The sequence below is a fragment of the Bison bison genome, unplaced genomic scaffold (genome assembly GCF_000754665.1).
Source record: "Bison bison bison isolate TAMUID 2011002044 unplaced genomic scaffold, Bison_UMD1.0 scf7180017864215, whole genome shotgun sequence".
Taxonomy (NCBI): Eukaryota; Metazoa; Chordata; class Mammalia; order Artiodactyla; family Bovidae; genus Bison; species Bison bison.
In genome coordinates this window covers 4,408,002-4,480,090 of record NW_011494787.1, presented here as the reverse complement: position 1 = coordinate 4,480,090, position 72,089 = coordinate 4,408,002, and the positions used below count along the sequence as shown (strand labels likewise).

At 40.4% G+C, this 72,089-nt stretch overlaps 2 protein-coding genes across 2 annotated transcripts in view; one reads left to right on the top strand and one right to left on the bottom strand.

The window, feature by feature from the left end:
- Positions 1–19,550: 19,550 nt before the first annotated feature.
- KIAA2018 (KIAA2018 ortholog) lies at positions 19,551–44,278 on the top strand. Its single transcript, XM_010845339.1, is given in 7 exon segments — positions 19,551–20,217; positions 23,163–23,227; positions 24,552–24,580; positions 26,940–27,022; positions 34,174–34,270; positions 36,955–42,227; positions 42,229–44,278. Coding segments are annotated over 6 exon segments (6,687 nt in total). The 5' UTR covers positions 19,551–20,217; positions 23,163–23,180; the 3' UTR covers positions 43,387–44,278.
- Positions 44,279–58,707: 14,429 nt separating this feature from the next.
- Positions 58,708–72,089, bottom strand: part of SIDT1 (SID1 transmembrane family, member 1) — a gene marked incomplete at its 5' end in the record, with an annotated part of 109,248 nt that continues 95,866 nt past the window's right edge. Inside the window, 5 exons of the mRNA XM_010845416.1 lie at positions 58,708–62,512; positions 63,872–63,985; positions 65,184–65,294; positions 65,385–65,490; positions 70,692–70,738. Of these exons, the coding sequence (XP_010843718.1) occupies positions 62,450–62,512; positions 63,872–63,985; positions 65,184–65,294; positions 65,385–65,490; positions 70,692–70,738 (441 nt within the window). The remainder of the gene's footprint in view (positions 62,513–63,871; positions 63,986–65,183; positions 65,295–65,384; positions 65,491–70,691; positions 70,739–72,089) is intronic.

Sequence of the window (72,089 nt, the reverse complement as noted above, 5' to 3'; positions counted from 1 at the left end):
CTACAGCAGTTTGCTTTGAGTCAGATTGATTTGCTTTGAAACCTCCCCAATGCAGCTTGCAGCCGTAGTTTCCGGTTTGATTCCATTCTGAATGTTTCTGTGTTGGTACCTTCCTCACACCTTAATTCACATCAGAATTCATGTATGTCAGTTTCTTCCATGTCTTTTCCTGACTTCTTCAGTAAGTTGATTTTTTCTCTTCTGTGGTCCCAATAACAGCTTGTACTTATTTCTCTGTTAACACCAATCACATTGCCCCTGAGTATGTGTTTATCCACCTTCTCTATGAGCCTGCTACCCCTGGAGCACCCACATTGAGGGCTCCAGAGGGTATAATTCACACTGTATTCTTGCATACCATTGCAACATGGTAGAGATAGAACCCCACCAACATAGCAACTGTGTTCTCTCATCTTTGTACTTTTGGGACCTAAAGTAGCACTAATTATTAGTAGGCATTCAAAAAATGTTTGTTAAATGAGTAAATGACTGTTGTGTTATATATTATGTGAAGATAGCCATATGCATCTTTAGCATAGGTTGATTTGGCATTAATTGATTTCACCATTAAATATTCTTTATGTCCTATACTACTATTATGGATTTGTTAAGGATTAATGGAATTTAAGTAATTGTGGTTATAATGAATCCCTTAAACATATAATCTTCCTTCCAATATGCGTGGAGATATATACTTTGAGTCTTTGAACTCTGGAAGTTGACTCTTGTTATCCATAAAATATTTGTGTAATGCTAAAAGAAAAGCTGTTAACTGTCCAATTAGATAATTTTTCTTTTTCTCATTAAGTTTTCCATATGGGTACAATTGCACTACTTTAGAAGGCCAGATCTTTTAATTAGATCAGTAGGGGATGATAAGTTGTTCCTATTAATGTGCTAATACTGGGTTTTTAATTCAGTTCATGAAGTATTTATTGAGTGTTTACCATGTGCCCAATACTCTTAGGTATTAAAGAGAATATAAAAGTAGTAAATGGTCTGGACTCAGCTCTTAAGACGTTTTTAGACTTATTGGGAGGATTGGGGAACATCATATCAAATAAGGGACTGAACACAGTATTCATTAGCTAATTTAAAATATGTACTCAAAATTGATGTTGCAGTGATGAATACCATGGAAAATTAAGAGAAAGATCAGATATTCTTTCAATCGACATTTATCACCCCCATACTGAGTACTAATTGTTAAGGATACAAATGTGGAAGCTTTGGTTTCTACCATTTAGAAGTTTATAATCTACTGGGAATACCCAATAAAAATATAGAGTGTATTTCCTCTTAACACTTTGTGGAGTGACAGGTACAAAGGCATGGAAATGAGAGAGGGCTTTTCTTGATTAAGGAGCTGCAAGTAGATTGTTGTGGTGGAAAAGTGGTATGTTAAAGGGCATGGACTTTGAGTCAGACACGTGTGGTTTGCAAACTCTTCTTCCTGAGAGATCTGAGCCTTCACAGACCTTGTCTGTGTGATGTGGCAGTAGCGTGGTGACTTCGCTGCCAGTGTTAGTGAAAAGCGGTACCTCCAGGGTCAGTCAGTTCCCACCTGTGCTCCTTGTGACTTCCCTTTTGTCTATTAGCTGGCTGCACGAGGAGCCTCAGACAGTCTTCCCTCCAAATTAATGAAGCCATTATTGGGTCCCTTGGCAAAAACATTCTCCCTTTAGCTTCTATAATTTCTTGAGCAGCAGATATCCATAGTGAAGGGGACAGGGAGAAGAAATTTGTAGTGTAACCATGAGAAAGTGAAAGTGAAGTCGCTCAGTCATGTCCGACTCTTTGCGACCCCATGGACTGTAGCCCACCAGGCTCCTCCGTCCGTGGGATTCTCCAGGCAAGAATACTGGAGTGGGTTGCCATTTCATTCTCCAGGGGATCTTCCCAACCCAGGGATCGAACCCATCTCCTGCATTGCAGGCAGACGCTTTTAACCTATGAGCCACCAGGGAAGCCTGTAACCATGAGAGGTACCACTTCTACCTCTACTTCAGTTGCAGTATAAATTTCTGTTTGGTTGTGAGCAACAGAAATTGCTTTTGGCTAACTTAAGTGCAAAAGGGGGATTTATGGATAGATACTGGGTAAGCACACAGAAGTGGAAGGAAAGTCAAATAATGAAGCCTTGGGAAGACCAGAGGAAGCAGCTTCTAGGATCACATGGGCCTATGGGGCTAACTCAGCCTCAGCCAGTTGCCCTCCTTGCACTCCTGTTGGTCAGCCCCATGCCCATCCCAGGGGTGAACCCACTTTTAATAGTCATATCAGATCTCAGTAGCGAGACAGAGAAGCTCTCCAAAGGACAAGCGAGGTAGTATTGCCAGAAGGCCCCAAAGAAGACATTTCCTACAGAGTTCATAGGATTTGGCCATGTGGAGGTCTTGATGTGTGAGCTTGATGTAAACAGTTTTTGGAATAAAAGCCAGATAACAGGGAGTTGAAGAGCAAATAGCAAGTGAGGAAGAAGGGACCCTGAGTATAAACTGCTTGTTCAAGGAGCCTGATGGTGAGGAGGGAGAAAAGAATAGGAATACCTAGAATCTGTGGCAAGGTCAGAAAGATAAAAAAGAATTTTAAAAACCTTTAAATGGGAAAGAATGAATGTATTTAATGTTAAAGCACTAGTAAAGAAGAAGAGATTAATAATATATGAAAGATAAGATATATTTTTGTAACAAGATTGCTAAGAAGTGGGAGTGATAGAGTCCAGAATAAAGGTAGAAGGTGAAATGTTAGCTGGAAATATTAGGGAAGGTTTTATAGAAGAAGACAGATTTCACTGGGCTTTAAAGAGTTAATCCGGTTTGGATAAGCAGAGTAAAACGGAGAGGTTATGCCAGTGGGAAAATAGTATAAACTTAGCAAAAAGTAAACTAACTGGTAAGGAGCACAGGGAAGAACCTATGTGAAGTGGGGAGGAGGGAAGAGTTGATGACGTGATCAAATGTATAACCCTGCTCCTCTGTGTGTTATACTAGGAGATGTGGATGAGCAAGCCTGGCCAGAAAAGACGGCAGTGTGAAGTAGGGTCAGGAAAGGCAGGACCCAAGAGTTTGGATTTGATGCAGTAGATATGGGGAAATGGTACTGTCGACTCTGGAGCAGGAGAGGCAGGCACATGATGGGTTGCAGTGCAACAGAGACATTGGAGTATAAAACCACTGAAGGATAGGGAAAGACTGGGAGCAAAAGACCGTTAAGTCCCAGACCTGTGTAAAACGGAGACTACTCTACGGCGGTAACAAACATTAGGAGATGAACATTGTAAACAAATTGATAGGATTCAGTGAGAAGATCTGAAGGTCATTTTGGGCTTTAAAGCAGGTTAAAATTTTGGTGGTGTTGATAAAATGGAGATTGGAAGTAGTTCTCTTAAGAGGCAAGGCCATTTTGACATGTTGCAAACAGACTCTGGTTTATTGCTTCGAAATAAATTGTTCTGAAGAGTGTTTTGCCTAACCAAAGATTTGGAATAAGAAGATCAGAATTGAAATGTTAGCTGTACTATAAAAACATAGCAGCTTTTATACAGAAAGAAATTGAAACTTTGTAGGGAAAAAGCAAATAGGAAAAAACATTCATCCTTGGAAGTCAAAATGAGAGAAAGACAGGATTCATGTTAGAGAAAGATGATGCATAATTGGAGAGAGGAAAACAGTGTGGGAGAGAGAATTTCAAGCAAAAGGAGAGGTCAACAACCTCATATCCTGCAGAGAGGAGAAGGCCTCTGGCTTGTTGAAAAATAGTCCCTGACCTCTAAGAAAGTAGTTTTGATGGGCAGGAGCAGTCAGAAGGCATACCACCATGGAGTTTAGAAGAGATTGGCCAGTGAAAGAAAGCTGAGTAGTTTCATAGAAATAGGAGGAGAGAAACAGAATGATAAATAGAAAAAGCAGTAAATGCTTGTTTAATATGAAGAAGCAAGAGAGAAATGGTTAAGGAGGGAATATAGTACTAAAGTTGAGCTATTTCAAATCCTGGAAGATGATGCTGTGAAAGTGCTGCACTCAATATGCCAGCAAATTTGGAAAACTCAGCAATGGCCACAGGACTGGAAAAAAGGTCAGTTTTCATTCCAATCCCAAAGAAAGGCAATGCCAAAGAATGCTCAAGCTACCACACAGTTGCACTTATCTCACACGCTAGTAAAGTAATGCTCAAAATTCTCCAAGCCAGGCTTCAACAATACATGAACTGTGAACTTCAGATGTTCAAGCTGGTTTTAGAAAAGGCAGAGGAACCAGAGATCAAATTGGCAACATCCGCTGGATCATGGAAAAAGCAAGAGAGTTCCAGAAAAACATCTATTTCTGCTTTATTGACTATGCCAAAGCCTTTGACTGTGTGGATCACAATAGACTGTGGAAAATTCTTCAAGAGATGGGAATACCAGACCACCTGACCTGTCTCTTGAGAAACCTGTAGGCAGGTCAGGAAGCAACAGTTAGAACTGGACATGGAACAACAGATTGGTTCCAAATAGGAAAAGGAGTTCGTCAAGGCTGTATATTGTCACCCTGTTTATTTAACTTCTGTGCAGAGTACATCATGAGAAACACTGGACTGGAAGAAGCACAAGCTGGAATCAAGATTGCCAGGAGAAATATCAGTAACCTCAGATATGCAGATGACACCACCCTTATGGCAGAAAGTGAAGAGGAACTAAAAAGCCTCTTGATGGAAGAGGAGAGTGAAAAAGTTGGCTTAAAGCTCAACATTCAGAAAACGAAGATCATGGCATCTGGTCCCATCACTTCATGGCAAATAGTTAGGGAAACAGTGGAAACAGTGTCAGACTTGATTTTTTGGGGCTCCAAAATCACTGCAGATGGTGACTGCAGCCATGAAATTAAAAGACACTTACTCCTTGGAAGGAAAGTTATGACCAACCTAGATAGCATATTCAAAAGCAGAGACATTACTTTGCCAATAAAGGTCCGTGTAGTCAAGGCTATAGTTTTTCCAGTGGTCATATATGGATGTGAGAGTTGGACTGTGAAGAAAGCTAAGCACTGAAGAATTGATGCTTTTGAACTGTGGTGTTGGAGAAGACTCTTGAGAGTCCCTTGGACTGCAAGGAGATCCAACCAGTACATTCTAAAGGAGATCAGTCCTGGGTGTTCTTTGGAAGTACTGATGCTAAAGCTGAAACTCCAGTACTTTGGCCACCTCATGCTAAGAGTTGACTCATTAGAAAAGACTCTGATGCTGGGAGGGACTGGGGGCAGGAGGAGAAGGGGATGACAGAGGATGAGATGGCTGGATGGCATCACTGACTTGATGGATATGAGTTTGAGTGAACTCCAGGAGTTGGTGATGGACAGGGAGGCCTGGCATGCTGCAATTCATGGGGTCGCAAAGAGTCGGACACAACTGAGCGACTGAACTGAACTGAACTGAACTGAAGTGATACTACTAAAGAGGAAAGAAGTATGGAATTTCTCTCCACAGATGATGGAGTTAGCTTTAGGATGCTCTGGTAAGCTGAACGGACAGATGTGTAGATTGAGGTCTGTTACGATAAATGTAGGATCTAGTTAAGGAACTTGAACCAGATGACCTTTATCTTCCCAGTGAATTAGGGGGAAAATGGAAGAAGGGCAATTAAGGTGTCTTGATCTCTTGCTCTGTACCAGATTACTTTGCTTGATCCATTCCATGTGTTATCATGTAAACTCTTAACAGTTCTTTGAGGGATTTGTGATAATCTGCCAGTTTTAAATTGAGGGTGCTAAGACTTCAATGAATACTAATTTTTACATATTTAAATTTTTATTTCTTTGGCTTCGCTGGATCATAGTTGTGGCATGTGGTATCTTTAGTTGCAGCATACCAACTCTTAGTTGTGGCTTGTGGGATCCAGTTCCCTGACCAGGGATCGAACCGTGGCCCCCTGCATTGGGATCATGGAGTCTTACCCACTGGGCCACCAGGGAAGTCTTAAATTTTTCTCTCTCTTTTTTTTTTTTGGCTGCACTACAAAGCACATGGGATCTTTGTTACCCTACCAGGGATCCAACCTGTGCCCCCTGCAGTGGAAGGACGAAGTCTTAACCACCGGACCAAGGAAGTCCCTTGAATACTTATTTTAAAAACCAAATAGCTAGTGAATGTCAACTTTGAGATATGATCCTTGGTCTGATATCAAAGGGTAGTCTCATTACCCTCTACCATTCATTCATTAACATGAGGTGAAAAGTATCGGGGCCTTGAGAGCATCTGTGTTACTGACTACAGTGGCTGTGTCTCAGAAGCATTTGAGGGGCTTTAAAAAGTTCCTGTACTTTATCCCTGTCACTCATTCCTTTATCAGCTTACTCCTTGATTATCCACTATATTAATCAGGGCTCTCCAGAAAAATAATAGGATGTATGTCACAAGATGAGTCTGGAGCATCATACAGTGCCAAAAAATAGGGAAGTACTACAAAGCAGGAAAGGAGGAAGGGGAAGGGCATGGAAAAAGAACACTGGAGTGCCCAATGGCCAAAGTTTGAACAGTTTGACCAACAAAATAGCTATAGCATTAAATTTTGACCCAAAGAATAAAATAAATATCCTGAGTTCATAATGATACAAGTAAATGATTGAATAAACAATTGAGAGAGAGGAGAGAAATCTCCTTCATAGAAGAATTCTGAAAAACGTGTATTTAGATATGTCTTCTCCAAGAGATGGAGATTTATTCCCCTCTCTTTGAGTTTGGACTCGTCTTAGTAGTATTCACTTTCATAGAGACTATGAAAGGAAATATAGTAGCATTACTGTAACTACTTGAGTAGTGTTAACAAGAAATTTGAGGAGGACAATTGGTGGGGATGACTACTGCTTTTACAACTTAAATTCTTCAGAATGATTTGAGTAGTCTAATATAAGGATGTTTTATTGTATAATGAAAAAAAATCTAGTTAAGTAGCACCAAGAATAAGAAAAATGGGAGAAAAAGAACACATCCTTATTAGTGTTGAAAAGCTGGGAACGGTGTCATCTAAGGATCAGAAACATTGAGGACTTTATGAAAAATGAAAAGCACATAGGAGCAGTTTCATGATAAAAGCATACAGCATTGAGAAGTCTGCAAACCAGTATAGACTTGAAGGGGGAAAAGCTAGAAAAGTGAGTTTCCCAATACAATTCTGGAAAACTCCAAAGTGCAGAGACAGAAAAGTTGAGGTTGGTTGTCTTAGCCCATGTTGGTTGTTTTAACAACATACCGTAGACTGGATGACTTACAAACAACAGAAACATTTCTCACAGTGTTGGAGGCTGGGAGTCCAGATCAGGGTGCCAACATGGTTGGATTCTGGTGAAGGCCTTTTTCCGGGTTCAGACTGCCTTCTTGCTGCAGCCTCACAAGGTGGAAGGGGCAAGCGAGTTCTCTGGGCCTTCTTTCATAAGGGCACCAGTCTCATTCTTCTAAAGGTTGCACCTCTTAATGACATCACCTTAGGGATTAGGAGGTCAACATATGAGTTGGGGTGGGGGGATGCAAATATTCAGATGATAATAGCGGTCAAAAGGTAATTACTAGATTTTGTAACTGTATTAGGACTAATTAGAATAGCTAATAACAATGTTTACTTCTGGACTAACCTACTAGAACTTATTTATATAAATTAGGTGTATCCCCATTGGGCTTGAGGGCCAGAGAGAGAATCAGGATTATATCTCAGAGGACTTCTAATTGCCACTGTGAAATGTGGTGCTCCTCTCTTCACAAGTTACCCACCTAGCTGCTCCCCTCCATCTCTGTATGACACTCTTGACAGGCAGAACTCTCATTATCAGCATACATGTTCATGATGCAGAGAAGAGTGATATTCACACGTATTAAAGCAGTGGTTCTAAGAGGTGGATGACCATTAAAATCACCTAGGTCATTTTTTTAATTTAAAGGTGATTTCTACAGTGCATCCAGAGCTGAGAACCACTTTGCTGGGGAAACCAACTTTAGCAATCAGTTCAGTTAACTGAGACTCACTAAATATTTAAGGAAAATCAAGAGGGTGAAAGAGGGACACCAAACTGAACAAACAGAGGGATTGATTTTGGGGGAAACAAATTGAACATAATAGATAATATTTGTTGTTTTAAAACATCCTCAAAGATTTTAGGGAATATAGTTTCCATAAAATAGCAATGGGGCGCTATAAAAGAGAAATAAGAACAAGAAAGTTTTTGGAAGTTGAAAACATATTTTCTGTGATAAAAAAATTTAATAGCACATTGAACAGCAGCATGGTTGTAATAGATTGAATGAATTAATGAACTGGAAGATGAGACCTAAGGAATTCTTCTGAAATATGGTACAGAAGAACAAAGAAGAAAATTTTAAGTTGTTAGACATGAAATACGTATCTAGAAGCAGAACTAACACCTTAAGCTAAAGTTCTGCACAATTTCAGTTAAGTCTTTGTCAGAGGGAAGATGGTGGACATTTGGTGGGTAAGAATTAATGTCACAACTTCTGTATTGATAGAAGAGACTATAGATACTGTTCTTTAATATGAAGAAAATATATTTAAATTCAGTACTAGTATATCTTAAGTTATCGATATGTGATTCCTCTGCTGTTGGCTTTATTCTCTAAGCTTTGCTTTTCTTTGTGTGTAAATTTCATCCTCAGACTGGCTTCCCTCTTTTGGAAGATGTCTGCAAGTGCAGTGTTTGGAATCACATCCTTTTTCTTTATAGTGGAAGGAGTGAGAGTATAACTACCTGCTTCATCAAAGGAAAGTCCTGAGCTTTGCTTTGATTGGATCAGTTGGAGACCATTCGAGTCAGAAAAAAAAAGATTTGCCAAGACCTGCCAAGGCCTACTACTGAAGTACAATGACTGGGCTGGGGAGGGGAACATACTTCAGTGAAAATCGAGGAAGTTCATGAAACGAACAGGAAAAATGTATAACAAGTGTCCATACAGTATGTTTCTTAAAATTGTTAAGGGCATTTATGAATAGAATAGATATAAAAGGAAAGACGATATTGAGGAAAATGAAGAAAAACAAAAAATCAGCCAAGGAAAAGTAAAAAGATAGTGGAGGAGGGAAGAGAAAAAAGCAAAATATTGTAGCAATGCAATATATTCTCTCTCTCTTTTTAAAGGCTCTTGAATTATATAGAAACAAATCTTCAGATTTGTGTTATTTCAGGCAAACAGGAACAAAATAATGCAGAAAAATTAAAATAATATAAACACATACACACTCCAGCAAATGTTGAATGGAAGAAAATGCATAATAATTTGTTATCAGACAAAGTTTAATTCCACACAACAAACATTTAATTGAAAAATAATTGATAAAACTTTATATACCTAAGGAGCTAAAAATACATACTTTTCTCAAATACTCATCTAACACATAACAAAAATATGTCATGTAACAGGGCTACACAGGAAATCTCAAATTCTGAAAATTAAAAATTAGTTATTGCCAGTCATAATGCAAGGAAACAGACAGACATACAGACACACACACACACACACACACTCTTAACAAAAGGAGAACCAAAAAAGAAGAAATATAACTCCTTGGAAAGCTTTTTACTTTAACTCAGTTTGAAGAGGGTATAAAAGTTGAAATTATAAGGAAGGAAAATTCCAGATAATAAAAACAAGCAAATTCTGGAAAAATAAATATAAATGATTCATAACATGTGAAATGATATTCAGCCTCACTAGTCCTCAAGGAGATGCAGGTTAAGCAATAATAATATTTTTTTGTTGCTTTGAATTTAAAAACTTAAAAGATGTTGATTGTAGCCTTTTTTTGGTCAGCATTGTTTTTAATAGCAAACCAAGTGAAACAAAATCCAGAAATAAAAAAGGAAGAAGGATAAAGAGTGTTAATCAATGGGTAACAGCTAAATAAATGATAGCTCATCCATGCTACACAATGCTATGCAGGTATTAAAAAGAGTAAGTTAAATTAAAAAGATGTCCATAGTGTATTTCTAAATTAAAATAAAGCATATTTCAGAGTGACATAGAACATGATTAAATTTTTATAAAAAATTATGTGCGTATGATAAGATATATATGTAAATGTACACCTGTGGAAAGAGCAAGAAAATTGATGTCAAATTGATTACCAGTTGGTAGAGGGTAGAATGAATAGGTTGTACTGGGGACTTTAATTTTCTTCCTTGGAAAAAGGGATGTGGTTAGAGGTAATTTTTTTGTCTTTTTGTTTTTCAGTATAGCAAAGAGTCAGACCTGACTGAGCGACTAACACCTTATTTGGATAGTATTTTAAAAAATTATTTAAAATTTAACTGAAACTATATAAACTATTTAGGAATTAGTAACTTGAAAACACTACATATCAAAATTTACAGGCTATGGACAAAGTTGTACCTTGAGGAGATATTATAGTCTTAAATGCATTTATTAGAAAGATAAAAATTAGTTCATAATGCATACATGTGGCAAAAATTAAAATTGCATATGAAATATCCCATGTATCCTGTCTCCCATTTCCCTTGTGCAGTCCTTCCAGAGAAATTCTGTGCATCATTGACTAGCTGTGCATCATTTACATGTTCTTCTCTCCATCCCTAAGGATACATATATACAAGTTTATTTGTAAATACATACATACATTAATTAATTAATTTGCTAGGGCTGCCACAACAAAATACCTAGGCTGAAGGGCTTAAATAAGAAAAATTAATTTTCTTAAAGTTCCTGAGGCTCAAAGTCCAGAATCAAGGTATCAGCAGGTTTACCTTTTTCTGAAGCCTCTTCTTGGCTTGGAGGTGGTTGCTTTCCCACTGTGTCCTCACGTGGTCAACTCTATGTCTTTGTGGTCTGTGTTCTAATTTCCTTGTCTTGTGAGGACACCAGTCATCTTGGGTGAGGGTCCATCCTAACAACACCATTTTAACTTAACTACCTCTTTCAAGGTTCTGTTTTCAAATACAGTCACATTCTGAAGTATTGGCCATTAGGACTTCAACATGTGAATTTGGGGGAGATACGATATAGCACATACAAATACATAAATTCATATATTTGACTATCAGTACATATAACTGCATTGTACAGGTGGAACTATTAGGTTGAACCACCTGAAACTGCAGTTTCTAGAGGCAGAAAGTATGAAATATGGGCAATTTCAGGTGGTTCTATATGATCCTGTGATATATTTAATCAGTTTTCTTTTGATGAGCCTTTCCTTGTCTTTTGCTACTTGAATATCCTTGAATGAATATCTGCCGGCACATACATGAATATACTTGTAGGTAAATTTCTAGGAGTTGTTGCATTAAAGAGTTATGTGTTTCTGTGAACCAGATGTGGGTCCATATTATGTCAGGAGGGAGTTGGTCTGGGCACTGAGCCACAGGCCTTCCAGACAGGACAAAGACACCTCAGCGAAAGAGATGGGAGCTGTAAGGACAGAGACAGAAGTTGGGGGGTGAGCAGAGTGCAAGAGATTGTGTGGTGGGAGGCATTATTCACAATAAAGGAACTGTACTGATGTATTCCCAGTGGATTGTTTTGTAACTAGAAATGACTAGACGATTTTTATTATGTAGTTGTGACCAGTAAAGTCATGGCATCTGCCCTAATTTTTATCCAAGGAGTAGAATCACCCACCAACAGAGATTTGAACTGGGGCAGGAAGGTGTTTTATACTGCTTGCATTTTATTTGTCCTTCTCATTTAGTTTAACAGTTACTAATATATGCGTAAGTATTTGCTTAGAGATGAATCACAAAGAGTCGGACACGACTGAGCAACTTGCACTCACTCACATAGGAAAAATATTTGGAATTGATATTACCAGATTGTTAAAAGTATAAGGGCATTGGTGCTTTATATACATATATCTGTGCTGTTTAAAATTTTACAAAGAGCAAGAATTATTTTTTGCAACTGAATTAAAAAAAAACCCTGAAAGCATGAAGTTCTCTGAATTTAATTGTGATACAGTTTCTGAGCCAGAAGTTTTGTAGTTTTGTATGGGCAAGAGCAAGGAAATGATCTAAAAAATGCCAAACTGTTTACAGTGGGTATTCCTGAAGAGTGCAGTTGTAGAGCTAAGTAACTTTTTCATTTAACTTTATATATTTCTAGACTCTTCAAAACTGATTTTTAAAATAATACTGTATTGAATATTTGGAAACTGCTAAGAGAGTAGATGTTAAAAGTTCTCATCACAGGAAAAACATTTTGTGATTGTGTGTGGTGATGAATGTTAATTAGACTTGTAGTGAGCATCTTGTAATACAGACAAATATCAAATCATTATGTTTATACCTGAAATTAATGTTATATGTCAATTATATCTCAAAAATTATTTTTTTATACAAACAGGTTACAAGTGTAGCTTAAAAATAAAAAAATAAAAACTATGCTGAGCAAATTACTATACCCTTGGCTTATTTCTTTTTCTTGAAGTGTTGATTCACTCAAGTGCACAGTGAAAGCAGGACTTCATTATTTCATATTCTTACATATGTCATAGCATCTCAAGGTGGGCATTTATGAAACCTCCATGACTGATGGCACACAGCATGATGTTGAGGAGGAAGGAGCCAACAAACATTGTTAAATTGTAATATTTCTTTTTTTTTGTAATATTTCTTTAATGGCAAAGGAAATTAGAATTTCTGATAACAGTTACACAAAGCAGAAGACAACACAGCACATTCATAAACAGCTCCTCAAGTTCCCACCGAGATGGAAAGCAGCTGCTGCAACCGCATGCATAGAAGGATTCTTTTGCACATGAAAACCACCTCTGTGCTATTTTTGTACTATTAGTACAGATTTAAAGACTTAATGAGTTGAATCAGGTAGACCATGTAGGAATTTCTTAATCTAAAATGCTGGACGTGATAAATACAAATAATAGCTCATCTAGCAAAATACAGAGGGCAAATATGCCTCAAAGCATGAATAAGATGATAGAATACATATATCCAAGATATTAAACATAAATGCTGTAACCATAGTTTTGAACGACATGGAAAAATGCCCACTTTAAGTGAAAAACAGAACAGAACATTATCATGGCCTAACATTTTAATGGCTGTGACCCAAACCAGGACTTATGCTTAATTGTGTTGTAATTCCATGGATCATATTCAGTAGTATGAGTCATTTTGATTGGAGAGGACTATGGATTTATTATAGATCTCATATAAAGAAATGGAACATATTTTAAAACTGCATATCTATGTACCCACTTGTCCAGACATTTTAAGTAATTGTAAAATGTTTAGGAATGCATTCCATGGTAGCAGAACAGAAGCAAACACAGAGATTGAAAAGATTTTTCTCAACTCATGGACAAATAATGTTCATGCAGTGTGCCATAAAATATTTTCAATTAAGACACTTTAATTCCAGTTTGAAATTTTTGTGGTTAGAATTGGGTTTTTCTCTTCATCGTATCTAAAGACACAATTTAAATTAACTTTTACCACTAATTTGCTTCTCAGTGGGAAGAAAACACAACTTGCCACTGAACAGTTAAACTGAGTTTCTCTTAAATGCTGGTACTTGTTTGTGGTGGTTTCACATTTTTCCCATATTAGGAAAATTGGGGATGACTGGTAACTAAGTAGAATTTGAAGTCACCTGCTAAAAGAAAGCAGATGTACAAACTGCTGAAAAGGATGAATGGTAGAGAATTTCAGATTACCCAAAGAGACTTCTATTAACAGTTTCTTTTTTTTTTAATTTTAAGATCTTGATTGAGATATAACTGACATACCATGAAGTTTACCATTTAAAATGTAATTTAGTGGTTTTTAGTATATTTATGGAGTTGTGCAACCATCACCATAGTCTAATTTTAGAACATTTTATCATCCCCCAAAGTCCGACCCCTTCTCTCCCTCCCACTCCACCATTAGCAGTCATTCTCCATCCTTTTTAGCCCCTGGCAACCACGAATATACTTTCTTTCTCTATGGATTTGCCTGTTATGGACATTTCCTATAAATGGAACATATGAAGGTCACAATATGTGACCTTTTGTGTCAGACTTCTTTCACTTAATATAATGTTTATAATATAAAGGATCACCCATGTTGTAGCATGTATCAGTACTTCATGCCCTTTTATTGTCAAATAATTTGTCATGCCCTTTTATTGACAAATATATTGTCAAATAATATTCCACTGTGTGGATATATCATGTTTTATTTATTTGTCATTTGGACATTTCTCTTGTTCCAACACTTTAGCTGTTAAGAACATCGCTGCTACAAACATGTACACATTTTTGAAAACACATGTACACATGTGTTTTCAGCTCTCTTTTATATATATATCTAGGTGGAATCGCTGGGTTATAGGCAACTCTGTGTTAACTGAGGAAGTGCCATACCGTTTTCCAAAGTGAGTACACCATTTTACATTCATACCAGCAACATATGAAATAAGTGTACACTTCTGAATGTATGCATTTTTTCCAGCTTTATTGAAGTATGATTGACAAAGCTATATGTAGTTAAGGCGTACATCAAACACCAGCCAAATAAATTCCAGCCATCAGCCAAATAAATAAGTAAATAAATATTTAAATAAATGAACTTCCCTCATAGATCAGTTGGTAAAGAATCTGCCTGCAATGCAGGAGACCTGGGTTCTCTTCCTGGGTCTGGAAGATCCCCTGGAGAAGGAAATGGCAATCCACTTCAGTATTCTTGCTTGGTAAATCCCGTGGACAGAGGAGCCTGGTGGGCTACAGTCCATGGGGCCGCAAGAGTAGGACACGATTTAGCGACTAAACCACAATCACCAAGGTGTACAACATAGTGCTTTGATATTTGTATACATCGTGAAACGACTATCACAATCAAGCTAATTAACACATCTATCACCTCACATAGTTACTTTTTGTGGTGAGAACAATTAAGGTTTCTCTATTAGCAAATTTCAAATATACAGTACTTTATATTAACTACAGTCACTGTGCTGTACATTAGGTCTTCAGAACTTTTCATCTTTTAACTGCATGTTTGTACCCTTTCACCATTTTCCCCTAGCCCCTACCCCTGGTAACAAGAGTTTTACCCTCTCTTATTATGAGTTTGACCTTTTTAGTTTCCACCTAAAAGTGAGATCAGTATCAATAATCTCAGAAATATCAATAATCTCACATATGCAGATGACACCACCCTTACAGCAGAAAGCGAAGAAGAACTGAAGAGCCTCTTGATGAAAGTGAAAAAGGAGAGGGAAAATGTTAGCTTAAAGCTCAGCATTCAGAAAACAAAGATCATGGCATCCAGTCCCATCACTTCATGGCAAATAGATGGAGAAGCAGTGGAAACAGTGGCAGATTTTATATCTTTGGGCTCCAAAATTACTGCAGATCGTGACTGCAGCCATGAAATTAAAAGACGCTTACTCCTTGGAAGAAAAGTTATGACCAACCTAGACAGCATATTAAAAACAAGAGACATTACTTTGTCGACAAAGGTCCATCTAGTCAAGGCTATGGTTTTTCCAGTGGTCATGTATGGATGTGAGAGTTGGACTATAAAGAAAGCTGAGCGCCGAAGAATTGATGCTTTTGAACTGTGGTGTTGGAGAAGACTCTTGAGAGTCCCTTGGACTGCAAGGAGAGCCAGCCAGTCCATCCTAAAGGAAATCAGTCCTGAATATTCATTGGAAGGACTGATGCTGAAGCTGAAACTCCAATACTTTGGTCACCTCATGCAAAGAGCTGATTCACTTGAAAAGACCCTGATGCTGGGAAAGATTGAAGGTGGGAGGAGAAGGAGATGACAGAGGATGAGATGGTTGGATGGCGTCACTGACTCAATGGACATGAGTTTGAGGGGACTCCGGGAGTTGGTGATGGACAGGGAGGCCTGGTGTGCTGCAGTCCATGGGGTCTCAAAGAGTCAGACATAACTGAGTGACTGAACTGAGATCACTCTGTGTTTGCCTGTGTCTGGCTTATTTCATTTAGCATATTGGCCTTCAGACTGATCCATGTTGTTACAAGTATCAGGATTTCCTTTTTTTTTAAGGCCAATTAACGTGTGTTTGTGGGAGGGGCTTTCCATATAGATGTGTGTGTCAGGCTTTCCTTATAGATGTGTGTGTCAGGCTTTCCTTGTGTGTGTGTGTGTGTGTGTGTGTGTGTGTGTGTGTGTTGGGCTTCCTGGGTGGCTCAGTGGTAAAGAATCAATCTGCCAATGCAGGAGATGCAAATGATAAGATTTAGATCCCTGTGTTGGGAAGGTGACAAGATTTAGAACCCTGGGTTGGGAAGATTCCCTGGAATAGGTAATAGCAATCAACCCATTCCAGTATTCTTGCCTGGAAAATTCCATGGACAGAAGAGCCTGGTGGGCTATAGTCTTGAGGTGTTGCAGAGAGTCAGACACGACCGAGCATGAGCATATATATATCACATATGATATATGAAATAATACATTCATATAGTACAGTATTTTCTGTACCCATTCACCTGTCAGTGGGCATGTAGGTTGTTTCCGTATCTTTGCTACTGTGAATGATGTTGCAGTAAATTAGAGTATAGATACTTCTTCGAGATAGTGACTTATTTCCTTTGGATATACATTGAGAAGTGTGATTGCTGGAACATATGGTAGTTCTATTTTTAATTTTTTGAGGAACCTCTGTGCTGTTTTCCATAATGGCTGTACCAATTTATGTTTTCACCAATGATGTCCAAGGATTCCCTTTTCTCACATGCTTGCCAAACCTTATCTTTTGACTTTTGATAACAGCCATTCTAACAAGTGTGAAGTGATATATCTTTGTGGTTTTGATTTGCATGTACCTGATGATTAATGGTGTTGAACATCTTTTCATACACTTGTTGGTCATCTGTATGTCTTCTTTGGAATATATATCTTCTTCCTTGAATATAAATATATTTTTAAAAGAAACTTCAGGGGATTAAGTGGCAGTGACCTTGAAAGAGCCTTTTGAGATGCTGGTAATGTTCTATATATTGATCTAAGTGGTGGTTATATGGTTGTATCCTTATATAAAAATACATGAGGGATTTCCTGGTGGTCTAGTGCTTAGGATTCTGGGCTTTTGCTGCTGTGGCCTGGATTCAGTCCCTGGTTGGGAAACTGAGATCCTGCAAGCCACACAGCACAGTCAAAAAAAAAAAGAGAGAGAGAGAAAATAAATAATAGGTGATTAGGGTGAACTTAAATTAGTGACTTATTGTATGTAAGTTATATATCAATAAAAAAGAAAAAAATCCTAACTGCGTTGTCCTTTTTTCCATTTTACTGTAGACTAGGGGACTTCATTTTACTTCATATCAGGGCTAGGCTAGTTTCTGTGGATTGCTCTTCAAGAACCACTGATCTTAAGATACAATCTGAACACATTCATTAGGTGTAAAATATTCCTTTATAGTCTGGTCCAGGTTCCCTTTCTGCCCCCCACCCCCCACAGTAGAATTCTCAGATCTCTGTGGTGAAAAAAAAAATGAGAACACTGGTTGCCTCTGTGGGAGTAGGGGAAGGGATTGACAGGAAGGGTCATGAGAGAACTGTCTCTGATGATAATAATGCTCTGCGCCTAGATAGGGTTTGTGTTACACAGGTATATGCATTTGTCAAAACTCCCTGATTGTTATACTAAAATTTGTGCATTTTACTAATATGTAAGCTTTTCTTCTTGGGGAAAAAAGTTACCTCATGGGGAAAAGAGATATGATTTGGGGACTTCCCTGGTGGCCCAGTGGTTAGAACTTCGCCTTCCAGTGCTGGGAGTGCAGGTTCAGTTCCTGATCAGCGAGGTGAGATCCCACAAGTGTCACAGTCAAAAAACCAGAATATAAACAACAGAGGCAGTGTTGTAACCAATTCAATAAAGACTTTACAAATGGTCCACATCAAAAAAAAAAGAAAAAAGATGTGATTTTTGATGCAGGGGATCTGAAGGCCACACTTTGAGAACCACGAACTTTGACTAATTTCAGAAATAACTTTCTTACCATGAAAAATAATAATCCATAGATTACTAATGTAACATTTTGACAGTTTTCTTTAAAAATTCATGATACTTTAAGTATTTTAAAGGGTGTATTTGTATTTGGTTATATAAATATTGTATTAAAAATGCTGTTTCCTTATTAGTAGAGTAATAAGTGGACAAGGATTCATGACAATATTATATAGTTCTTTGTTCCAGTAAATGTTCTTTTTCAGTGTCAGGAATGCAATTTTAATATCAGGAGATACTGGACATGGAAGTAATTTTGCACTGAGTTAGGTTAATTGAGTTGGTTAAAATGTGCTTTGAGATGGATATTTATAGTGACATTTGGTAAGCTGGGTGATTTTGATTTGAGGCTGTATTCCTCTTTGAGTAAACTGCTGGCTTTCACCTCAGTGCAATATATTGATTGTGTCTACTTATGTGATAGGGCTCTATTGTCATTTGCTTTAAGATCCTAGATGTTTAAAAAAAAGTAACGCTTTTACTTCATGTATCTTAATTGTAACGTCAATCTGAAAAGTTTGAAAAAAGGACAACCTGAGGGGAACAACTGAAACAGTGATATTAATCACAAAATGCCAACGCATGTGGGTATGAGGCAAATCTGACCTTACTGGTTTATAGGTAAAATTATCTGGTCGACTCTCATACCACATCCCAAACAATCTCTCCTACAGTAAAGTATTGGTCAGCTCCCTGAATTTCAACAAAATAACTGCCTGTGCTTTCAAGATGTCCTGATAAGAACCACCTGGGGGCACGCATTAAATTTCAGGCTACTACCTTGGAGATCGGAATTCCTTCTTTTGAGACAGATTCAGTGCATCTGGGATGAGCTGAGAACCTATATTTTTAAACTGTTACCTTTGGATTAATAGGAATGTTTAGGAAATACTGACCCATTCCAGTGTTCTTGCCTGGAGAATCCCAGGGGTGGGAACCTGGTGGGCTTCCGTCTGTGGGGTCGCACAAAATCAGACACGACTGAAGCGACTTAGCAGCAGCAGCCGTGAAAAAGAGTTTCTTTTGTACAAAAAAAAAAAAAAGAAGAAAAGAAAAAGAAAAATCACAAAGAGACCTTTGTGGAAATATAGATTCCTGGGCCCTCCTTCAGTTCAGTTCAGTCACTCAGTCATGTCTGACTCTTTGCAGCCCCATGAACTGCAGCACACCAGGCCTCCCTGTCCATCGCCAACTCCTGGAGTTCACTCAAACTCATGTCCATTGAGTCAGTGATGCCATCCAGCCTCTGTTGTCCTCTTCTCCTCCTGCCTTCAATCTTTCCCAGCATCAGGGTCTTTTCAAATAAGTCAGTTCTTTGCATTAGGTGGCCAAAGTATTGGAGTTTCAGCTTCAGCATCAGTCCTTCCAGTGAATATTCAGAACTGATTGCCTTTAGGATGTACAGGTTAGCTCTCCTTGCAGGTTAAAGGACTCTCAAGAGTCTTCTCCCAACACCGCAGTTCAAAAGCACCAATTCTGTGGTCCTTCTTAGCACTTCTCATTTGTCTAGGATGAAGCCCCTTCTTTTTTTGGTGGGGGGGGAGGGTGGGGAGGGCATGCTGCAGGGTTTGTGGGATCTTAGTTCCTTGAGCAGGGATTGAACCCAGGCCCACGACGAGGAAAGTCCTACCTTCTGGACAATCAGGGAATTCTCCCCATGTTGACATTTTTTAAGAGCACATACAATGTGCAGATATGAGAGCTGTCTTCCTGATGCCTTTAGTGGAAGGTCCTTGAGTAAGTCTTCAGTCACTCTCACAAGAGAGAATGGGGAAGTAGGAGATTGAAGGAAAGATAATTTTAGAATTGAGGACAATTAGTGTAAAAGCTAGGCTGACAGCAAGTGACAGTAGCCATCATAAGAAAGGAGAGACTCATCTCCTCCTGGAGGCTGTCCCATGGCTGCTGTGCTACCATTTTTGTGGGGGTGGAGCATGCATAACCCACTGGGAAGTGACTTTTGAAAGCAACTAGGTTCGTTAACTTTTAAGAGATGGAGAGAATTCAGGATCACCCTGTAAGCCACGGAAAATCTGCCTGCCCACCCTAGGTTGCTAGTCCTCGTTTTATTCATGCTGCTAATGGAAACATATAAACATTCACTCATTTTTCTCTTGTGTAGTAAGAAGAAAACATAACTTATAGACCATCTTCTGGCAGAAGATGATAGATTTGGATCAGAAACGAGAGGCGTTGGAAGCCAGGAATCAAAAGTGAAGAGATTCTGCAAGCCCTTGGGTGAGAAAGGTGACAGGGATTGATTAATTTACTCACGTGTCCCGCATTATGTAATGTGAACTTGCTTTTAGGCTGATCTGGACTTTATAAATGTTAGGGAGAAAATGGAATAAATAAGCTGCCAGAAATAGATCTAGAGCACACGTTTCTCCTCAGGCTGATTCAGTCAGTACTTTTCTATCAGCACCTTGTCTGCATCTATTTCTACTTCTTTCCCAGGACTCTTCTCCCTCCTTTCTAGAGCTAAAGCCTTAACCAGAAATACATCATCAATATCCATTGTTGTTGTTGTTCAGTCACTAAGTCATGTCTGACTCTTTGTGACCCCATGGACTGCAGCAAGCCAGGCTTCCCTGTCCTTCACTGTCTCCTGGAGTTTGTTCAAACTCATGTCCATCGACTCCGTGATGCTATCTGAACATCTCATCCTCTGTTGTCCCCTTCTCCTCTTGCCCTCAACCTTTCCCAGCATCAGGGCCTTTTCCAGTGAATCAGCTTTTCACATCATGTGGCCAAAATATTGGAGCTTCAGCATCAGTCCTTTCAATAAACATTCAGGGTTGATTTCTTTTAGGCTTGACTGGTTTGATCCCCTTGCTGTCCAAGAGACTCTCAAGAATCTTCTCCAGGACACAATTTGAAAGCATTAGTTATTTGACTTTCAGCCTTCTTTATGGTCCAACTCTCACATCTGTACATGACTACTGGAAAAACCATAGCTTTGACTAAACAGACTTTTCTCGGCAAAGTGATATCTCTGCTTTTAAATACACTGTCTAGGTTTGTCATAGCTTTTCTTCCAAGGAGCAAGCATCTTTTAATTTCAAGGCTGCAGTCACCATCTACAGTGATTTTGGAGCCCAAGAAAATAAAGTCTGTCACTGTTTCCACTTTTCCCCATGTATTTGCCATGCAATGATGGGACTGGATGCCATGATCTTAGTTTTCTGTATGTTGAGTTTTAAGCCAGCTTTTTCACTCTCCTCTTTTACCCCCATCAAGAGGTTCTTTAGGTCCTCTTTGCTATCTGCAATTAGAGTCATATCATCTGCATATGTGAGGTTATTGATATTTCTCCCAGCAGTCTTAATTCTAGCTTGTGATTCATTAGCCTGGCATTTTGCATGATGTACTCTGCGTAGAAGTTAAATAAGTAGGGTGAAAATATACAGCCTTGTCGTACTGTTTTCCCAGTTTGAACCGGTTGTTCCATATAAGGTTCTAACTGTTGCTTCTTGGTTCATGTATAACTTACTCAGGAGATAGGTAAAGTGGTCTGGCATTCCTGTCTCTTTAAGAATTTTCTACAGTTTGTTGTGATCCACACAGTCAAGGGCTTTTGCATAGTCAATGAAGCAGAAGTAGATGTTTTTCTGGAATTCTCTTGCTTTTTCTATGATTCATCTGATGTTAGCAATTTGATCTCTGGTTCCCCTGCCTTTTCTAAATTCAGTTTGTACATCTGGAAGCTCTTGGTTCACACACTGCTGAAGCCTAACTTGAAGTATTTTGAGCATTACCTTGCTAGCATGTGAAATGAGCACAGTTGTACAGTAGTTTGAACATTGTTTGGCATTGCCCTTTTTTGGGATTGGAATGAAAGCTGAACCTTTTCCAGTTCTGTGGCCATTGCTGAGTTTTCCAAATTTGCTGGCATATTGAGTGCAATACTTTAACAGCATCATCTTTTAGGATTTGAAATACCTCAGCTGGAATTCTGTCACCTCTACTAGCTTCGTTCATAGTAATGCTTCCTAAGGCCCACTTGACTTCACACTCCAGGATGTCTGGCTCTAGGTGAGTGACCACATCATTGTGGTTGTCCAGGTCATTTATATCTGTGGCTAACATTGATTAAATCCTAACTACAACTAGGCACCATGCTGTTGTCCTTTCCTTATATTATTTCATCTTTTCTTTCTTGAAACAACCTAGTGATCTTGATACTGTGATTATGATCCACTTTCTAGATGAAATGTCTGAGTTTCCAAGAGGTTACACAACTTGCCCAGGACCTCACAACCAGGAAATGGCAGAACTAGATTGTAAACCCACACTGACTCCAATTCCTTCTTTCTGCCTTCAGAGAGAAAATGAGACACTGCACCTGCAGCCTCTTGTAGTGCATCAGAACAGTAGCCCAGCTTGACAGGCCTCTTCTGAAAGATTGCCAATCCCTGGGATTTAGAGGCATTAAAGTTACTGCAAAATTCTTGAAAATCAGAAGAGAGAGGGAAATCACTTATAATATTCCTGGGCTTATATAACTGTGTTTAATATTGTAATATATTTGCTTTCAGGCTTTTTGAGTGTATTTCCATGTAATATATGTATTCTTTAGTATCATGGTATTTTAAGTATTAATAGAATTTTCATACTCAAACTCAGATTTTAATGATTCTCAAGTGATAGTGTTTAAAACTTCTAGCAGTTTGAAATGAAAGAAGCCCAGCAGATGAGTAAGTGAATGGATGTTGCTTCTGTATGTGGGATAGCATATATTGTGCACTTGTCACTTTTGGGTTTTCTGCATTCAGAGAGAATGGCCATTGATTTCAATTTTGTATCATGAGCAAAGAACATATTCTCCCAACTCAAGTATGTTTTACCTGTCTTTCCAGATCTTGCTCAAATCTGTACCCCTTTTAGGCTTTTCTTGATTTCCAAATCTGTAATGATCTTTCTCTTCTCCAGTGTTCTCAAGCACTTCCTGGCTATATCTCACATTTGACATTCACCATGTTCTCTACCTGCTGGTTATAATATTTTTTGTCCTATCTTCTTATACTTTTTTTCCTGTCCACAATACCTAATCCAGTGCTTTTTCATGATGTCATTTTTATTTTTTTAGCATCTTGGTATTCAAACCAGATTGCTATTAATCAGTTTCTCCCAGATACTAGAATGCCTTTAGACTGTCTGACATGTCTTTTCATGCCTTGTAGGTTCCTATCACTGTAACCATGCCAGAAATGACAGAGAATGAGACTCCTACAAAAAAGCAGCACAGGTATGAAGCCACAGTCCAAAAATAATAGAGTTTTGGCAGATAAGCAGAATTGGTCCCCACTTTTTGAAATAGGTAGTCCTTTAGGGAACTTTAATTTGGATGTCTAGAAAACCATTACTCTTCAAAAATAGCTGTGGATAAATATAAATAGATATATAGAAAGGGGTATATAGTTAAAATTTACCTGTCCTTTGAATTCTGCTAGCAGTATAAGTGGTAAAATGACTATCAGTAGTTAAAACAGTGTAATACCTAAATATACGCTAAATGTTTGTTTCTTCTGAGATTTTTACTTGCATTCAGTATTAGTCTTTGTGGTGGACGCAAAGCTCACTTAGACTGAAGTCAGTTTGAATAGACATTTTGTGACGTTACGAACCATTAATGCCATTATGCACATCAATATAACATTAGTTCTGGTTCCTTGTATAATACCTCCTTCAGAATTTCCGTCATTTTGGGCAATGTTTCTGCTTAGAATTGCATGACCAGTGGTTCCATTATTAAATATTACAATCACTGTTAGAGATTGGATAGCTATTAGAGAATGCTTATGTATTGAATAATGGTGTATATGGGAAAATTGGTGATTTTAGTAGATCACCTTTTGAGAAAAATGTAAGAATTTGGATAACCTAATTTACATAAATGCAAGAGATGTCTCAGATGCCAGTTGTTAGTGCCTGCCACACTTCCCTCCCTGGGGTCACAAGGCTCCTCTTTACTGTTTGTCTTCTTTACACAGTCACCCCTGCCCTTAGCCAGTGCCAGAGCAAACACTGGAAATCAGCTACAGTTGACCCTTGAACACAGTGGTGGTTAGGGTATAGCCAGACCTCTTATTCACAGTTCCTCCATATCCACGGTTCCATATCCTTGGATTCAACCAACTCTGGTTCCTATGGTACTATAGAATTCACTATTGAAGAAAATCTCTGTATAAGTGAACAAGTCCCAGATCGTGTTGTTTAAGGGTCAACAGTACTTGGCATATCACTTTAGGAGTTGACTAGCTCCTTAATTAAATTTTTCAAATAGGTCAGTTTTCAATGACTGATTTACTTCCCAACCAATGACTTTGGGGTAAGAGAAAATAGAGAATAGTAGTTACTTTCAGTAGTTGTGAATTCTGAATTTATACTGATGTATCTGCAGTCAGGTTTTTATACCATAATCTATTATTGAGAAAATTTTCTTTAAAATGTCTTCTTATTGATATAACAAATACAAATTTTCATCAAATTATTTTTTATGGTTCTCAAAATATAAAGTAAAATGTTTTCCTATTATTTTCATGTTCTTATTATCTATATTTTTGTTTCAGAAAGAAAAACCGGGAGACACACAATGCAGGTAGAAACAATACTTGAAAATTTACTTGTTGGCATTTTTTGTATTCAAAATGAAATTATACTGTAGCTGATTGTGTTTTCATGTTATGAGTACAGAATCATTATTCATTACATTCTAGGAAAGTGTTCTTTTATTGTTTGGGGTTTTGTTTTTCATTTTTTAAAATTGAAGTAAAGTTGATGTGCAATATTATATAAATTACAAGTGTATGACATAGTGACTCACAATTTTTAAAAGTTATACTCCAAGTATAGTCATTATAAAGTATTGGCTATATTCCCTATGTTGTACCATATAGCTTATTTATTTTATATGTAATGATTTGTGCTGTATTGTTTTTAGTTGACAAAGTACTCCCTAAGTCTCATGAAGACTTATAGTCTATTTAGCTAATTTAAGGATTAGTATACCGCTGGAGCTAGTGTTTTAAGTGATTTCACCCGCTGAGGAATTCCAGGTATACTCCTTATGGAAAGAGTGAAGAGTATGTGTCTGCAGAAATTTTAGAGGAGGCTAGCTGCCTACAGGAGTTGGGAAGAAATGGCTGTAGATTTTAAAGGTACTTGAAATGTGACCAGTTTTAAATTAAGCTGTGGAATCCTCAATTATAAGAAGAAATATAGAAAAAAAAACCTTTGCTTTTATCTTAAATATCAGAATTACAGGCCATAGCCAGGTAAACATTTATAGAAGTAATTGTGCATACATTGACAATTTGATATATTGTTTAACATTTTATTTTCCATCAGGGACTGTAGTCAGATCTAAAAATATATATTTAATTGTTTCTTTTACTCTATAAATAATATCTCCCTTTCCCTAAGGAAAGGAACCTGGGGAACCTTTATCTATGGAAAGAAGTGTTGAGCACTGACGGGACACTGCTGTTCCCCAGAACGGGAGTTCCCTGCATGTGAATTCCCTTTTGTCACTGTCGATAGAGTCTTAATGTTATTTTTGTTGTTGTTTTGTCTACACACATTAGAAAATATGTGCTTAGATAACAACAAATATTATTGTTAGAGCATTCAGAAGAATGGTGAGCTCTATTTTATTGCTCTGTGTGAGTTTTTTGTCCTATCAGCACATCTAAATTTTTTTTTTGCCTTATGAGCTAAATCTTTTTATTGGAATTAAATGTCACATGGGACAATAAGTATGTACTGATAGTAATTTATTGAGAAAGTAAATCACTGTCATTGAGAGGGTGTTCTCACTGCTAGATTATGAGGCGAAAAATATATATTTGTGAAATAAGAACTACTTATGCTATATCTGAAAGGTCATCTTCTTAGAAGCACTGAAATCCTTCGTTAAAAGGAAGATTTTATAAAATTAACAAAATAGAAACCAATTTTTCTGTTTGCAGTATCTTACAGAAACTATTTAGATCATGTCTTGTATTTTCTTGCTCTTTCATACAGCTTTTCAAGTTGTAGCATGCACGCCTGGGACATTTCTCACAGGCTGTCAGTTGTCTAGCTCCTTAGATGGGGCACAGCACAGACACATAGAGAAAATAAGCCACTGCCTTTTCTCATCTATTTAAGTCACAACTAATAGCTATTTCTACTCCAAAAATGCCTTCTAGTCAGCCTAAAAGGTGTTTTAAAGTTCTTTAATCTGCCTGGAAATGTCTAATTTGCTGTTTGCTATAAAGCTTTCTAGTAACATAACTAGTAGTAGGTTCTTGAAATTTAGTTATCATTAAAATCTCTAATAATTACTTGAAATATAATAATGACCTAAGAGTAGTACCGGAGAAGGCAATGGCACCCCACTCCAGTACTCTTGCCTAGAAAATCCCATGGACGGAGGAGCCTGGTGGGCTGCAGTCCATAGGATCGCTAAGAGTCGGACACGGCTGAGCGACTTCACTTTCACTTTTCACTTTCATGCGTTGGAGAAGGAAATGGCGACCCACTCCAGTGTTCTTGCCTGGAGAATCCCAGGGACGGGGGAGCCTGGTGGGCTGCGTCTATGGGGTCGCACAGAGTCAGACACGACTGAAGCGACTTAGCAGCAGCAGCAAGAGTAATACAGTATTAGTAATTTGTTTTTGTAATTTGAATTTAATTATAACAGATCCCTTTATTTAAAATCCAAATAAAAGGTGATTAAAGGTGGAGAAAGCTCTTGGGGAGGTGGGGGAGAGGAAAAAAGAAAAAAAAGTATGGCTTGTATTGATTTTCATAACACTAAACTTAAGAATATGACATTCTTAGAAATCTTCTTATGGTTATTTGTATTCAGTAGACAGTTGGTTAAGACTTTCTTTGAGATTTCTTTACCTTTGGAGAATGAGGCACTTTGGCAGCAGTAGTGCAAGGTTTGATAAATGAATTTTTTCTCTATCTAGTGGAGAGGCATAGAAAGAAGAAAATCAATGCTGGGATAAACAGAATAGGAGAGCTGATCCCATGCTCTCCTGCACTGAAACAGGTAAGAAATCCTCTTATACTTTAACCAATTGCTTGTGATCAGATAATTCCCTAAGTTGTTTCTGTGTGCAGAATGATAATTTTTGTTCCCTGTCAAAAAATGTTTTTTTAGAGTTAATAATTGCCTCATTATTTTTCATTTGCTCAATTTTTTTATGTACATATCTCTAAATTCTTTCCACACCTCCCAGCAGTCTCTTACTATAATTTCTGCATGGTCAAATTGCCATGAAATTTCATTTTCCCTATTTTTCCTTTGAGACTTTACTTCTGGAACCCTCTACCCTTCTTTTTCAGTCTCAATTAGTTGGTCTCTTTGAAATCTTCTGCTTTTTGTTTTTGGCCAGGCGGCATGTGGGATCTTAGTTCCCTGACCAGGGACAGAACCCACGCCCTCTGTAGTGGAAGCACAGTCTTAGCCACTGGATCACAGAGGAAGTCCTCAACTCTTCTGTTTTTAATTTCAGCTCTCATATTTTTAATTTCCACGTCTTTTTTCCTTATTGTCTCTTTTCCTTTTATATTTTTATGATGATGCAGTATTATCTCATCTTTGAGAATAATATATAGGGTTTTGGTTTTTAAAAATGTTTCTCCTTTGTTTTGATGTTTTGTCTTTCTTTTTGGAGACATCCCTTAAATGTTTAATGACACCTCAGCTGTTTTTTTCATATTTGAGAAGGAGGCGTTAAAAACTGATTGAACAGGCTTATCTTTTGGTGGTCCTAATGGTTTAGTGATTGATGATCTAGTGTTGCTGTAGTTGTTGTTATTGAATGGAAACATGCCAACATTTGTAGATTTTCTTCTTTTGGAATTAGCTATTAATTTTTAGTTTCTGGAGAAAGATCCTGCACCACCCTACCTAGTAGTGGGGATGGTGGGAAGAGGACTAGCTCATTGCCATTGTTCTGGGAGCTGGGGCAGGGAACGGGTGCTGGAGAATCTCATGCTGTAGGAAGCATTGTTTTACTTCCCCACCCACCATGTTTTCACTTAGGAGCCTCATCTTATCCACTTCTCTGCCATGAAAGTATCTCTAAGGCTGAAATCCTTGGGTTCAAATTTCACAGCAAAGAAACTTGTCTCCTGTGGTTGGGGAGGAGTGGAAGTCATCCAGTTGCACAGGGTGTGTGTGGGGACTGGTTCTTATTACAAAAGAAGAACCTTTCTACCAGTCCCCTCATTTTTAACCCCGTGCCTCACCCCACCTTCCATGGTCACTGGAGCTTCCCAGTCCCAAACCATCCCAGACGTTTGTTGGGGAGGGCCAGATCAATTTGTTCACTTCTCAACACTGTTTCCCTCAGCAAGTTCTTATAATTCAGTTTCTTCTCATTCTTCCCTGCAAGGTGGTACCCAGTCTTGCCTAAACGTGTTTTTCAGTCTTCTTAAAAATATACTTTTTGTTTCCTTAACACAAAAGCAAACGTAGGGGCTGGCACTGTGTCTCCTGATTGCTTTTCTTTCCCCATATCTCAGTGTATAGTAACTGCTCAGTAAGCTTTGTTATTTGACTAGTGAAATATTCCTCCTCTTGGCTTCTATTCCTATAAGTTTCTCTGAAAGGAAACCATAATCATTTCTTTCTTGGTGTCCTGGAGTGTGCAATGGAGGTCAGTATTGGTTTCTAGAAGTTGAATACATTTAGACTTTCTTCACTTTTGCCTCATGTCCCCAGCCCCTGTCTGCAGTAGAGAACAGCAGGTGGGCATTATCAATTGCTTTTGTCTAAATTTTTGCTTTAAGAAAGGACATTATCTTAGTTTTAGTTTGATGTAGTCCACTTTGTTTATTTTTGCTATTGGTTCCCTTGCTTTAGGAGACAGATACAAAGAAATATTGCTACAATTTATGTCAAAGAATGTTCTGCCTGTGTTTTCTTCCAGGAGTGTTATGGTTTCCAGTCTTACATTTAAGTCTTTAATCCATTTTCAGTTTATTTTGTGTATGGCGTGAGAAAATTTCCAATTTTATTCTTTTGTGTGTAGCTGTCCAGTTTTCCCATGTACTGAAGAGATTGTCTTTTTTCCTCAAAGTATTCTTGGCTCCTTTGTCATAGATTAATTGACCATGAATGGATAGGCTTATTTCTGGGCTCTCTATTCTGTTCTTTGCTCTGTGTGTGTGTTAGGACAGTACCATGTTGTTTTGATTACTGCAGCTTTGTAATATAATTTGAAATAAAAGGAGCATGATACCTCCAACTTTGTTCTTTTTCAAGATTGTTTCCATACAAATATTGAAATTATTTGTTCTAGTTCTGTGAAAAATGCCATTGGTATTTTGATTTTGCATTGAATCTGTAGATTGCCTTGGGTAGTATGCTCATTTTAACAATATTAATCCTTTCAAACCATGAGTGCAGAAATTACTGGCCAATATCACTGATGAATGTAGATGCAAAAATTCTCAACAAAATGTGTGCAAGTCGAATTCAAAAGTACATTAAAAAATCATAAATAATGATCAAGAAGGGTTTATCCCTGTGATGCAAGAATGGTTCACTCTCTGCAGAGCAATCAATGTTTTATACCATATTAATAAAATGAAAAATAAAAATCATATGATCATCTCAATAGATGCAGGAAAAAGCTTTTGACAAAATTCAATATCCATTTATGATAAAAGCTCCCAACAAAGTGGGTATAGAGAAAACATACCTCAACATAATAAAGCCATATATGACAAGCCCACAGCTAACATACCCAGTGGTAAAAAGCTGGAAGCATTTCTTCAGGACAAGAATGCCCACTCTTGCCACTTTTACTCATCATAGTATTAGAAGTGCTAGTCACACCCCAGTATTCATTGCAATACTGTTTACAATAGCCAGGACATAGAAGCAACCTAGATGCCCATCAACAGATGAATGGGTGTATATAGGTGGAATATTACTCAGCCATAAAAAAGGAATGAATTTAAGTCAGTTCTAGTGAGGTGGATGAACCTAGAGCCTGTTATACAGAGTGAAGTAAGTCAGAAAGAGAAAAACAAATATCATATATTAATGCATATAAATGGGATCTAGGAAAATGATACTGATGAACATATTTGCAGGGCAGGAATAGGGATGCAGACATCGAGAACTTGGGGACACATGGGGGAAGAGGAGGGTGGGATGAATTCAGAGAGTAGCATTGAAGCATTTCCATTACCATATGTAAAATAGTGGGAAGTTGCTTTATAACATGGGAAGCTCAACCTGGTGCTCTGTGACAACCTAGAGGGGTGGGATGGGATGGAGGGGTGTGAGGGAGGTTCAAGAAGGAGAGGACATATGTATACTTATGGCTGACTCATGTTGTATGGCAGAAACCAACACAACATTGTAAAGTAATTATCTTCCAATAGAAAAAAGTGCTAGCCACAGAAATCAGATAAGAAAAACAAAGAGAATGAATCTAAATTGGAAAGAAAGAAGTAAACTATTACTCTTTGCAGATGACATGGTATTCTTCATAGAAAATCCTAATGTTGCCACCAGGAAACTACTAGAACTCATGAATGAATTTAGTAAAGTTGTATGATACATTTACAGGATACAAAATTAACATACAGAAATCTGTTGTGTTTCTATACACTAAGATCAAGCTATCTGAAAAAGAAATTAAGAAAACAGTCCCATTTACAGTTGCATCAAAAGCTATACAATACCAAGGAATAAATCTAACTAAGGAGGTAAAAACCTGTACTTGGAAAACTATAAGACACGGGTGGAAAAAATTAAAGATGACACAAACAAATGGAAAGATATACCATGCTGAAGGATTCGAAGAATTAATATTGTTAAAATGACCATAATATCCAAAGTATGTTTTTAAAAATTAAAACATGCTTAAAAATCTTTTTATTGAAGTATAAAGTGAAAGTCGCTCAGTCGTGTCCAACTCTTTGCGATACCATGGACTATACAGTCCATGGAGTTCTCCAGGCCAGAATACTAGAGTGGGTTGCCTTCTCCAAGGGATCTTCCCAACCAGGGATTGAACCCAGGTCTCCCGCATTGCAGGCGAATTCTTTACCAGCTGAGCCACAAGGGAAGACCAAGTATACTGGAGTGGGTAAGCTACCCTTTCTCCAGCGGATCTTCCCAACCCAGGAATCAAACCAGGGTTTCCTGCATTGCAGGCGGATTCTTTATCACCTGAGCTATCAGGGAAGTATTATTGAAGTATAGTTGGTTTATAATATTGTGCCAATCTCTATTGTATGGCAAAATGATTCAGTTATATGCATATATATATATTTCTTTTTTAAAAATTCATTTCCACTATGGTTTATCCCAGGGATATCCCTGTGCTATACAGTGGGACCTTGTTTATGCGTTCTAAATATAATAGCTTGTATCTACAACCCCAGACTTCCAGTCCATCCCTTTCCCTCCCTATCTCCGCCTTGGCAACCGTAAGTCTCACCTCAATGTCTGTGAGTCTCTTTCTGTTTTGTGGACAGGTTCATTTGTGCTGTGTTTTAGATTCCACATGTAAGTGATATCATATGGTATTTGTCTGTCTGTTTCTGACTTACTTCACTTAGTATGATAATCTCTAGTTGTACCCATGTAACATACTGTTTATAGTATCCTTCTATTTGAATTTTTAAGAAGATATGTGTGTGTACATATACATATATATAACATATACATGTATTGGCGTGTAATATTTCTGGAAAGATACATAAGTAACTTGGTTGACTCTGGAAAGGGCTTTAGAGGGCTAAAGTCAAAAGGAATGTGCTTTTCATTATATATCTCTTATTTACATTTTTTGCGGTATGTATATATTATGTTTTCCATTTTAAAAATTTGAATAAAGAGTACAGGGACTTTGATGTAAAATACAACCTTTCTGTAAAAGCTTAGGAATGGAATATACTAGGAGCATGGCACCAAAACTCAACCAAGTGCCATTGTTATCTCAACCTACTTTTTAGAGTAGTTTGTAGTTGTGGTTGACAGAGTAAAGGCTCACATTAAAATCTGAAGTTTTTGCACGGTCTTAAAGGCCCTCTCTGGCCGTCTCCTCCCACTGTTTCCCTGTATACTTGCCTTTTGTCTCATTCATCTCATTTGTCTCATTCTGTTCCTCCAACTCGCCAAACTCAACCCTGCCTGGGGGCCTTAGTCCTTGCCAGTCCTGCTGCTTGAGCCTTCTTTCTCCAGATGTCCACAGGGCATGCTTTCTTACACTCCTTTCAAATTTTTGCTTAGACATCACCTCACAGAGAGCCTTCCTCAGCCTCCCTTTATGAACTACATTGTAGCAGAATGTCTAAGTCAGTTTGGGTTGTTCTAAGAACATTACCATAGACGGAGTGACTTAAACAACAGAAATGTATTTCTTACAATTAAGGAGGCTGGGAGTCCCAGATCAAGGTGGCAGCTGGTTTGGCTCCTGATATGGGCTTTCTTCCTGGTTGTGTCCTCACATGGCAGAGACAGTGATCACCTCTCTCATGTTTATTCTTCTAAGGGCAGTGATCTAATCCATGAGAATAGACCCTCATGACCTAATTATCTTCCAAAGGCCCCGTCACTTCAGGGATTAGGGCCTCAACATGAATTATGGGGGGACACAAACATTCAGTCCACAGTACAGAGTAACCTCTGCCATCTCTGTGATTTCTTCTTTACCCTTCTTTATTATTACTTTTTTTTAATATCTTAGTCAATTGTACCTCAATAAAGTTTAAAAAAATAAGGAATAACAACATAGTTCTTCTAATGAGTCCAAGAAATAATGCATTTGAAGTACTTAACATAGGACCAGACATATAGTATCTACAAGTACCTAACACTTACGAAGCACTTTTCTCTGTACCCCATCGGGTTCTAAGAGTCTCTCTGTATAAAGCCTTTAACCTTACCACACCTTCAAAGTAGACACTTTGATTATCCCCATTTTACAAATGAACTGAGGTTTAGAAAGACTAAGTTACTTTCCCACGTTACAGAAATGCTAAGTGGAGGAGCTAAATATTCTAGTAAGAGAGGAACAATTGCTGCAGTTTACCCAAGGCAATACAGAATTCTGGAACAGAGAGGCCCATGAAAGAGTTCCTGGAGAAAGATGCTTCTAAACTCAAACTGCAGCCTGGAGGGAGGTGACTTGATTAAAAGAGTAAAAGACACTGCTTTATTTTTCTTCGTAACACTTGTTACCACCTGATTTTATTTGTAAATATAAATATTTGTATATAATAATTCCTCATAAACAAGTAATATTCCTCAAGGTCAAGAACTTTGTCCTTTTTATTACATCCCCAGCACCTAGAACAGAGCCTCAATAAATATTTAATAAATAAAAGGTGAATAGTAGAAGTTTTTGAATACAGTGCCAGTTTTAAATTGTGAACTGCCTTATGATCCAGCAATCCCACTGCTGAGCATACACACTGAGGAAACCAGAAGGGAAAGAGACACGTGTACCCCAATGTTCATCGCAGCACTGTTTATAATAGCCAGGACATGGAAGCAACCTAGATGTCCATCAGCAGATGAATGGATAAGAAAGCTGTGGTACATATACACAATGGAGTATTACTAAGCCATTAAAAAGAATACATTTGAATCAGTTCTAATGAGGTGGATGAAACTGGAGCCTATTATACAGAGTGAAGTAAGCCAGAAGGAAAAACACCAATACAGTATAATAACGCATATATATGGAATTTAGAAAGGTGGTAACAATAACCCTGTGTACGAGACAGCAAAAGAGACACTGATGTATAGAACAGTCTTATGGACTCTATGGGAGAGGGAGAGGGTGGGAAGATTTAGGAGAATGGCATTGAAACATGTAAAATATCATGTATGAAACGAGATGCCAGTCCAGGTTCGATGCACGATACTGGATGCTTGGGGCTAGTGCACTGGGACGACCCAGAGGGATGGTATGGGGAGGGAGGAGGGAGGAGGGTTCAGGATGGGGAACACATGTATACCTGTGGCGGATTCATTTTGATATTTGGCAAAACTAATACAATTTTGTAAAGTTTAAAAATAAAATAAAATTTAAAAAAAAATGTTAAAAAAAAAAAAATTGTGAAAAGATACGTATCATACGTATCGGAAAAACCAAAGCTTTAACTTTCTTCTGGCAAGTTCTTAACCTCCAGCGAAACTTTTAAACGGTTGACTTTCTTTCACAGAGCAAGAATATGATCCTGGACCAAGCCTTTAAGTACATAACAGAATTGAAAAGGCAGAACGATGAACTCCTGCTTAACGGAGGAAACAATGAACAAGGTAAAGATTTGGGGATTCTTACTTTTCATTGTTTTTTCAGTGTTCAGGCCTTTGTGTCACAGTGCGACTTACCATACTGTATTAGGATACAGAAGGTTTTTTTGTCCCGAAACATTATTAAGACCATGTATTCAGTGGGTCTGTGAGAATAGTGTTGCAAATAAATTCAGCCTTTATTCAAGTTTATCTCTTCCCCTCTTCTTTGTAGGCATATCTCTTCCCCAGTTCTTACCTTGTAGGCACACACAATTTTTATTTTATAGTCTTTTTGTACTTTCTGTTTGCTTAATTCATGAATAGTTCTGTTTCTCCTTTATTCTAAATGGATCTCCCAGCTAGGGAAAATCCCATAAGAGGATGTAAGGGGAGTCCTGCTCAGTGTAACTTAAAAACAGGTATATGCCTGTATCAACCCTCAACTATGAATTAACTCGAAGGCCAAAGCATTCAATTCATAATTGTGTGTACTGCATGCATTGTGTGACTTAGACTTCCTGGTCATTTAATAATACTAATTTTTAGAGGTGACTTTTTTAATGCTGTCAGATGAGTTCTGTTTTCCCACTTGCACTGAAGAGAAGGTTTCTTATGACAGCTGAAAAGAAATATACCCCAGGCAAATATAAAGCTCTGAGGGGTAGGGCAGTTTGAGCCATCTTTGATTTATGTCTCTGAGAATAGCAGAGAGAGAATCTCCTATGACAACTCAGTAGGTCACCTTGAAAGGAGAGAAACAAAGGCGGAATTTATTGAGGTGGAGATGATGCAAAGCAGTGATTATTGTAAGAAATGAGGAGGATACTGGAAAGCACATCTAGAAGGTCAGCGCTCCGAATTCTTGTTTACTTTTAAGTTAGATGACAGCTTACCCCACCCCCCTCAGCCAGCTGTCGTTTATGGTCCAGGTCCTGTTTTATGCTGCTGTCAGGCAATTAGATACATAATCAATGTTTGGTAACCAGTCAATGTTTGGCACCCACAAAAGGGATGATAAGGCTAGAGTGTTTCTAATGAGGGCTCCTCTGGTTTCATAGCCCAGTGTCTGAGGCCATCAAGTTACCTTAAGGAAAAGAGAAACTCGAGTGGCGTGGGATTCAAGAGGAGCTGAATAGCCAGACCAGGAGTTGGGGGGGCACCTGAGGCCCCTTAAGTCCGATTGTGTTGTCGTTTCTGTCATCATCCTTTCTGTGTGTGTGCCTCTGCTCTCCCTTCTTTTCTTCTCCCAAAAGCTTCCTCCACATGCTCACTGTCCATGACAGTCTCGCACAGTGACCACAACAGTGGCCCTGGGGGTCAGGACCACCAGGGTGTGAGTCTTGGCTTCCTTTACTCAGCTCCAAGTCTCAGTCCCTCTACCTTAAAATGAGGATAATTGTAACATCTATCTGGTCAACTTTAAACAAAGTATTTGTTTATTCTGAACCTGTTTTTTTACATCTAAAAGAAGTGATGACAAAGGTAGTTCCCATCTCATGTTCATTATGAGAATTAAAAGAGATAACACAGGTAAAGCACTTAGAGTAAAGCCCAGAACATAGTAAGTGCTTGATAAATGTTATCTGTTGTTGTTACTATTTTTATTATTGGTAAATGAGACAGTGAATGCAAAGTACCAGGCATATAGTAAGTGTCCAGTAAGTGAGAACAATCATTTTTATTTTTAGTCCATGATAATTGTCCTTTAATTTCTGATGTCTGTAGCACATTGGCATCCTTCTTCTGTGTCTCCTGTTTAAATACCTGAGAAAGCAATTTGATAGTCTCAGCTCCTCCTTGTTGGAACAGAACTTTTTATTTCAGGCTACCATGTAGGGTATTGGCCTTGAGGATCAGCTGCCTTTGGCGGAGGGAGTGGTGAATACCTACCACTATGACAAGGCAGGTGGAGCTATGTAGGGTCACTGAGCATAAGTACCAACAGCCAAGCCTAACCCTTAGTAGGATCCATGAGTGAGGCTGTCTCTTTTAAAATGATTTAGGGCATCACAGACATCTTCGTGCCTCAGTAGAGAACATGGCCCTACCGAGGAGAGTGCAAGTTTCACCATTGATACCTTCTTATCGCCCTCCCACCTTACTTCTTACATGTTCTACTTGGTCTCTGCTGTTTCAAAGCCATTTATAAAAGAGACTGTCTGGAGTTCCCTGGTTGCCTAGTGGTTAGGATTCTGAACTTCCCTGCCATGACATGGGTTCAGTCCCTAATCGGGGTACTGAGATTCCACAAGCTGGGTGGCAGGTGTGGTCGGTTGGGGGAGGGGGAAAAGACTGTTACCACCATAAGTAATGTTTGTTATTTTAACATTGAAATGCTACTATATTGACATTCAGTGTTATTTTCCTAGCATGTTTCCATGATAGCAGTATGTTTTTCCTTGCTTCACCTTTTCAGGTGCCCTATTTTGAATTCGGTAATTTTGAGATTTCTACATTATGAGTAATTTTTGACCTTTGAGTTGTTGATCTTTAAAGATATGTACCTTTAAAAGGATTGAGTAGAGGTTTGAGATACCATTCTAAAAAGAAGAAAGAACTTATATTGTAAAAGAGCTGAAGATTTCAGTTGAGGTATTTAGGCTGCTAAAATTAGAATTCAGTAGCTCAGTATACAGCTCTTTCTTAAATTAATGTAAATACTGACATTTAGAGGTAATTTAAAAAGTTTTTTCTTTTTGATATTATAGCTGAAGAAATTAAAAAGCTACGTAAACAACTGGAAGAAATTCAAAAAGAAAACGGCCGATATATTGAATTACTAAAAGCAAATGACATATGTTTATATGACGACCCCACAATCCACTGGAAAGGAAATCTTAAAAATTCAAAGGTCTCTGTTGTTATTCCCAGTGACCAGGTTCAAAAAAATATCATTGTTTATTCCAATGGGAGTCAGCCTGGTGGAAACAGCCAGGGAACAGCTGTTCAGGGGATAACCTTTAATGTTGGTCATAATTTACAAAAGCAAACTGCCAATGTGGTGCCAGTGCAGAGGACTTGCAATCTTGTGACTCCTGTGTCTATTTCTGGAGTTTACCCTTCTGAAAACAAGCCATGGCATCAGACCACGGTTTCTGCATTGGCTGCCAACCAGCCTGTTCCTCTTTGTCTTCCTGCTGCTCTTTCTGCTCAAAACATTCTTGAGCTCTCCACCTCCGAAAGTGACTCTAGTGTGCTTGGTCCCACCAGCAGCTCACTGATCGCTGTTCCTGTTGGGCCCGAACCACCCCAGCATTGTTCATCGCACACGTGTCTAAATGATCAAAATTCTTCAGAAAATAAGAAGGGGCAAGAAAGCCCCCAAGTATTGAAGAAAACGGTCCCTTGTGCCACAAGCATCTCCTCCAGCTCCTCAGCAACTGCCACTCAAGGACAGCCTGGAAGCGAGTCCTGCCGGAGCACACAGGATCACAGAAGTGATCTTCAAACCACCCTGGTTGTTTCCGTCACCACCGCAGTCTGCTCCCAGCCTCCCAGACCTGCCGGTGATTCTTGTGTGGCAAGCAGTAGCAAGGGTGCAGACTCCGCAAGTGTTACCATGGTGGTGGCCCCGTCTGTCCCTGGAGGAGGGATGATCACCATGCCTGTAAGCACCCTTTCTGCAAACCCTATGGACAGTGGTTGGACTCTTTCTTGTTCTTTGCCTTCTTCAGCTGTCAGTACTTCAGATTTGAAAAACATGAATAGCCTTACCCGAATTTCCTCAGCTGGAAACACACAGACAACGTGGACTACTTTGCAACTGGCGGGAAACACTATTCAGCCCTTAAGCCAGACACCGTCTTCTGCTGTGACCCCGGTATTAAATGAGTCTGGCACTAGCCCCACCACAGCCAACCACAGTAGATGTGTGGCTCCAGGCATCAGCTTGAATAATTCCTTTCCAGCAGAGGGGCAGCCAGTTGAGCAAGTAGTTGTAACCTTGCCTTCCTGTCCACCTTTACCTATGCAGCCACTGATCACCCAGCCACAAGTTAAGTCTCAGCCTCCAAAAAGTATCCTCCCATTGAATTCTGCCATGCAGGTGATTCAGATGGCTCAGCCAGTGGGGTCAGCTGTTAATGCAGCTCCTGCTAATCAGAACGTTATCATTCTTCAACCACCCAGCACCACCCCGTGCCCAACAGTGATGAGGGCAGAGGTTCCCAACCAAACGGTAGGTCAACAGATAGTCATCATCCAGGCAGCTAACCAGAATACTTTGCCACTTCTCTCTGCTCCACCTCCCGGTTCTGTTCGACTCCCTGTCAATGGAGCCAGTGCTATCATAGGGTCTAACAATTCAGTGCAAAATGTTTCCACCCCACAGACTTTTGGAGGAAAGCACCTTGTCCACATATTACCACGACCTACATCTTTATCAGCGTCGAATTCCACACAAACTTTTTCTGTTACTGTATCCAGCCAACAGCAGCCTCAAACCATTTCTTTAAATGGACAGCTCTTTGCTTTGCAGCCTGTGATGTCTTCATCAGGAACTACAAATCAAACCCCTATGCAAATTATTCAGCCCACCACCAGCGAAGATCCAAATACCAATGTTGCCCTGAATACCTTTGGCGCTTTGGCCAGCCTCAATCAAAGCATATCACAGATGGCTGGGCAAAGCTGTGTACAGTTGTCTGTTAGCCAGCCAGTCCATCCTCAAACTGCTGCAAATAGTCAAATCACCCCAGCTAACTGTGTTTCATTAACAACTGTAGCACCTCCCATGACAACAGATAATTCAGCCACACTACCCAGTACTTACAACCTAGTGACTACTCCCTCAGTGAACACTGTGGCTTGTGTGCCTAACACGAAGGCAAAAAGGTTGAATAAGAAGCCGGGTGTCAAGAAACACTTAGCCACTAACAAGTCAGCCTGCTCCCTGAATGCAGTCAGAGATGTGGGCAAGTCAGATGGCCCCAGCACTGAAGGTTCCGCAGAGCCATCATGTAATGATGGACTTCTGGAAAGCCTCCCTGGTGTGTTACCATCTGCCATTGTGTCCCAGACAAATAGTGTAAGTGTTTCTGGTTCACATTCTTTGAGTGTTCTGAATTCTGAATCAGTGATGCCTGAGTCTGTACCCAAATCTAAGTCAGCCGAAGAGTCTAGCCCACCCTCCCAAGAATCTGTAACAAGTGAACAATTTACAATGGCCCCAGCAAAATCCAAAGATTTTCTCCCCATTTCACAACGAGAGACATCTCAGGATACGCCACCGAGTAGTTTGGCATTGCCAGATGCTGCCAAATCCTGCACGTCAGCCAACGTGTTGATTTCCTCTGCGGATGATGCCCCCGTTTTGGTCTCTCAGGTTTCTCACTTGTCATCTACCACGAGCACTACAAGTACTGACTGTGTTTCTGAAGTGGGAGTCATTGCTGACCCTTGCAGGGTTCAGCAAGCGTCATCAGATACAGTACCAACCACAGGTCTCTTAAAGGGGCAGGGTTTAACTGCACTGCTCTCTGGTCTTGCTAAAGAAAAAGACCCTCAGAAATCATCTCTTTCAGTCCAGGTGGACCATCCTGACTTTTCTTCAGAAAATTCTAAAATAGTTGATTCAAATGTTGAGTTGCATCCCAAACAGGAGCTATTACTGATGAGCAGTGATGATAGAGACCCAGGACAGCCTCATTCGTGCATCCCTGACCAGGAGGTTATTAATGGTTCTTTGCTCACCAGTAGGCAGGCTGACTCTCCCATGTCGACCAGCTCTGGCAGTAGTCGTAGTTTCTCAGTTGCATCTATGCTTCCTGAAACAGCCAGAGAGGACGTCACCAGCAATGCAGCGACTAATACGTGTGACAGCTGCACCTTTGTGGAGCAAACTGATATAGTTGCTCTTGCAGCACGAGCTATTTTTGACCAGGAGAACCTTGAGAAGGGAAGAGCTGGTACTCAGGTACCAGCTGATATACGGGAAGTTCCTTCAAAGCCTTCTGAAGCATCCTCTTTAGAGGGAGACCAGCCTTTCAAAACACAGATATCTAAAGAGAATGGTCCAGGACAGGCAGAAGCAACACCAAATGAATTTAATTCTCAGGATTCAATTGAAGCCACTGTGGATAGGCCCCTTGAAAAACCAAGTTGTTCTATAGGAATGAAAACATCAAATGCCTCTTTACAGGTTTCGACTTCCCAGCCACCAAGCGTCACCAGTTTAAGTGTGAATAATCTTATTCACCAGAGTACCCTCAGCCATCCTCTGGTCAGCTGCACTGGTTTATCCCAAACTTCAGAGCAAACAGCTGTTCCTACAACAGTGAATCTGACAGTTTCATCTGGCTCCTATGGCAGTCAGCCTCCTGGACCATCCCTGATGACTGAATACTCCCAAGAACACCTAAATACTATGGCTGGTACTGTACCAAACACACCAATTCAAGAGCCGCTCTTAAAGCCAAGTCACGAAAGCCGTAAAGACTCTACTAAACGTGCTGTCCAGGATGACCTTTTACTGTCTTCAGCTAAACGTCAGAAGCATTGTCAGCCAGCCGCCCTCCGGCTTGAAGGTCTGTCCCTGATGAGCCGAACTCCAGACAGCATTTCCGATCAAACTCAAATGATGGTTGGTCAGATTCCTCCCAACTCTTCAAACTCAGTTGTGCCTATTAGCAACCCAGCACACGGGGACGGCCTTACTCGATTATTTCCGCCTAGTAACAACTTTGTGGTCCCCGCATTGAGGCAGACCGAGGTTCAGTGTGGTTCGCAGGCTTCCATTGCTGAACAGCAGCCAGCCCAGGCCGGCCAACATCTGCAGGCCCTGCAGCAACATGTTCCAGCTCAAGGGGTACCTCACCTGCATAGTAACCACGTCTACTTAAAGCAGCAGCAGCAAGCAGGGCAGTTGAGAGAGAGGCATCACTTGTATCAGCTGCAGCGTCACGTACCTCACGCAGAGAGTTCTGTCCACTCTCAGCCCCACAGCGTCCACCAACAGAGAACCCTGCAACAGGAAGTTCAGATGCAAAAAAAGAGGAATCTTGTTCAGGGCACTCAGGCCTCTCAGCTGTCTTTACAACCCAAGCATCATGGAACTGACCAATCCCGACCTAAGAGCGGTCAGGCGCACCCGCACCATCAGCAGATGCAGCAACAGATGCAGCAACATTTTGGAAGCTCCCAGGCAGAGAAGAGTTGTGAAAACCCTTCCACCAGCCGGAACCACCAGAACCACCTCAGTCAAGATATTCTGCACCAGCAGGAGGTGGGAAGCCGGCAGCAAGCTCCGGGGGTTTCTTCTGAACACGTATCTGGGCATAATCCAATGCAGAGGCTGTTGACATCAAGAGGCATAGAGCAGCAAATGGCATCCCAATCGAGTATTGTGACGAGACCTTCAGACATGACCTGTGCTCCACACAGGCCGGAGAGAAACAGAGTTTCAAGTTACTCTGCTGAGGCACTCATTGGAAAAACATCTTCTAATTCAGAGCAGAGAATGGGTATATCGATTCAGGGTTCCAGAGTTTCAGATCAGCTTGAAATGAGAAGCTACCTTGATGTTCCCAGAAACAAGAGTTTAGCCATTCATAATATGCAGGGTCGTGTGGACCATACTGCCTCAGATATCCGCCTTTCTGACTGTCAGACATTTAAACCAAGTGGAGCCAGTCAGCAGCCCCAGAATAATTTTGAAGTACAGTCTTCAAGAAATAATGAAATAGGTAACCCTGTATCATCCTTGAGGAGTATGCAGCCCCAAGCTTTTCGTATTAGTCAAAACCCTGGTCCACCACCAGTCGACCGCCAAAAGCGATTACCTTATCCACCAGTTCAGAGCATCCCAACAGGAAATGCTATCCCAACAAGGGACAATGAAAATACATGTCACCAAAGTTTCATGCAGAGTTTACTTGCCCCTCACCTGGGCGATCAGGTCATTGGAAGTCAGAGATCCCTCTCAGAACATCAGAGGAATACACAGTGTGGTCCCTCCTCTGCAATTGAATATAACTGTCCCCCGGAGCCATGAAAGTGTCCATATTAGAAGGGACAGTGAGAGTCAGAGTAGGGAGAGCTGTGACATGTCCCTGGGCGCAATTAACACCCGGAACAGCACCTTGAATATTCCGTTTTCAAGTTCTTCGTCTTCAGGAGATATTCAGGGTCGAAACACGAGTCCCAATGTTTCTGTACAGAAATCCAATCCCATGAGGATTACTGACAGTCATGGGACCAAGGGCCACATGAACCCTCCAGTCACAACCAACATGCATGGGGTTGCAAGGCCAGCTTTGCCGCATCCGTCTGCGTCTCACGGAAATGCTGACCAAGGGCCTCCTGTACGTCAAACCAGTTCTTCAGTTCCCCAGCGATCAAGGCATCCGTTGCAAGACAGCGGCGGTTCCAAAATTCGTCCACCTGAAAGGACTCGCTCCGGAAACCCAAGACATAGCAATGTCTTTGATCCAAGTCTTCCTCACCTTCCTCTGTCTACTGGCGGCAGTATGATTCTTGGACGCCAACAACCTGCTGCAGAAAAGAGAGGAAGTATTGTTCGTTTCATGCCAGATAGCCCACAAGTACCTAATGATAATTCAGTGCCTGACCAGCACACGCTATCACAAAATTTTGGTTTTCCTTTTATCCCCGAGGGTGGCATGAACCCGCCAATAAACGCTAATGCTTCTTTCATTCCACAGGTTACTCAGCCTAGTGCCACTCGAACCCCAGCCCTCATCCCTGTGGATCCCCAAAATACTCTCCCCTCCTTCTATCCCCCATACTCTCCTGCTCATCCCACACTGTCCAATGATATTTCAATCCCCTATTTTCCTAATCAAATGTTCTCAAATCCCAGCACAGAGAAGGTAAACAGTGGAAGTTTGAATAACCGATTTGGATCAATTCTGTCTCCTCCCCGACCTGTTGGCTTTGCTCAACCGAGTTTTCCTCTTCTCCCCGACATGCCTCCAATGCACATGACCAACTCTCACTTATCCAATTTTAATATGACATCTTTGTTTCCAGAAATAGCTACAGCTCTTCCTGATGGCTCAGCGATGTCCCCTTTGCTTACGATAGCAAACTCCTCTGCCTCAGACTCTTCCAAACAGTCCTCCAACAGACCTGCCCACAACATAAGCCATATCTTAGGTCATGATTGCAGTTCAGCTGTTTAAATACCGATTGACTAAACATAAGTGTAACGAGTGAGATTACACATGTATTTGTATGTGTGTTCACACATACATGCACAGGAAGAGAGAGAGTGTGTGAGTGTATCTCCTTGTGTTTGTTTAATCAGTTGCCAGTTATCTTCTGAATGTAGGGAAGCCATGTCAGAGATGAGGCACATACTAGGTTGTCAAAAAAAATTTATCTTTCATTTTTAACTGCACGGTGTGCGCTTTAAATTGCCCAAGCAGACTGACATTTTCAGGCTTGATTTATAATCTGACATTCTCTAGATACTAATCGACTGGAAGGTGGGAGAAGTCATCCTGGTGTCATCACCTAGATTTTAAATTTGATTGTTGACAATTTGTAAAATAGATGATTGAGATAGTGGAGTTGCTCTCCAACAATACAGACATTTCAGTAGAACACAGTGGCTTGTAACCAAATGCTGGCCAAGTGTATTCTGGAACAGTCTCTTACCCATGGCAGGTGTTGAATTAATGTAGAATGAATGTCCATGATTCAAGTCAAGCAGTTAGCAAATAGGTGAGTTATTGAATCAACCTTTATTCCCAAGGTTTGGTTTAGGTAGAAGCTTCTTCCTTAATTATAACAATTCATAAATTATCTGAATTCCATGTCTTGTTTTCCAAATTAGGGAACCGTCAGTTCAGTTTAGTTGCTCAGTTACATACGACTCTTTGCGACCCCATGAACTGCAGCACGCCAGGCCTCCCTGTCCATCACCAACTCCCGGAGTTTACTCAAGCTCACGTCCATTGAGTCAGTGATGCCATCCAACCATCTCATCCTCTTTTGTCCCCTTCTCCTCCTGCCCTCAATCTTTCCCAGCATCAGGGTCTTTTCAAATGAATCAGCTCTTTGCATCTGGTGGCCAAAGTATTGGAGTTTCAGCTTCAACATCAGTCCTTCCAGTGAATATTCAGGACTGATTTCCTTCAGGATGGACTGGTTGGATCTCCTTGCAGTCCAAGGGACTCTCAAGAGTCTTCTCCAACACCAGAGTTCAAAAGCGTCAATTCTTCTGCGCTCAGCTTTCTTTATAGTCCAGCTCTCTCATCCATACATGACTACTGGAAGAACCATAGCCTTGACTAGATGGACCTTTGTTGAGAAAGTAATGTCTCTGCTTTTCAATATGCTGTCTAGATGGGTCATAACTTTCCTTCCAAGATGTAAGCTTCTTTTAATGCATGGCTGCAGTCACCATCTCCAGTGATTTTATCCTTTAATGTGCCAAGGTCCTGTAAAGCAAAGGTCTTCCTTAAACAAGTAGCCTTAAAAGTGGAAAGCTAAACAGCAGAGTACGTAGATGTTTTCCATTTTGTCCTAGCATTTTGCATCAGGCCATAAGGATGATAGCCAGTTGTATTATGAGGTTTTGCATGTGTTCAGTTAAGGATTGTTTCATTCATTGAGTTTTGTTGTAGAATTCTCTCTTTGTTCTATTTGATCTTGAAATAGGTTCTTTGGTATTTGTTTAATCATTAGGGACTGATCACTTAATAGTGTGTTTGGAATCAACAGTTATTTGAGCCTTACTTTTCAAATATTTCTGAACAGAGTCTTAATCTCTGTCAGTATTTTCACTTACTGATATTTATATTCAAGATATGGCATTGTATATTGCATTATTACCCTTCATTGTAGACTTACAATGAGAGGATGAATTTGTTCATTGCTTTTCCTGATGGTAGATGTGAAATGGTGCTTCAAAAAATTGTCTTTTTATAAGTTCACGTGTGTGAGTGTGTGTGTACTTCGACATAGATTTTAAGGTATAAACTAGCTCTTCCGAAATAGGCCTGCGATCTGAAAATAGGAAATTGACACCTGAGACCTGCTGAAGAGTAGAACTTGATATAGAGTTGTTTTTAAAGCCCCACTGAAGTTAAGAATGAATTTTGAATTTTAAAGATATATATTCAAAATTCATGTATTGCATTTTGAAAACTTTATTAAAAGTTAAGAAAACAGTTGATGTGTACTCATATTTCAAGCCCATTGCTTGTTGTTATATTCTGCCAAAAATGGAATGGAGTGGGAGATATAAACTGTTCTGTCTGCTCTGTTAACAAAGTTAACCCACGGACCAGTGTTTTGGTTTTATTCTCATTTGGGAAAAAAAAAAAAAGCCTCCTAATGCTTGGTTGGAGAAGGAAATGGCAACCCACTCCAGTATTCTTGCCTGGGAAATCCCATGGACAGAGGGGCCTAGCGGGCTACAGTCCATGGGATCACAAGAGTCAGACAGGCCTGAGCGACTGAACACACACAGAAGGCTTGGTTAGAGCAGCTAACTCTAGTGAATACCTCTACTACAGCAAAAGGGTCATCTGTGCCTCTTTAGCTGTTCTTACCAAACTCCCCTGCTGCTGGCGGAGGCCGCCTCCTCGGCGCAAAAAATATACTGAAAGAAAATGTCTGTATTTTCTTCCTTCAGAATGGTCATGGGGAGAAATAGGAGAGCTTCATGAAAAAGTTACTTAAGAAAACAGGTAAACAGTTAAAACGTTTAATTGAGAAAAAATATGACATTTATAACTTATTTTAACTGAATTTTAAGCTTTAACATTCAAGTTTTTCCTTGTACTTGAAAGGTCTAATCTGCCAGTTTCAAGAACTGTTCTTAGAGTGTTCGGCTATTCATCCTCTCTCTCTCTTTCCTACCTTCTCTTCCTCTCTCTTCCCTCTGTGCACGCGCGTGCACTCACACATACGCGCACACGCAGTGGCTGTTGAGTTCTGCAAAACTGGGGACTGTTAGGTAAAATCAGAACTAAGGTAACAGGCCAAGGAGAAGCTGAATTTGAACATTCAGTGGAAAGGCCTCAAGCCTGGTACTTGCAAGTATTTCTCTGTTGTCTCAATTGTATTTTTCTGCTCAGCTCTCTTCAGAGATAATATTTACATTCCTCAGAACTTTCATTCCAAGCGTACAACACTTTGATTCCAAATGAGTCTCTATCCCTAAGTAAGGCTTATTTGACCCTCTGAGGAAAAATGTGACCATCTGCAAATAATTTGGCCCCTGCTTCCATATAGCTTTAATTGTCTTACAGACAGATGCATACGTATGTGTTTATATACAAACTCAATTCTGAAAATGTTCAGAGCACAGTAATCTTACTTGATTTATAAGCATGATTATATGAGGTTTAAGCAGTATTAAGTATTTGATAATTAGAGCTACATGAATTGGGCAAGGAAATTTATCATTTAATATATAACAATATGGATTTTTTTTTTTTGGCAAACATGGCAGAGAACATAGTTTTGGTTATAGTAAATTTAATGTTATTCGTGGCTTGCTAATATATGTCTACAGAATGTAAAATCATTTCTACAGATAAATTTGTAACCTAGAAATACACAAACATGTATGAAGCATAAGTGAATCATTGATTAAATAATTTCTCTCATAGTGTTATTGATCACCTGGAATCAATTTCAGGAAGATGTTGATTCCTCTAAACATTTAATACAGCAACTTCTGATAGGGTAAAAAATTTCATATTTCTTATCATGCAAAAATTTCTAATGTGTCAATCATGGATAAAAGATGTCATTTCTCTTTTTGGTACATAAAAGTTGTTTTGGGATATTTTATACTATTCCAGGAAGTTTGTTTTTGTTTTTATGTTAAGACCTTTGGGGTGTTCCAGCAATGGTACCCTTTTTCTAAGTAGAGAGTGTGCATTCCAGAGGGATCATGCAGTAAAGAGTGCGCATTCCAGAGTGATCATGCTTTATAAAACTTAATGTGTCAGAACTGTAGAAAGAGAAGAATGAGGAGGGAATCTTCAGGGTGAACTGCAATGAGGATTTGACTCATTTTAAAATTAGCCTTCTTAATATACAAATTATTTAAATATTTTAAAGATAATTCATTTGCCCTGCTCTTGCCTTCTAACATTAGCCATTTCATGGAGAGGCTGATATTTACACTCCAAAAAAGTGTGGAAATACATTTTAATGGGAGTGATGTTTTTAGAACTTGAGAAAAGATTGTGACTCTTCTTAGCTGTATCCTTCCTTTGATGCAAAGTACCTAGGCTCTTATTTTCTTCTGTCTGCTCCATGTCAAGTGGCAGGGAACCCACTCATTCCTTAGCAGAATGATTACTCCTCTGCCTTGAAACATTTATTGGGCCCAGCGTCATTGGATCAGTGCATAATAGCGACTCATACTCCCAAATCAATGATTCCCAAAGACCTAGCTTTGGAAATCACTGTATTCTATTAAGGGGCAAAGAGAATTCCTCAAAACAAAAGTAATTCAAGATTAACTGAAAATATTTAACGTGCCATATAGTTTTGTTCCTTGTTTTGGAGAGCTTGTTTTTTTCCCCCATGGAGGAGTAAAGAAAGGGCAAAGGTGGTACCAAAATCAGATGGCTTTGGGTTGATATCCTTAGGAACCTGGCAGTCATTGTTCTAATTCTGCTCTCTCCAAATCTGCATTTGTTGATCACCTATGGCTGTGTACTTCCAGAGGGCAGTAATAGTAAGTGATGGTTTTTGATACACTTATGCAAATTAAAGGCCAGAAATTAGTTCTTCTCTGATAACTTTTTGGCTGAATGAAACCATTTCTCCTTCCCCTGTGAGTTCAACAGGAAAGGGTCCTTTATTACTTAATCATATTCTCCCTGTATTCTACACTTCTGTGTGAGCCTAAGAGTGTTTCTACTAGAGTCTGTGGGGGTCATCAAGTTCAGATTGAGGTGTTCTGGGAAGAAGTGTTGAGGACCTTCTTAGACACAGAACTTCCAGTTGTGCCCACATGCCTCTCCCCGGAAACTGCACTTTACCTGCAACTGTGCCTCTGGTCCTAGGACCAGCCATTGGAACATACCGCTCACCCACTCCTCTGTTCCGGCAAAGGACCAGCCTGGTACACGCTGTGTAATCAAACACCTAGATGACAAATACAGCTGACGTTTCTCACTGTTGCCTTATCATTCTCTGAGCCATCTTTAATGCTGATCTTAGAAAAATTTACTAGTTAGATGCAAGACTCCTTTTAAACTCAGAGCTGGTATGTGGTGGCCATTCAATATTCTTATTTCTAGATTTGCACAAACCTTGTCAACTGTAGTCTTTTTCTGGTGCACGCATGTGTTCAGATGCTTCATAAACATGAGCCTACCCGGGTTGAACATATTGGGGATAATGTTGAAAGTGGTGTTATTTTGGATGACTACATAATCTGTCACTAGGAATTTCATGAGGCATAGGAGATAAGTCTTCATTTGTAATCTGACATTTAAAAAAATAATTCTTTTTTTCCCCCTCAGTTGTTACGTACAGGTATACACCATACTATGTCATAGGAACTTAAAGTTTACTCCATGTCAATCCCCTCTTCACTTTTCTAGATCTCTATTCCCCCACCCCCTAAGTCTTAAAACCATTTTTTATCTGTGAGGTCACTGAGGCACTGGACTTGACTATATTGGTAACTTTTAGGGGGAATTGAACTGTTGATCTTCCAAAAGAAAGGGACCAGACAGTGTTGCTTAAAATGCTGCAGTTGTGTTACTGTGAAGAAAAGATCTGCTTCCACTTTCAACAGGAGATATATATATATATATATACACACACACACACACATATACACATATATATTCATTTCAGTAAAAGTGGGTGGAGAAATCTGAGCACATAGTTACCTTCACACATTATTTATAGATACACTGGGTGAGAAGCTTACTGTAGGGCAGTCACCAGAAAAAACCTAACTGTAGTGCTTTCAGTATATGTAATATTTGTATCTATTCCCATGCCAGCACTGTCTGCTGTGCACTGTGTCCTATTACTGTAAATCACCTGGTTTATAATTCTAATGGGAACTAATTTGTTTTGTAATGAATTCAGAGCAGATATGTATAATATGGCCAGGATTGTCCTACAGTTGTAAATAAGAATAGGTCCTGTTTATTTTGACATCTTTTTACAAATGCATTGTATTAGGGTGTGAATATTCTGAACCATGCTCTTGTTTAAAGTTTTGAAATTTTTATTGGTAAATGTAACATTTTAATGGTTGTAATAATTATTTGTATAGATATGAATATAGTATTTTATTTAAGAAAATAAACTTTGCATTTTTGCATTGTGAATTCTGTCTTTTCTGATCATTGCATGTACCACTTCAAACTCGGTATTAAAATGATTTGCCTTGCATGCTGAAGTTTTGTATTTGAGTAATCTTGAAATTTTGCCAAAATTTCTGAAAATGATATCATGGCACACTGCCCATGAGGATTGTATTTCTGATCAAAGAATCAACCTCAAATCATAATTATGATCAGTGCTGTACTTTTGCAGTAAACTGTACACCTCTATACTCGTGAAAAATAGGATTAGAATTTCAGGTCTGGAGAGAACTGAGAGATGATTCAGTTTAAATTCTCCTCCTTGTATATTTATAGTGTCGGAAACAAGCACAAAATCACTTTGGGACAAGAATTAGGCCTTTCATTACAACTACCCATATCAACTTGTCACATCTCATAAGCATGAAGTTTGAGGGGAAAAAACATCACTGAGGAACTTGCACAGTATAAAACTGTGTACAGTTTAAATGCCTATAAATCAAACAATTTGTTCTTCGGGGATAGCCTACAGATGTGGTAAAAGTTATAAATTCAAGAAATGATAAACCTAAAGTTCAGGTGATGAATCCTTCCTAGGAAAGGAGGGAGGAGGAGAGTATTGAGAGTGGTACTTGTAAAGCATTGGTAGGGTTTATTGGATTGGAGAGCAGATACCCAGGTGTTCATCTCACACCTGACATGTTTGTCTTAGGAGTGAATAAAACATAGCCTAATACTAAAACAGGTAAAATAAGGACCTTCAATTCAATTCAGTCACTCAGTAGTGTCCGACTCTTTGCGACCCCATGAATTGCAGCACGCCAGGCCTCCCTGTCCATCACCAACTCCCGGAGTTCACTGAGACTCACGTCCATCGAGTCAGTGATGCCATCCAGCCATCTCATCCTCTGTCATCCCCTTCTTCTCCTGCCCCCAATCCCTCCCAGCATCAGAGTCTTTTCCAATGAGTCAACTCTTCGCATGAGGTGGCCAAAGTACTGGAGTTTCAGCTTTAGCATCATTCCTTCCAAAGAACATCTAGGGCTGATCTCCTTTAGATTGGACTGGTTGGATCTCCTTGCAGTCCAAGGGACTCTCAAGAGTCTTCTCCAACACCACAGTTCAAAAGCATCAATTCTTCGGCACTCAGCTTTCTTCACAGTCCAACTCTCACATCCATACATGACCACTGGAAAAACCATAGCCTTGACTAGACGAACCTTTGTTGGCAAAGTAATGCACACTTATTCCCACATGTCCTCTGGAAAACTAGTGCTCACAGTATTTCCTGGTTGAGCTTTTTGCGAGTTCAGGTTAAAGCTCAGTATTCTGACTATCAAGGGTTTAGCATTCTTTCTGCTGTTGCCCACTGTCACTCATTTCAGGTCATAGATTAATCACACATTTTGATTATACAAGGAGCCCTAATAAGCCATAAAGTGTATACAACCCATAATAGTGCAACCACTGGGCATAAATTCAATCTCCCTAAAATGAATGTGCAGATTATAATAGCTATATACTGTAACATTTTGTTAGCTTTCCAATCTAGTTCAATGTTTGGAGGAAGATTAGTAACAAATTTCTTTAAAAAGCTACCCCTGGAATTTTCACTTTTAGGTAAAATTTAATAGCAAGTGGCAGGTTCACAATCCCACTACACCAACTAGAACAAAGAGATAAATTAGAAAAATTATTTTTTAATGTATTTTTTATTGAAATCCAGTTGAATTACAATGTTGTGTTAATTTCTGCCATGCATCAAAGTGACTCAGTTATATTGTGTGTGTGTGTGTATATATATGTATGTATATGTGTGTATACATTCTTTTCCATATTTTTTCCATTATAGTTTATTACAGGATATTGAATATACAATAGGACATTGTTGTTAGAAAAATTATCTTTTAAAAGATACTAAAACCCATCAATAGAGAGGACAAAATTCCTTTGACTAGATACATAGATCTGAACAAAACTCCAGAGAGAAAAAAAAAGTCCTCCTTACTGTGAGATGAGATCTCGGGCCTCTCCTTATTCCCCTGGGGACATCGGATGAGTTTGGGTTGAAAAGGTAGTGTGAAAGTTCCCACAGTTTTATGAACTTTAAGAGAAAAATTCCTGCTCGATGAAGCAGTCTCACCATCTAGATGCTGAAAACCAGAAGAGAACTGTATCTCACTGCATCTAACTACAGCTGCATCTGAGCTCTCACTCAGCTCAACTCTGTTTAACAGAAGAAAAGTGTGATTCCTTTCTAGTGAAAAATAACACAACTTCAATCTCTGCAGTTCATTTATGTACAATATGCAGGAAATATATACAGTGTCCAATACAAAAAATATGACCAATAAGCAGAAGAAAAGGCAGATGCATGATAGAGAAAATCAGAAAACCCAAAAACTGATTTTTGGAAAAGATTAAAAAGCAAACAAAAGAGCTCCTAGTAAGACTGATCAGGAGAAAAAAAAAAAAAGAAAATATAAATTACCAATAAAATGAATGGAAAAGGGGACTTCACAAAAGAGCATACAAAAATTAAAATTGTAAAGCATTATTTACAACTTTATGACAACATTACTGGCATCTTAGATGAAATGGACACAATTCTTGAAAAATACAATTTACCAAAATGAACGCAAGAAAAAAACAGAAAATCTTTGACACCTATACCTATTAGCCAAATTAAATCTATAAGTAAAAAACCTTCCTACCATATATTATATAATTCCATTTCTATGAAATGTCCAGAATAGGCAAATCTGAAGAAACAGAAAGTGGCTTTGCGGTTGCCCAGGGTTGAGGAGTTTGGGAGAAAGTGGAAAGTGACTGCTAATGTCCATGGGGTTTTGTTGGGGGTGATGAAAATGTTCTAAAATTTTGGTGATGATTGCCCAACTCTGTGAATGCACTAAAAGCTGTTGAATCATACACTTTAAATGGGGGAATTCAATGATGTGTGAAGTACATCTTGACAGCTGTTGTTTTTTTTTTTTTTAAAGGTATTCCCACAAAAAAACCTCAAGCCCAGCAGATTTTAGTGGGAAATTTCTCTAAATATTAAAGGAAGAAGTAACACAAATCTACCCAAATTCATGAGAAAGAGGGATTATTTCCAAACCTCTTTTAGGAAGTTAACATAACCAAATTGATACCAAGTCTGTCATAACATTATAATTATAATAAAAGGAAATTATAGCTCAATATCCCTAATAAACATAGGTGTAAAAATTCTAAACAAAATTTCAAATCGAATCTACTGATATAAGAAAAGAATAGCACATCATGACCAAATGAGGTTTATTTTTCAGGAGTGCAAAGTTGTTTTAACATTTTAAAGTCAATTTATACAGTTTGTTGTATTACTAGGATAAAAGAGATAAAATATGATAATTCAAACAGCTGATAAAATTCAGCATCCATTTATGTTAGTCAATCTCAACATCTGCTTTGACTTTTCCTTTTTCCTGTGAGAAATTAAGGAGATAATGCTAATTTCCTGCCTGCATAAGTTCAGAAGTCAGGTAGGTTGGTTATCTAATATAAATGTGTCACTTTATTTTTCAAGTAACCGCATAAACTACAGATTTGGGGATGACACAAAGATCCAGTTTTTAACTAAGTGTGTGCTGTGTAGGTCTGGTCTGGGTGGTGTTTTCTTACATTGCTTTATCACAGGTTTGGAAAGAGACTGAAGTCTAATAGTAGTGGTGGAGAACTTACTGCTTCAGGGAACTTTCCTTCTGGGAACTCATTATTCAGTTCAGTTAAACCCCATTAAAAAAGTGCTGCTGACTGGCAAATGTGCAAATTCACATTATTATGTTTTGAAAGCCCAAGAGATAGCACGTAGTATGGGAGAAGAAAATTGGTTAGTATGTCAGTGTTTCAAACCAAGTCATATTGCTTTTGGGGTTTTCTTTTGTTTGTTTTTTTTGTTTGTTTGTTTTACTCCTGGACAAATTTAGAAACCTTTGTCCCCATTATTGTACCCCTAATTGAAGAATTATGATTTCCCAGTTCAATGCAGTCTAATTCCACTGCCTTACTTTGGTGAAATGACACCATTCCCATCATTAAAAAGCCACAAAATTAAAAGATGCTTGCTTCTTAGAAAAAAACCTATGACAAACCTAGACAACATATTAAAAAGCAGAGACATCACTCTGCTGACAAAGGTCCATATGGTTTTTCCAGTAGTCATGTATGGATTTGAGAGTTGGACCATAAAGAAGGCTGAATGCTGAGGAATTGATGCTTCCAAACAATGGTGCTGGAGAAGCCTCTTGAGAGTCCCTTGGACAGCAAGGAGATCCAACCAGTCAATCCTAAAGGAAATCAACCCTGAATATTCATTGGAAGGACTGATGCTGAAGCTGAAGCTGAAACTGAAGCTCCAATATTTTGGCCACCTGATGTGAAGAGCCGACTCACTGGAAAGGACCTTGATGCTGGGAAAGATTGAAGACAGGAGGAGAGGACAACAGAGGATGAGATGGTTGGCTTTGCTGACTCAATGGACATGAGTTTGAGCAAATTCCGGGAGTTGGTGAAGGGCAGGGAACCCTGGCATGCTGCAGTTCATGGGGTCGCAAAGAGTTGGACACGACTGACCGACTGAACACCACCACCACTCCCAGTCGCCAGGAGCAAAGACAGTTCAGCAGTCTTTGTTGATGGCAGTCGTAGATTCTGCCTGGTCTACTGGACCAGCATAGACCAGTTTCAGAGGCAACTTTGAAAGACTTTTTGACTCTTCACATTATTTAGAGTTTTTGAATGTGTTTTAGGAAGTTAAAAAGACCACTGTATTCTTGTGATTTCCCTTCACTCTTAATTTTGTTTCTGAACCAACAGGCTCCCAGTAGAGACCTGACAGCTTAGGCTGTATACTTTAGGCTATGTATACTTTAATTTAAAATGAAAATCTTTGGGTCTTCAGGGCTTTGCCAAATGTAGTCAGTGAATGTATAAGAAGGGCTTTGGTTCTTAACTGTACAAGCTTAGAAACTGAAGCGAGAGTCCAGTTTAGGGAGCCCAAATGATTCAAAGCTGCAGTTTTATCTTGGTTGGCTTTCCTAAAGCACAATGTGTTCAGTGTCACTCAGGTTTATATAACAAACATCTAAATTTCAGAAAAACTTTCTCCTTTTGTTAATATGTTCAGGGGTTATACAATTCCAGGCTGTGTTTTGCATATACAGACACAAATAAAAGCTACAATTTATCTTGCCTGTCTCTGTTCTTGTTACATAAACCACTTATTTCTATGTTTCAGTTTTATCCATCTGAGAAATGGGGATAATAGTAATAATGCAAACTTTACGGGATTAGTGGTGGTAAGTGTTTCAGGATCAATGTATAGAATGTATATAAACCCTTGGCACAATGCCAATGACACGTTTGCTGTTTTAATAATCAGTTCTGCCACCGGGCTTCCCTGGTGGCTCAGACGGTAAAGCGTCTGTCTGCAATACAGGAGATCCGGGTTCTATCCCTGGGCTGGGAAGATCCCCTAGAGAAGGAAATGGCAGCCCACTCCAGTATACTTGCCTGGAAAATCCCATGGACGGCAGAGCCTGGTAGGCTACTGTCCATGGGGTCGCAAAGAGTTGGACACGACTGAGCGACTTCACTTCACTTCTGCCAACGTTAATCTTGTAGAGGTTCGAGATGAAAATTGAGGGCAATAGTTTCCGATAGCAAGATCCCACTAAAAGGGCAAACCTCAGACCTCAGTCCCATGCTTGTCCTCCAGCAGGGAGGGGTTTTCGCAATTTCTAAGAATTAGGGAGATGGAGCTGTTTTTGTTTCTTCAAGGATGAATTAAAATGATCCCCACCTCAATCTTCTCTCTTTTTATGTCTCTGTCCTCTGCTGGGATTAAAACTGTGACTTCTGTTTTTCTTATGAAAAACTGAGGTTGTTGGTTCAAAGTATTTGTCTTATTTTTCTGATTTCTCCCCTTTCACTAGAGAGGACTCACTTTTCTCTTCCTCTGGGTATGACAGGCAGGTTGTGAGAGCCCAACAGTGTAACCTTCCTGCGAGTCCAAATTGACGTTTTCAAGTACTGCCCAGCTCGGCAGCCTCAGCTCAAAGGAGCCTAAGGGTCTCTTTCATTTTGCTTTCAGTCTTCCTGAAAACAAACTCACAACTGGACCACATCAAAAGTGCATCCATCCTCCTTTGGCTCAGTCCCCTTCTCTGACCATCTTTACAGAGTTCTCACTAAAACAGCATTCCCTAGGCTCTTCCCATCGTGTGTGTGCCACCAACACCACTGCCCGGTGCTTCTCCAGAAGGTAAATGACTTTCTTTCCCTTCTGGTTTACTCTTAAACTTTGTTACTCAAAGAATCAGCTATCTTCCCCTCTGTGTCCCAATCAAGTCTTAATTTACCCTTTTGTTTAATGCCAGTTTCTTAGGGATGGGTCAGGCTGAAATCTCATTGGTCCCTTCCTCTTTCAGTTCAGTCACTCAGTTGTGTCTGACTCCTCGCGACCCCATGAATTGCAGCATGCCAGGCCTCCCTGTCCATCACCAACTCCTGGAGTTCACCCAAACTCACATCCATCTAGTCAGTGATGCCATCCAGCCATCTCATCCTCTGTCGTCCCCTTCTTCTCCTGCCCCCAATCCCTCCCAGCATCAGGGTCTTTTCCAATGAGTCAGCTCTTCGCATGAGGTGGCCAAAGTACTGGAGTTTCAGCTTCAGCATCAGTCCTTCCAATGAATACCCAGGACTGATCTCCTTTAGGATGGACTGGTTGGATCTCCTTGCAGTCCAAGGGACTCTCAAGAGTCTTCTCCAACACCACAGTTTAAAAGCATCAATTCTTCGGCACTTAGCTTTATTCACAGTCCAACTTTCACATCCATACATGACCACTGGAAAAACCATAGCCTTGACTAGAAGCTTCCCAGAAAACCCTTCTGGTTGAACCAGACCTTTGATCGAATCTCAGTTTGGTCTCTCAGGTTTACGTTTGCTTATTCTTGCCTCATCTCAGCTTTCCTTCTCCTTAATTCTTCATACACCTAGTTATTACATTGTTCTAGCACTTGAAAGTCAATTTGAAATTCTGACATAGTTGACACAATATTAGCAATAAGCTAATGTCTTCAAAGTAGTACGTTCCTGGGAGCTAGTCATAGCACCTTCTCTCTGACACTGAGCAGAGTGCCTCCAATTATTCTATTTCTCTGCTTGGTTGTGTGGTAGAATTGGCAGCCACAGATGGCGAGAACCTACACCTCCCTGCAGAGGTCCTCCTGGAAACCTATCAGGTATCTTTTTCTAGGAATTTGGTTTTGAGAGTTGTATCAGTAGTTTAGGGCCTACACGTCTGGGCATAAATATTGCTGATAAATATTTGGACTCTCTTTGGGTCTGCATTAGGCCATTCTCTTCTTGGAGCTCTTTGCCTGCTTATAATGAACAAACTATTTGTTTCATGAGTATCTCCTCTTTTGGAGCGTACCCATGATGGAAGAGACTGTGTTTAGTTCATTGCTGTGCTTGGTTCCTCCCAGTGCTTGGCCCAGATATTTCTTGACTTTTGACTGAAGCAGTGTTTCTGATTCTACATAAGTGAACAGAGAAGTGGTGAGAAGAAGATAAAGGGGAAATGGATGCCCTAAAAAGCAAGTGACTTGACAAGGTATCCCACACTGAGGGAGAAACAGGGTGGACCTCAGGCCTGAATTTGTTCTGTTCCTTGAAGAGGCCTGCCTAGATCCGGGTACTGAGCTTTGTAAAAGGCCCAGATAAGGAACACAAGAAAAATCATGAAACACAAATCAGCCTTTTTTTTTTCCTGTGCTGGCAACATTAGAGCACCCTAAAGGGGAGGGCTTTTGAGTTAATTTGGATAATCTTCTCTTTAAAGGATTTAAAAGCTCTAATTCACAAAGAATGTAAAGAGTCAGAGGAAATTAGGGGCCCAGGAACCAGCCACAATGGGATTGTATGTTCTGACTTGAAAATATTGCAGTGTTTCAATTTCTTGTCTTCTGAGTCATAACTATAATGCTGGGATAAGAAATGGGACACCCAGACATTAGCATGGCTGTAACTTGATATGACTTCAAAGCTATTGAAGTGGTTAGCTGTTTTTCATCTCCAGTGAAATGGATAAGCCTTAGATGACAGGGACTTCAAGGCAATGAAAAAGAGGTAGGAGTTAAAATTTTTAGTTCAGGGGAAATCATGAAAACTTCTAATCTACAGATATTTAGAAAGAGGGAAGAGTCCCTTACTACCGCCTTTCAGAAACTAATTGGCAAAGGCCGATCCACCACCCTAACCAAGCTTATTTGAATTCATGTGTGTTAAAGCCTAAGATTTAGCAGGTGATTAAGAGGAGAAGGGGACGACGGAGGATGAGATGGCTGGATGGCATCACTGACTCGATGGACCTGAGTCTGAGTGAACTCCGGGAGTTGGTGATGGACAGGGAGGCCTGGCGTGCTGCGATTCATGGGGTCGCAAAGAGTCGGACATGACTGAGCGACTGATCTGATCTGATCTGATCTGAAGCTTATTGATGATGGTGCCTTAATATGGAGGAGACATTTGAACTTAGCCACACAAATATATCTTGTTCCCACTGAAACTGTTGGTAATTAGTCAAAGCCATTTCCCCTGCATTCCCTAATCAAGGTTGCTTTAAGACTCCCATGTCCTCCAAGCCGCACGTGGCCCAGACAATAAGAAACGTGTTTGCCTGAGACGTTTTCCGGGAACCTGGAGTCAGTGGCATCTAGCTCAGCTGAATTGGTTGAAACGAGGTGGGATCCCCGACCCTCCAACTGGGCATGCGCGGGTGTCTGCCTGTGCCCTTTGGGATGTGCAGAGGCCCGTAGCCTAGTCACGCCTGCAGGAAAGATGTCGACACAGCTTTTCCCCATCACCTATCCATGTCTCGCCACGCTCCCTGCGCCCCAGCCCACCGTGCTTCGGCTTCTTTATTCCTCATCCCAGATATACCCCGCCTCGTGCCTTCGCGGAGGAGGAGCTGAAGTTTGTTCTGCCGGCTACTTGCATGGCTGCTATGTGGATAAACCCTGTCTTTGCTGCGAACCTCAGCGTCTCGGCGTTTTGGTTGCTGTACGTCGGGTAAAATGGACCTGGTTCCGTAACACCACCAAAGAGCGTTAAAAGCCAAAAAACAAAAAAACGACTATAAGCTGGGCAAAATTATGGTAAACAAGGGCTTTACTTTACTTCGGGCAGACGCCGGTTCTATCTTGACTCGTAATGATCTTCGTTAGTTTCACCAGGAGAAGCTCCCAGGCCTCCTCTGGGACCAGTTTTGTTACCTGCAGGCTGAACATCCCGGCTTTCTCTACGGATAAGGGTGGGGAGGGTCAGGGGAAACGTTTGCACAGGGCATCCCCTGGACCGTGGTAGCAGTAACTGCTGGGGAGAGGACAAAGTCTAGGTTTTCTCTGAGATTCCCAGGGCAGAGCTGTCAGTAATGAGGTGTGACTTTGTGCACAGCCAGACTTTCCACTTGGCCCTAGCTTTGGTAGGGATTTTTCATCTGTGTTGCAGTCTTAAGGGCCGGCGAAAGTGAAATGCAACTTTAAAAGGACAAGGAAGGGAGGGAGATGTTTGTTAACTCTGGACAGTTCCTCTGGAGGGGGAGAGGCCTCCCAGCCCCTTGAGGGCCTCCTGGGACTGAGGACAGATAACAGCACAGCTGGTTTCAATGAAGGGCCCGCATGGGTGAGAGATGCCATCCAAGCAGGGGAACCTGCCACCCTGCAGGATTCGAGAGGTGCATGTGAGGATCTTCTCTTTGCAGGCACTGCTCCTCCTGCTCTGCACAGCTCCATGAAGTGTCAGGTAGATGTGGCAGGTGAGGACCAGAGAGTTCCAGGACTTTGCACAAGGTCACACAGCAAGCAGGTGAACATATCTGGACTACAGTCTGACTCAAGACTTTTTCCGAGACCCAACAGGTCCTTCTATGAAGAATGTGTATCTTTGTTTTCCCCCTTTCCCCAAGTTTTACACAGTCTCCTAGGAGGAGAAACATTTGGGTATTACTGTTCCCCTGACACATACATTTGTGACCCCCACAGATCACTCTGGGGGCTGCCTGGAGCCACAGAAGAAGCAGCTGCCTCTGTCATTGCCCCAGGTGCTGACTCCATCTCAGCCATGGAAAGTCCCTTCCCCAGATAGACTCTGGTTTTCCACTGGTTACTCCTGCTGCTAAAATAAAACCAGGCTGATCCCTCTACCGCCCAGTGCTAACAGCTGGGGCCACCTCCAGCCTTCATCAGGGGTGTGAAGAGGCCATTTCTTATGTGCCGTTTTGTTCCTCTGGCTGCCACGTCTCTGCCCTCCAAGTGAACTGCTCTCATTACCCTGTGCCTCTGCCAAGATCCTCCTCACGGGCTGGCTGTCTCCCGTTACCCTCCTGTTGAACTCAGAGTTGCCTTCCCCTCATGTAAAGAGAGAAGTCCACGAGCACAGAATTTGCACAGGCCTGTGCTAAGCGTGGACGAGGGACCACTATGAATAACTCTGGCCACCCCCTCCACCCTGAGTTCCTATCAACCCAACCGACACAGTCAAACGCCTTTCTTGTATCTTCCTACCACTGCACAAATCAGCACAATAGAAAGAGCTAACAACAAATACATTTAGAATTGATATTTATAGGAGCAGGCTTGGTCTGGGTTTTCAGCCCTGCTGCAGAGAACAAAACTGAACCACAATATGTGAGCTTATAGCACTCGGCAGACACTGTCAGAAAACAATGCTGAAGAATACAGCAGCATAATCCATCCATTTCTACAGGGCCCCCTCTCCATTTCCATGGACATATTTCCCAGACAAGCTACCGAACAGGTTAAGTGTCCTACCATTTATTCACTCAGGCCACAGGGGTGCTTGAACAAACTTTGTTGTTCACATCCTGCCCCCACCTTTTTTGGATACGAAATCCTTTAGTGCATTAAAAATAAAAGAACTAAGTCAACTCAGCAAAGTTAAACAGGTTTGAAATTTGTTTTAGATGTTAGATTAATAGAACCATTTACTAGGTGGCCTTCATATGGCCTATGTGTTGAGTTCAGTCACTCAGCCGTGTCCAAGTCTGCAACCCCATGGACTACAGCATGCCAGGTTCCTCTGTGCATGGGATTTTCCAGGCAAGAGAACTGGTGTGGGTTGCCATGCCCTCCTCTAAGGGATCTTCCAGACCCAGGGATTGAACCCATGTCTCTTATGTTTCCTGCAGGTGGTTCTTTGCCACTAGCACCATCTGGGAAGCTACCTGTGGCCTATGGAAGCCAACAATTTTTAAGAAATAAAGAATAACAGAAGACCAATTACAAATTTGGGAGCATTTTAGAAAAAAAGGTCACAGTGCTTCATTGAAAGCATCTCTGTGTTCTTAAAATTAGGGTAAGTTTGCTAAACTTCCAAAATGTGTTTTGAACATTATTTTAGAGAAAGAATAATATATTTTAAAAAGGGTGGCTGATCCATTTCTCTAATGAAAGATCGGGAAAGCAGAGGTGAGAAAGTAACTTCGGTTTCACAGGCAGACATACCTGTGTGCGTGTGTTTGCATGTACAAGTTATGATCGCATCTAGGCTAGGTAACAGGGGAGTTTGGTCAAAATGGGACTTTCTGGGGGCAGAGCAGCCACCAGTGTGAGAGTGAGGGTGGGGGCTGTTGAACTTTTCAACACTGTCCTGGGGAGAGAATGTGAATCCAAGAGACAACCCCAAACTGGCTGAGCTCTCTGCAACTGGAGAGGAGGAGGGAGATGCGCTCATCCTGAGACTGGCCTCCAGAGAACCTAGGGGGGAAGGCTGGAGCCCTGATCTGCACGAAGCAGCAGAGGAGGGTCATGGTCGGTGGCACAGGAGCCTGAGAGCAGTGACCCCGATGAGAACACTTATGTCTTCCCCAAGGGTGATGTGGGCACAGGATGGAGCTATTTGAATTGGAGGTGCTTTTGCTTTTGCTAAATCTGTTCCAGGAACCCAAGTCTTTTGTGCGAGGCCCGCTGGCCTGATGCTGATGTCACCAGTCTCCTAGTGCTGTCGGGCATTCCTCTTGTTCCTCCTGATGGTGGAAGAATTTCCCATTTCCCCGTCCATCTTGGAGCTGATCTGTGGAGAAACAGGGCCTTCGCAAGAAGGTAGAGCCTGAGTCATGGGGTCAACACACAACGGAGGGATGAAGACGCAGGGAACAGGGAAGCACCCACGCCTTGGTCCCAGAGACAGTTACCCGCCAAGGGTGTGTGACAACCTGGAGCCCAACCTGGAGTCCTCCTAATGCTGCTGGGAGCCTGAGGGAAGCGTACAGCATTCCTGCAGTGGAGGTGACCAGCTGGTGCTACAGAACGTCTATCCCAGTTGGGCAGGGCCTTGGAGCCACCCCTCTACCAGACTTCAGGGAATCACATCATCCCAGGACCTTGGAGAAGGAGGCTGGTGTTTGGGGATATCTAGAGCAGTGGATGTTACAGAGGTGCACAGCCTGGAGTTTCTGGGCAGGAAATCTGGGCTGCTGGCCTCTCTGGGCAGGGAGGCAGGTGGAGGGCAGAGTGTAGCATGGTTCTGCCATGGCTGGTGAGTCTCAGGTGAGGGTAGGAAGAGTCCCAAGGTGGTTGACTTCAATGCAGCTTGCCCACGTCTAGTTCAGAGTTACAACAAAAGGGGATGGTGGGTGTTTCTGACTCTGGAGGGCTCATCTCTGTCCACAGCTGCAACTTCTCTTCTGCCTCCTTTTCTTGCAGGTTTGGGTCCCTCTTAGCGCCTCTCCTCCCTGTGGGAATGTGTACAGAACTCACCCATCAGTGGGCGAGTAGAGCGTTTGGCAGTGGTGACTTTGCTGCAGTCCCTGTATTTTTCATGAAACAGCACCAAGATCAGTGGCTCTCTCTCCCCAGCTCTCCATGCTGGAGGCTTAGAAGACAGGAATCTGGTCTCTCCGAACCAAATCTAGGTCATCATCTAGGGTTAACAAAACCTGAAACAAGACGGGCAAAAAAATGAGAGGAATGCACAGTTGCGATAAGTCCCTGTTTTCTGACTCACAAGTGTACTTAATTGTTTTCATGTCTTCTGCAGTGCTGTGCTCTTAATAGACACTTGTAATCCCGCAATTCATTTATTCAAGTATATATCAAGGGTCTATTAAGTGCTATTCTAGATGCTAGGGATACAGCTTAGGATAAAAGATAGACAAATGTCTACCCTGATGGAGCTTACATTTGAGAGAGGGCTTCAGACATGAAGCAAATGCATGAACAGAGGCTACTATGTTAGATAGCAGTATGTATTAAGGATAAAAATTAAACTGTGGAGGGAATATAGGGAGTATGGGATGGGATGAGGTAAAATTTTTTGGGGGTGGCTGGGGACATCATTACCACTTAGAAGGGGACATTCGAGTGGGGACCTAAAAGGAATAAAACTTTGTTGCAATAGAATATTGCTATAAGAATTGTTCCCCTACCCTCCATTTATAGTTCCCTCTACCATCACTCTCTGTGTGATGTAGAGGGAACTCTTAGCTCCAATTTTATTATCTCTCTCTCCCCAGAGAATGTGACGATTAAAGAAAGCCTTAAGGAAGAATGTTTATAAAGACTGGTTAAACTTCCCAAACTGGCCACTAGGAGGCAGGCCCACTCCGCTCTTGAGGTTCCTTGGCTGAGACTAAAGTAAGGGGTCAGAGTGAACCCAGGAGGCCCCTATTACTTGTTAAAAGAACTTGTGTGCAGGCACCATATACTTTTATTTTGGAAAAGTCAAAATTAAGATGGAAGTATGCTGGGAGTTGTCATCCTGGGTTGTTACAATATGCACAGCTTCAGGGAAGGTGTGTGGGCAAAAAACGAAGGGACTGCAGGAGAGATTTGGAAGAGACTGGTTAGAAAGGCAGCGAGAGGCCTGGCTGCTATCCTGAGCCACTCCAGGAATTTGGAAAATGTTTGTATTAATAAGGTATGTAGTGAGACTGGAGGAGAGGGAGGAATGTGAGTATGACACAAGAAGGAATAACCTAGTGTGGCTGAGATGGTAGCGAGTGCCACCAAAAGCACTTCCTGGGGAAGCTGGGCATGTGAGTTCCAATCATCAGTGCAGTCCAAGCATTGTGCAACTGAAGAAAAATTATTTTATCACTGTGTCTTAAAGTATTGAAGAGTAAAAGAACAAAATGAAGATCTAACTAGAGGATACAATGTTAAAAAAAAAAAAGAGATAATCTGTACATTGAATCATAATGAAGACTTGGAAATTAAAAATAGGATGTAAGTAAGAGGGGAAGAGAAAAAAAAGAATATAAGATGTAAAGAGAGAAGCAAAGTTTTTATAAACTCACCAAGAATGAGAAAAACAGGGCAGTAGCAGAGAGGAAGTGCCAGATGTCATGGTCGTCAAAGAAATCCAGCAGGATGCACTCTCGGTTCTTCTCCCGGGACTCGGCTGGTGTTCCCTGAAAGGAGGTGAGGCAGGATGTGGGGGAGTAGTCCCACAGTTCAACTCCATAGAGGACGGAGCATCCAGAAACCTATAGTCGCTACTAGATGCCTGGGTCACTACATTATTAGCTTCCAAGAAAACATACGTCCACACAAAAATGTGTCCACAGATGTTCATAGCAGCAGTGTTCATAAAAGCCAAAAAGTGGAAACCACCCAAATATTCATCCACTGAACATCTGCTAAAATGAGGCATGTTCATACAATGGAATGAAAAGTGAAAGTGCTACTCAGTGGTGTCTGACTATTTGCGACCCCATGGACTATAGCTCACCAGGGTCCTCTGTCCCTGGAATTCTCCAAGCAAGAATACTGGAGTGGGTAGCCATTCCCTTCTCCAGGGGATTTTCTCGACCCAGGGATTGAACCCTGGTCTCCTACATTGCAGGCAGAATCTTTACTGTCTGAGCCATTATTCAGCAATAAAAACACATGATGTACTGATATAATGTGATCTGTACAAGGGTGGACCTAGGAAACGTTACACAGAGAAGGCAGACTCAGACTGGGTATGATTCCATTTATGTGAAATGTCCAGGATAGGTAGATCTATAGAGACAAAAGACTAGTGGTTGCCTCAGGCCAAGGAGTTAGGGAGAAATGGGGATGGACTGCGAATGGATGTAGGATTTTTCCTGGGGTGATAAAAATGTTCTGACATTGATTGCGGTGGTTATGGTGATGGGGAGCTAAGACTTCCTCCCTGTTCTATGCCTCACATACATCACCAGTTTCCTAGGCCTCAGCTTTCCTATCTGTGAAATGGATTTATATACACCTGCACCTGGGTATCTGTTTATGGATGATGACTATGATAAGGTGGCGACGATACACTAATCAAGCGTTCTGTACATATTAAGCATCCATTGGAACAGGATCGCAATCATAATACAACACACAGTGAAGATCACATTGGCAGTGGGGATAGGGTTTCGTGTTTAAGAAGCGCCACCCCGGTAATAATGACATGGCATTTATTGAGTATTTATGTGTGGATATTTATATAAAACCAACCCCTTTTTAAAAAGCGTTCACATTAGAGAATATAAAACAGAAAAACAGCAATAAGCCCGTGAAGAGAGGGAGGTAGGAAGGTCAGAAAAGCAAGATGGAGAGAGCACGTTGTCCAGGAGACAAACGCTGTTCTCTTACCTCCCAGCTGCTGAGATTCTGGAAGAAAAAATACAGGGCGGCAGCCCACACTACAGCGGTGGCGACAATGCAGAAAAGCGGGATCAGGAGGATCTTCTCGGAGCTGCGAAGCTGTGGGTGAGAAGCAAATGCCGCCAGGCTGCATGCATCACGCGGTCACCTGAGGAGGGCCCGCGGCGCCCAGCCAGCAGCCACTCTTACCTTCATGATGATGTAAAAGGCCAGGTAGAGCAGCAGGTTGCAGATGAAGATGCCCAGCATGTAGGAAGCGAAGTCCCTGGGCCGGTAGATGAGTCCAAAGAGGGCGCTGAGCGCACAGAGGAATTGTTGTGTAGCCAGGAAGCTGGACTTTAGGCATTACCCACCCTTCCAGCCCCCACCCCCATTTCTGGTGGGAGGGGAATTTAAAAAATCTTTTAACTTTCAATTTATTAAATCTCTTTCAGAACATTCATTTTAATGATTATAAAGTTCCTATCTGTGGATGTACCTAAACAGTACTCTCTGGCTGAAATGAGTTTTCTCTTTGTCCTTCAGTTGTTCACTATTATAAAAAACGGCAACAATGAATGCCTTTAGACATATCCTGCTTTTTTCTTTTTGCATTTAAGATGATTAGATGACTAGACATAGAATTGTCTCAATAATTGGTTTGACACATATTACCAATTTTTAGCTAGCTGTCTAAATACTGAAGTTTATTTGGTTGGGGTTTGGCCTTAATTTTGTTCCAAATTTCTACTCAGTTATAACAGAGATCTTTATTATGTGGGGCTTCCCTGGTGGCCTAGCTGGTAATGAATGCCTGCAATGCAGGAGATAACAGAAATATTTATTATATAGCTCTTGCTTATCTTGTGATTTTGAAAGCTTGTTTTTAATACTATGCACATGTATGATATAGAGTTGGATTTCTGGCCTCTTCATTCTGATTCACTAATTTATAATTTTGAATCAGTGCCTCACCATGTTATTATTGTTTTATAGATTATCTAACATAGTTTGTCAGATGTGGTTTAGTCGCCAAGTTGTGTCCGACTCTTGTGACCCCATGGACTGTAGCCCGCCAGGCTCCTCTGTTCATGGGATTTTCCAGGCAAGTGTGTTGGAGTGGGTTGCCATTTCCTTCTCCAGGGGATCTTCCTGACCCAGGGATTGAACCAGGGTCTCCTGTACTGCAAGCAGATTCTTTACCAACTGAGCTACCAGGGACTTCCCAACGTAGGTTAGGCTAGCTTGCACTATCCAATATGGTAACCACATGTGGCTATTTAAATAATTGAAAGTGAATTTTCTCAGTCAGACTCCATTTCAAGTGCTCAAATAACCACAAGTGGCTAATACACTAAGCTTTATTCCAGAAAGTTCTGTTGGATAGTGTGGGGCTGTCGCTATACACTTCTGTGCTTGCTTTCTTCTGTTAATCCTTTGCAGAGACCTTTGAAAATTTTGTCTAACTAGGTAAATAAATTTCTGAATAAAACCCTATTAACTTAGTTCCAGTTTCTAAATTTGCACATTACCTTGAGAATTGATATCTTTACAATAGTTAATCTTCTCCCCCAGGGCATGGTATCTTTCTTCATTTAGCTAACTTTTTGTCTATATCTCCTAATGAGGAAGTTAAATGTTTTGCAGAAAGATCCTACATATCTCTCAAAGTTTATTCCCAAGTATTTAAAGTGTAAAGCTGTTATTAACAGTTTTTGTTCATTTTTTAAAATATACTTTTTATTGAAGTATAGTTGATTTACAATGTTGCGCTAACTTCTGCTGCACAGCAAAGTGACTCAGTTATACACCGAGTGCATTACATACATGGATTCCACTGGATGCATCCATGTTGCTGCGGATGGTGTTATTTCATTTTTCAGTGGATGAGTAGTATTCCACTGTATGTATGTACCACATCTTCTTTATCCATTTCTCTGCCAATGAACATTTAGATTGTTTCTATGTCTTGGCTATTGTGAGTAGTGCTTCTATGACTGTATAGGTGCCCATTTCTTTTTGAATTATAGTTTTCTCCAGATATATGCCCAGGGGTGGGATTACTGGATCATATGGTAATTCTATTTTCAGTTTTCTGAGGAACCTCCATACTGTTTTCCAGAGTGGCTGCACCAACTTACATTCCCACCAACAGTGTAGGAGGCTTCCCTTTTCTCCATACCCTCTTTAGCATTTGCTGTCTGTAGACTTTTTAATGATGGTCATTCTGACCAGTGTGAGGTGGTACCTCATTGTAGTTTGACTTGCATTTCTCTAACAATTAGTGATGTGGAGCATCTTTTCATGTGTCTGCTGGCCATCAGTATGTCTTCTTTGGAGAAGACTCTATTTAGGTCTTCTGCCCATTTTTTGATTGGGTTGTTTGTTTGTTTTTTATTATTGAGTTGTATAAGCTGGTTGTATATTTTGGAAATTAAGCCCTTGTTGGTCACATTGTTTGCAAATATTTTCTCCCATTCCATTGGTTGTTTTGTTATGGTTTCCTTTGCTGTGCAAAATCTTGTAAGTCTGATTAGGCCCCATTTGTTTGTCTTTATTTTCATTTCTATTGCCTTGGGAGACTGACCTAAGAAACCATTGGTATGGTTTATATCAGAGAATGTTTTGCCTATAATCTCTTCCAAGAGTTTTATCAAGTCATATGTTGTGTTTAAGCCTTTAATCTATTTTGGGTTTATTTTTTTGTATGGTGTAAGGGTGTGTACTAACTTGACTGATTTATACGTGGCTGTCCAGTTTTCCAAACACCACTTACTGAAGAGACTTTTTCCCATTGTATATTCTTGCCTCATCTGTGGAGGTTTAATTGACTATAGATATGTGAGTTTATTTCTCGGCTGTCTATTCTGTTCCACTGATTTGTATGTCTGTTTTTGTGCCAATATCATGCTGTTTTAATTGCTGTAGTTTTGTAGTATTGTCTAAAGTCTTGGAGGGTTATGCCTCTTGCTTTCTTTTTTTTCTTCAGAATCATTTTGGCAATTCTGGGTCTTTTATGGTTCCATTTAATTTGAGGATTGTTTGTTCTAGTTCTGTGAAAAATATCATGGTAACTTGAAAGAGATTACATTAAATCTGTAGGTTGCCTTCGGTAGTATGACCACTTTAACAACATAAATTCTCCCAATCCAACAGCATGGGATAGCTTTCCATTGATTGTTTAAAAAAATATCTTTTAAACTCATACCTAAATAAATATATAAAATATTTAGGAATAAACCTGACAAAACAGGTAAAACATTTATATGCTAAGAACTATAAAATATAATAAAGGAAGTTAAAGGTGATTCAAAGAAATGTTTTTGTTCAATTTTTATTTCAACTGACTTTGTCCTATATGATATAGGAAATTTCCTCTTCTCACAATTTGAAAGCTTCAGTATACTCTAAACTCTTGTATACTTTTCACACATATTCATCATTTATTAGCATTTTGCCACATTTGTTTTATTTTCTCATTCTCTCTCGATGTATACATACATCTCTCCCTATATGAATATACATACACACCACTCTTGTTCTTCAAGGACTATATGGGACTGACTCAAGGTTGCTGCTGCTAAGTCGCTTCAGTCGTGTCCGACTCTGTGCGACCCCATAGACAGCAGTCCACCAGGCTCCCCCGTCCCTGGGATTCTCCAGGCAAGAACACTGGAGTGGGTTGCCATTTCCTTTTCCAATGCGTGAAAGTGAAAAGTGAAAGTGAAGGCGCTCAGTCGTGTCCGACTTTTCGCGACCCCATGGACTGCAGCCCACCAGGCTCCTCCGTCCATGGGATTTTCCAGGCAAGAGTACCGGAGTGGGGTTCCATTGCTTATGTTCAGTCATTCCATGACCTTTGTAATATCCATGGGAAACTGAGGATGGAGAGCCTTAGTGAGGAGGTACCGCCCCCTGCTGGGCAGTCACAGTACTAGTGTGTCGTTGTGCCTCATTTCCCCCAACCCTGCAGGCGCTGGTGTCCCACAGAGATCCTGCTAAGAAGAGAAAGGCCATACACCTTGTCTTGTGAGCAGACCTGGTTTGATTTTAGTTCTACAAGAGGCAGGGACAGGCCAGGTGATTCTGACCCTGTGGACAATGTCATCGGTTTTTTCATTATCGTATCTCCTACTAGCACCCTCCACCCTGTCTTACAAAGTCACCAGGACTGTAGGGCCTTCAGTAAAAGGGTGGCCAAGTGAACATCACAGGTGATCACGGCCAAGAATCACCCATCTCGACGTGTCCCTCAGTGAAGCACAGTCCTTCACAGGCATGACCTTCCCCAAGGTAACCCCTGGGGCAGGAACCTTGTGGGAAGTTTATTTTGGATGCACATGGCCCGTAAATAAGATTCAAATTCTCATGACTTGATTCTGGTTTTCCTGGGTTCCTTGATTATGGTTTTCAAGAATATATATTTTTAAGAATAAGTTGGGACTTCCCTGGTGATCTAGTGGCTGAGACTCTGTGCTCCCAATACAGGAGGTCTGGGTTTGATCCCTGGTCAGGAAACTAGATCCCACATGCTACAACTAAAGATCCCACATGTCACAACTAAGACCAACGCAGCCAAATAAATAAAAATAAATATTAAAAATTAAAAAAAAAGAATAAGTTGCAAACACTAGATACATAAAATATAGCTAGCATAAACATACTTTTGCTGCACTGTTCTACTTTGAGGTAGGTCATTTGAGGAAACAAAGGGGCTTCCCAGGTGACTCTAGTGGTAAAGAACCTGCCTGGTAAAGACGTGAGAGACACGGATTTGATCCCTGGGTTGGGAAGATCCCCTGGAGGAGGGCATGACAGCCCACTACAGTATTCCTGCCTGGAGAATCCCATGGACAGAGGAGCCTGGCGGCCTACATAGTCCATAAGTTGCAAAGAGTTGGACACGAGTGAGGCAACAGCACGCATACAGGAGGAAACGAAGCCAAGGTAATAAGGAAGGAAAAGAAAAGAAGAATGATACGTGCAGAGTAGGAAGACTGAGACCTGGAGGGAAAGAAAGAAACAGGAAAGAGACTTACACACACACACACACACACACACACACACACACCACCCCACTCCCCCTAGTAAGAAAGAGATGCCTGCTGGGTAGCATTATGGAAAGCTCTAAAAAAAGAGTTTAAAATGGTTGCATTTTTGACTGCTGGCATAGTTAATCTCTCTCTTTATAAATATGTGTGTATGTATGTATATGCATATATAGCTAATCTAATTTATCCACATAAATATAGCAAATTTGATGTTTGTCTTGTTGAACAAATGAGTTCCAGGCATCGACGTGTGGGACTCATTGATTTAAGGTAGGCCACTGCTAGTACACAAGTGCATTTTTTGCAGGACGACAAATAGCTTTCTTTCAAGTCTCTAGAACAAGCACAGTCCCACACTCTCCTTAATTTCAGATTTCTTTGTAAAAATGACAGCCAAGGAAAGCTAAGCCACAGTGTTACAGAGAAGTTAGTAAAGAGAAAGACATGTTTTCCTAAGACTACTTACAAGGACCAGTTAACCAGGTTCCCCACGATGAGTAATACCATCCTGTCCTGGAAAGGAGGAGAGAAACCAGTGAGTGAAAGGCTGCGTGCACTACTTCTTACCATACATCAATTATGAGAAAACTGCTTTAGTGAAAACAGTTTTTCTATCAATATAGGAGAGCTGTGCCTATGAATGAACACTAATCCTCTGAAGCACTAAATGGCAAAGTCTCTGACTGCAAGCAGACATGACCTCCTCCCTGTAAATGAAGGCCTGGTAAGTAAAGCAGAAGTCTTGCTGTTTCCTTCCTCTTTTTAAAGGAGCTGGGCACCTGCGATTCTTTCCCTGGGTTGTGGTGACTAGTGGGACCTAAGGCAGCTCTTGAGACACAACTGGGATTTGTTTTATTACTCTGGCTCCAAGGAGGTCCCGCAGCTCCCAGTCTCCTGGTTTCTAGACACACATTTTGAATATGTTATTGACCGGAGACGTAGAAATACATTTTAGAGAGTGATACAATTGACATCACTGTGAGAAGCTGTTAGCACCTAAAATTGATCAAGAGCTCATAATTCATGATTGTTGTTATCATTCACACTTTGCCCCGTTTGGTTTTTGTTCCAATCTTGTGTATATTATAGGGCTGCCCTCATAGCCCAGTAGGTAAAGAATCCGCCTGCAATGCAGGAGACCCCAGTTCAATTCCTGGGTTGGGAAGATCCGCTGGAGAAGGAACAGACTATCCACTCCAGTTTTCTTGGGCTTCCTTTGTGGCTCAGCTGGTAAAGAATCTGCCAGCTATGTGGGAGACCTGGGTTTGATCCCTGGTTGGGAAGATTCCCTGGAGAAGGGAAAGGCTACCCACTCTAGTATTCTGGCCTGGAGAATTCCATGGACTGTATAGTCCATGGGGTTGCAAAGAGTCGGACATGACTGAGAGACTTTCACTTCACTATGTATATTATAAACTCAAGTGTATTACTATAAATTTTTTAAAATGATGTATCATGAACTTTTGAGTGAAGAAGAATTTTTTGGTGCAAATACTTTGCACCAAATACTTTCTCTGTTGTCTGAGTGATATATATATACTAGTGTCTGAGAAGATCATAGTACTTCAGAATATGGATCCAGATGATGTGATAATCACAAGTTCATGATACATCATTTTAAAAAATTCATAGTAATACACGAGTTTATAATTTTATATATTCTTTATATAAAAATCCTTCTGATTATACACTATCAGCAGGAATTCAGTGAACACCTATGTGCCAGGCCCAAAGGGTTCTGACCACAGGCCTGGGTAAAGGCTGGGACAGTGGCTCAGAGGAGGGATGCAAGTTCTCTGGGGTCCCTGGCCAGCGAGCCAAGGCAGCTGAGACCAGCACCCTGATCCCTCTGCTCACTGTAGTA